Here is a 72,089-nt window from a genome sequence, read left to right as displayed (position 1 = left end):
CCCCACAGAAGGGGTATGGAATCATATTCTCCTCTACCTCATCAAACTTCTCAGTATATTTTGGCATGAGGAAAGCTCAAATGGAGAGGGATGGTGAGCAGAGCACTCTTGGTGTTGCGATCTTTGAATGACGTCTCGGGCTCCATGGCGCAGCTGGACAGACAGATGTGTACAGATGGACGGCGGCAGCGGTGGAGCTGCAATGCCCAGAGGAAGCAGCAATGTCCAGCACTTCGGAAGTAGCACTGCCTCGCCTGGGCGGCACTGGTGGCCTCTGGGGCAAAGCTGCTGGGCCTCCTGCAACAGTGATAAAGTCTCCAGCAACCTGTGGGGAAAGGCCTTGCAGAAGACACCCTGGAAACTCAGAACAATTCAGAAGGCCGGCCAGCAGTGAGAGGTCTTGCATCCACTGAGGTGAACAACAGTGCCGTGGGATGTAAGTTGTTTCAAGTATCAGATCCACAGACATTGTGTATTGAGCCACACCACTTTTGGACTCTAGAAAATATATAATACATCTAGTATTGTGGGTTTCTTCCGTTTGTCCTTGAGACAGGTGGAGTGATTCTGAAGCAGCTGAAATCGCCCACCATCTTCACTTGTTCATAGGGCCAATCTTGCTTGAGAGAATTTTGTTCATTATTTCCATTGCCTATCAAGCACATGGCAAAAAACATGTATTTAGAAATGTTAAGTGATTTATACTAAGCAAGGAGGCAAGTGTATACTCTGAGTGTCACTTCACATTGAGCTTTGTTTTGAGTTTCTAACCTTCAGTGCAAAGATGACCTCAGTGACAAGACTGTGACTCATGTACACACCTGTACTAAAGAAGTTGCCCTGTGGCCTCTAGTTGTTACAGTGTTCCTGACTGGCTTTAGAAAAAGTTAATGACTTTACCTAATGTCATTAAAATTAATGATCATACTGTCAATAAAGAGAGAGTAATTATCAATGTCATTAAAAGTGAATGACATAAAAGGCCATGGCAGACTCAGCCATAGCAACTGAGCATTGACATACCTTTTACCCAGGTAGACCAGTGCAATTTTATTCAAATACAATGATGTGTCATGTGGTTGTTATGAATGCAGTTGATTAGATATTTCTGGCTTTCTGCCTTCTGGGTTCATGGTGGGACTGCATTTCTTGCTCCCCTTCTTCTAACTGAGCTGGTACCAGGTAACTAGTGTGGGCCAATGAGTTGTGAGTAAAAGTGATGCGTGTTACTACCATACTATCATATTAAATTGCTGGTACAAAACCATTCAAAGATCTCTTTCCTTTTGCCGATAATGACCAGGCAGGGACTGCCTCATTGGGCTAGATCCTTCAGTGAGGCTGCTACAGCACAAAACCTACAGGTAAGCCACAAGGGATGATTAGTACAAGTGAGAAATAAATCTTTGTTTTAGGCCACTGATATTTGGGAGGACAGGACTGTCACTGCAGCACAACCTCCCTCATACTGAATGATGCATGCTAGGAATTACAACCTAGCCACCTCTCTCCTTTCAGTGAAAGCCCCAGAACAGCTCCAAATTCTGTAAAGCAGAATTCAGAATCTTTTATTTTCACTCTTGCATTTACATCTAATTTCCACTGACCACACTGTAGTTGCCTAGATATTAGAGGGTCTGGGAAATTTTCCATTCTCAGTTTTTATCTACCCTACATATCCACATGTAAGGGAACATGTGTTTAAAGATCACAGAGACCCTGGAGCACATTCAGACCACTGGTGTTAGGAACCTGGCATTGTACCTCCATTTGCTTAGTGATACCTTGCTAGGACACAGTGACTTCTATTTACTTCACATAGATTATCTCATTCAACGGGCTGACAGTTTTAATCTGACTGGTTTGGTTTTCATTACAAAGGGAAAGATCACAAAGCCATTTGGTGTAAAAAGGCAGAATCCTTCCAGATCTTTTGCTCCCTCCACCTGGTTCCAAGCCCATGCTTAAATGCAGGGTGGGGTAATGATACCAGACACTGCAACCCAGGGCCCCCAGCAAGGGATCACTATGTTGTAGTATTTAGAAATCACTAGTGATATACACTCATCCCAAACCTGACCCCAACCTCCTCCTTCTAACCAGGTAGGTAGTCCAATTTAATCTCTCATAACATTCATGAGCAAAATGAAAATGTATATACTTTTGTCCCTAAGCTAAAGAGCTCACTTACGAGATTCATGATACAGGCCGGGTGTAGTGGCTTACGCCTGTAATCCCAGCAATTTGGGATGCTGAGACAGGCAGATCACCTGAAGTCAAGAGTTTGAGAACAGCCTGGCCAACATGGTGAAACCCAATCTCTACTAAAAATACAAAAATTAGCTGGGTGTGGTGGCGCGTGCCTGTAATCCCAGCTACTTGGGAGGCTGAGATAGGAGAATCACTTGAACCTGGGAGGCAGAAGTTGCAGTGAGCTGAGGTAGCACCACTGCACTCTAGCCTGGGCAACACAGCAAGATTCTGTCTCAAAAAAAAAAAAAAAAAAGAAAAGAAAAGAGAGAGATTCATGATATAGTCCTAGAATTTGGAATTAATCTGATTCAACAATTTCCAAATACTGGTCCACATGCTGCAAGTGCAATTTCTTCTTTCTTTTGCATTCTTCCTTGCTTCTTCCCTCTGTTCTCCAGTAACTGTTCACCTCTTCCCTTTCTTGCCTTGCTTCTTCTCTTCATTCCTGTCATTCATATTATGGAATATAGTTTTCTGGGCCACAGCATGATTTGAAACATGGGAGGGTGATCCACTTGCCCACCTAGCACAGTGTCTCTTTCACAGGATTCTTTACAAACAATTATTTGGCCTTTGTTTGAAGTGTCCAGTGCTCCTAGGTTTTTAAAGGAGCCCATTCTACTTGATATTTTTAGTAGTTACATAGTTTTCCAGTTTTTAATATTAACAAATTGGCAAAAGCAAGCAGGCTATTCTGTGTGAGACTCATCTGCCAAGTAACCTCAGTATGTCACTTTCCAGGAGCAAATAGCTCATGCATCTCCCACTCCCAAGTAATGATTCTCTGATTTTTAAAAACCACCAGGGCTCAATGTCTGAGACCACTCCTAAGGGTTTTAGTATGCATTTTGCGTTTCAATAAACTAATAGGAAGTAGGCTCCAAATTGGATGTGGTATGCAAGAGAGGGCAAGTTTTGAAGTTCTAAGAGCAAGACAGTTGGCAGCTGTTCTCCGAAGTTCTCTGCTTCATCTCAGAAATGGCTTTTGGATGGCCTGTGACCATACAATTCCACCAGATGATCTGCTCACTGGCCTGCAAACAACCTGGCCTCTCCATCGTCAATATTTAGCTCCTGCTATTCCCTGTGCCTACAACTTTCCAGAACTTTTCCTGTATTATTCATCTGGACTTCTGCCTTATATTAGAATTGTCAGGCCTCTGAGCCCAAGCCTGCACATATACATCCAGATGGCCTGAGGCAATCGAAAACAACAAAAGAAGTGAAACAGCCAGCTCCTGTCTTAACTGATTGACCAACCTTACGACATTCCATTATGACTTGTTCCTGCCCTGCCCCAACTGATCGATTGATCGACCTCATGACATTCTTCTTCTGGACAATGAGTCTTATGATCTCCCCACCATGTACCTTGTGACCCCCCTCCTCCACCGGTAATAGATAACCACCTTTTACTGTAATTTTCCATTACCTACCCAACTCCTATAAAGCAATCCCTTCCCCATCTCCCTTCGCGGACTCTCTTTTCGGACTCAGCCCACTTGCACCCGAGTGAAATAAACAGCCTTGTTGCTCACACAAAGCCTGTTGGTGGTCTCTTCACACGGATGCACTTGACAAGAATATCAATATTTTTGCCTTCACTTCCTACTCAACTTCATAGCAATACTAAATTCTTATCAACATGAAAGCAAGAACTACATGTGACTTATTTTTTAAAAATCTTCATCCAATTTCCAGCAGAGTGCCTTGGGTTCAAAATGGGCTTTCAGGGCAGGGCACAGTGTCTCATGTCTGTAATCCTGGCACTTTGGGAGGCTGAGGTGAGATGATCTCTTGAGGCCAGGAGTTTGAGACCCACCTGGGCAACATAGCAAGACCCTGTCTCTACAAATAATTTTTTAAAAAAATACCCACACACCTGTAGTTTTATATACTTGGGAGGCTGAGAAAGGAGGATTGATTGAGCCCAGGAGTTGGAGGCTGCAGTGAGCTATGATCATACCACTGTATTCCAGCCTGGGTAACAGAGCAAGTCCCTGTCTCTTAAAATAAAAATAAATGGGCTTGCAGTACCAGGGGAAAAGGGGCCATTACAGTTTTTGACCTAATTCATTCAAAGGGGAGGTCACTCACAATAGGAATTTCACACAAAAGAAGGAAGCACCCCATCACACGTTGTAATTGAAAACTGTGGCTCAAGAATCAGCTGGACAGTTTGCCCTTCTAAAGCAGAAATGTTTAGGCAAAGAGGACAAGCTGACTGAAGAGACAAAAAGGACTGCTGAGTGATGGAGGAGGAAGATATGTAGGAACTTCCCTGAAGCCCTTATGTCACTGACTTGCCAATAAATTGGTTTAAACAACAATAACAACAACAACAAAAGCAACATGTCCAGGCCTAAATCTGATCCTTCCCTCAGACAGACAGTCACACCAGCATGTAGTCCGGGAGGCCCATTCTGTGCCCTCTGGTATGACCTTGTAGGGCAGGATCAGCAATGGAATCCTGGCTAGAGGAAACGACCATGTGTAAACAGTTCACCTCCACTCCTGAACTACAACACTGTTTGACATAGTTTAAGAGTGACGTTGACCTTCTTCTGCTAGCTCTGGAGCTAGCCAGGGAAAACAGCAAGACAGGAATGAGAGGAATGACAGTTAGCAGGTTACTGGTCTGCAAGATGTCCTCAGGGGGGTTTGGGGTTGGTGCAATGGTGAGGGCAGCTAGGGAATCTCCTAGGCCTATTGTCTTCTACCAGTGCCCCTGCTAATCGCTGAGAAAACTCCCCTGAGCCACATGCAAAGACGAAGTAGGTAAAAAATCATCCACATCTCTGCATAAGTCAGTTTTGCCACTGAAGGTGTTATTTTTTTACAGTTGTCTAGTTTAATATCTCTTTGGTAGTGACGGATGTGCAAGGAGTGGCAGGAAACTTTACCTAATGGTGGCAGGACAGGGTGTGTGTGTGTGTGTGTGTGTGTGTGTGTGTGTGTACGTATCCACCACCCACAACACATAGGCCCCTCAAGAGCTTCCTCACCTCTCATTCTCCTTTTCAGAAAGTTCTAGACCTGTGAATAGCACATTGTGCTACGTTGCTTTATTGTATCACTGTCTATAATGACATAATTCACATACTAGCTTAATCTTTTAGTAATTCAGGATAAGCCTTTTTCTCCCTAAATAGTTGTTAACATCTGGAAGGCTTTATAGCCTTTTCCAGGTCTTTTGTGCCCTTTCATGCATGGCATAGTTCTGGGCATATGGGGACTACTCAGCGGATATTTGTGAATAGGCTCATCAAGCAACTTTATTACCTGATATTGATAGAATTCTATAATTTTCACTACACTATGACGCTGAAATGAATCCTAAGGGCTTATAGCCAAATCGGGAGAGACTGCACAGCAGCCCACTTCTCATGGCATTCCGTGTGTGCGTATAAGTGAACACGCCAGGCTGTGCTGTTGAGTAGATGCTTAGGAGTGGCTGGATGGACTGCCTGGTGACTTTTTCCTTAAGCACTCAACCGAATTGTCAAACTCCTAAGTGGGTGGTGAAGCAGGAGAATAGTGTCTGGAGGCAGGGAACCTAAGGCTGTTTCACGCTGACTTCCTAGAACTAACTTGAAAGGGAAACCCCAACTTTCCACGTCTAACAAAAGGACCAGAGGCTACTCCCTTTGACCTTTTCTGTGCAGCAGATGAGAAACTGGCTGTCCACCACAAATCAGACTGATTGCAGGTCGAGTCTTTTTATGCATAGAAATATAACTTTGTAACTTCACCCTAGCCTCTGATTGGTTGTTTTTTGCAACCAATCGGATGTTTGCACAGTAGTGTGACCTTTGTAACTTCATTTCAGTCTCTGGTTGGCTGCTTTCTGCAACCAATCAGACTGAGTGCCGACTACTACTTCATTTACATGAGGTGAGCATGAAGTGGCCAATGGAAAACTTCTAGGCGGTATTTGAACCCAGGAAGATTTCTGCATCGGGGCCCTTGAGCCACTGCACGGGTCCACTTCCACACTGTGGAGTGTACTTTCGTTTTCAATAAATCCCTGCTTTCGTTCTTTTGTTGCTTCATTCTTTCTTTGCTTTGCTGGGTGTTTTGTCCAGTTCTTTGTTTAAAATGCCAAGAACCTGGACAACTTGAAGTCATGACCCTCTACCGCTGACAGTGGCATATGTTTAATGTAAGCACAATGTTAATAAGAACTAACATTTACTGAGCACTTATTGTGTGCCAGACACATCCCAAGCTCTTTCCATTAATTAAATCCTTGCCACAAACCTTGTTGTTATCCCTGTGTTAGAGATAAGAAAGGCTGCCCAGGCCCTAACTTCTTGTGAGGTGCATGCCTGTCTTTGAACCCAGGGAGCCTGGATACCGAGCCCCAGCTTTTAATCCCTGAGCTGTAGAAGAAAAATACATTTGCTCATGTTTGTATGTTATGTCTTGATCTGTCTCGAATAGATATGAAATTTTTTTTTTTTTATTTTGTTGTGCTCTCTGACCATAGTGTCAAGCAAGTATAGGGCCAATGTTGGGCACCGGCTTGGGATGTAGAGCTGCCGTTCAGCAGCTTGAATCTATGCACACAGAGAGCACGCTCAGAAAGGAACATATTACCCATTAAAGATGAAATGAGGCTAATGGACTGCTTTTGGGAAAAGACGAAATGTGGTCACAATGAAAGAATAGGGACATGACCATAATTAATGAAGTAATAATCACTTTTGAGCTTAAATAAGACCTAGTTCTTTGATTACAAGTGCTACCATTTGAAGAGAGCTGGCAGGGCCCCTTGGCCTATGGTCAATATTAGTAAAACTGTTTCATCTTAATGTTGCAGTTATGCTTGATCAATTTATCTGCCATTTCCAAGGAACTTCTGAGGTTTTCTTCTTCCTGTCTTTGTGCTTTCAATTGGTTTTAATCAGAGGCGAGATGCTGATTCAGCTTCTAGTTTGAATTTATTCAGCTGGTGCAAAGATTCTGTGACAGGATTGCATTTACATTTTTATCACTGTCTCTTAAACCTGAATAATTTATCATGTTCTTGCCAGCCCTCCCCCAATCATCATACAAAACCAGAAGGGAGTTCTTGCTTTTATAATCAGACTTATTTTGGATGTGCCTGGGTTTTGTCGTGGACTTCTGACACCCTCTCTTTTTCATCAGGGTGAAGTTTACGGGAAAGCATTTTTTTTCTTCCTGCTGATTAATTCAGCTTAGATTTGTCAGAGGTTTATTTGTATGGACTCCTTGTCAAAGCATGTGGATTCTGCAACAAATTAACTGGTTATTAAATTAAAGATTTCTGGTTAAGAATCTGTTGTGTACCATGGAGTCTTCTTTCCTGGACAATTTCACTATTTAAATGTGGGAATGATCGTCTTGATATAACCAACAAATTATGTTCATGGAAAGAGATGCTTCCCGTCATGCCAATAACTGAGATGTTACTGGTTATATATACACATACATGCTCAGGCGTACACTGATGTATCAGACCTGAATAAAATTATTCCATCTCTTTGTCTCTTAAGAAAAAACAGAAATGAATAAATGCATGTCCATGCACACACACAGCTATTCAAGTCAAGGCATTTTAGTGTAGGATGTTAGAAATACATGAGTGTTTCCTTGAACTGGAAAAAACCCCACTTAATTTATTATTTTATGAAAAGATTCACCTTGGGGCCCATTAAAGAGCTCCTTTTGTATATTTAAAATGGATTTTGAATGACCAAAACCTTAAGAATTACTCTGTCTCTTTCAGGGATGTGCTTTAGGGCTAAGGCATATTGGGATTTATGACTCTAAGAGTGGTATTAAAATATTGAACTGAATGTTAGCTGATATGTTTCCTTCCCCACCCCAGGCCACAACTTTCCCAGGGGATCTGAAGCCTGTAGCACATTGGGCTGTAGAGATTTTAACTTCCCAGTTCTAATAGGTTTCCAGATGGAAAATTGTATTTCTTTCTGGGAGAGATTAATGAGTGAACAATGGTGTCATGGTTAATTTTATGTGTCAACTTGGTTAGGTTATGATGCCTAGTTGTTTGGTCAAACACCACTGTGGATATGGCTGTGAATGTATTTGTGGTTGTGATTAACATTTAAATCAGTAGATTTTGACTAAAGCAGATTCTTTTACTCAAATAATGCAGGTAATGTGGGTAAGTCTCATCCAATCATTTGAAGGCCTGAAGAACAAAGAGTGAGGTTTCTGGAAGAAGAAAATTTTACCTCAAGCCTGCAGTGTAGAAATTCTGCTTGAGTTTCCTGCCTGCTGGCCTGCCCTGTGGGATTCGGAGTCAAGAAGGCAATATAACTCTTACCTGCATGTTCAGCCTGCTGACTTATTCTACAGATTCCAGACTTGCCAACTGGCACAGTTGCATGAGGAGTTCCTTAAAATCTGTCTCTCCCTACCTTTTCCCATCCCTCCTTTTGTTCTGTTTCTATGGAGAACCCTTACTAATACAAATGGCAGTCAGTCTTCCTGCTCAGCACCCCCTGAGAAATGATACACCTTGTGCCAGCAAAGAAGGCTAGGGTCTCTCCCCTCAACATACTGTCTTTCCTTTTAATGAAAATGTTTGGTGTACTTTTCTGTTGTCATATATAAACTGCCATTTGTAGCAGTTGATTTTCAGTGGGAAATTGTGAGATTTTTGTCATTTCCTAGGACAAATCCTGACATCTTTGAACTCTGTTCCCATACCACCTCTTCCATGAAGCCTTCCCTGACAACCCTCCCCGTCACTTTCCTAAGGCGGCATTGGGTTTCCCTCTTCTATGTTCCCATAGTACCATCTACATGGATGCCCTTATCACTGTGTTTAGCATGTTGTATTATAAATATTTTATGTATGTCTTTTTCTTTCACTAATCTGAGCTCTTTAAGGCTGGGATTAGATTTTATGTTTGTATCCTTGGTGGACAGCACAGCATCTGCCTAGAGTGGGTGTATGTATATTTTTGCTGGACAAATGAGTGAATGAAAGGAAGGTTTTCTATTAATTTTTCCATGTAATCTCTAGAAGATTCTCCCTAAACTCCTGGAATGGATTGGGAAAAGCATAAACATTTAAGTCAGATAGAAAGGTCGGGAGTTGGAGACCAGCCTGGACAACATGGCGAAATCCCATCTCTACTAAAAAAAAATACAAAAATTAGCCAGACGTAGTGGCACATGCCTGTAGTCTGAGCTACTTGGGAGGCTGAGGCAGGAGAATCACTTGAACCTGGGAGGTGGAGGTTGCAGTGAGCCGAGATCGCACCACTGCACTCCAGCCCGGGTGACAGAGTGAGGCTCCATCTCAAAAAAAAGCAATGTCCTTGTTCCAGTTACCTCACTTTCTAACCGTGAACTAGTCTTTCAACTTCTTAGGCATTCCTTTTTCATTCTGTAAAATGGAAATGATAGATTCTACCTGCCTTATTGGATTATCATAAGAATTAAGTGACGTAAGTGATCTGATATTCCAGTAAATGAGAGGTGTTATTTTGTCCTTCTACATCACTAAGCATTTGTTCCAGAACACTTATTTTAAGTTTCCTGAAGTTGAATCTGGAAAACAAACCAGTGATCTCTGGCTGTGCCCTAAGTTCCTACATCTTCCTTTTCTTATTAAGAAGAGGGCATGGGCACACTGGGTCCTGACTCAGCTCTGGTTCAGAACAATCTCTCATTCCAACTAAAGAAGGCTCCCGGGGGTCTCTCACTTGGGCCACCCAACTGAGTGCCAGCAATGTCTATTTTCAAGGCAGAGCAATTATTTTGTTTGCTCTCAGAGATCCCCTAGATTAGTGATTCTCAATGTGGGAATGATTTTGTCCCCTCAGGGGACGTTTGGCAATGTCTGGAGATATTTTTGATGCCACAGCTGGGGTTGGTGAAATGCTACTGGCATCTAGTATGGAGAGCCAGAGATATTGCTCAATATCCTACAGTGCACAGCCCATCCCTAGACAACAAGGAATTGTCTGATCCGAAATGTCAATAGTGTTGGGGTTGAGAAACTCTGCTCTAAGTAATACAAAATTGACACTTTTATCTTCAATACATAAAGGAAGATGAAACAAGTCACAACTATACATCAAAAGAGAATTCCCTAGTAAATGTATTCACCTGCCTTTCTATTTCCAGACTTGACCACTACTTATTTATTCTCACTCTACACTAACATCATTATCTTAAATAATAGAGTTGTGTTACTGTAAAGCTAGGTGATATGAAACAAGGAAGCAGCTGTCTTTAGCAAGCCTGGCTCTGCAACTTTCTAGTCATGTGACCCTGGGCAAGTATTTTAACCCTTTCGATACTCAAGTGCTGCATCTATAGGATGGAAATACTGATATTATCTATTTCACAGGAGTCTTGTAAGCATTCACTGAGATAGTATATGAAGAGTGCTTTTATGCCGAGTGAACCCTCAATCAACTGTACTAGTTTGTATGCCTGGAAGAGCTGCTATATGGGATCAGAAAGAAAAATAAGGTATGGTGATTGCTCATTAGGTGAAAAGTACAGCCTGGTCAGGGGGCACTCAGTGATCACCTGTGGGTGTCACTGTATGGAATTGCCTCCTATGTCCAACACAGTGAGCATGTGTCATCTCTAGAAAAGGGAGATTTAGTCAGGTGAGAGCCACATCAGTACAGTACTATTTTAAAGGGCTGAGGAAAAAAGTAGAACATGGAGAAAATAATTCCTTTTTCCATTCCTATCACCAGCAGCACACCCACATTCCTGTATTCTAATGATACTCAAAAATCCAGAGTGGGAGATTTGCTTAGTAACAGAGTCAACATGGTGGTGTTACGGAAAAATATTTTGTTCAATCAGCAAAAATCACTTGTCAGTTAAACCTCTGGAGCCATCATCCTGTCACTGATTGACGCTGAGTAATGTTTCTCTTGGGCTTCTGGACAAGATCTGAGCTGCAGAGTAGGGCAGTCATGTAAATGTGCCTAATTGGTCGGGGTGAAAAGCTGTGGGCACTCAATCTGTCCTTGAGTTTAGGCTTGCCCAAGGGCAATTATAGGCAAATTAAAGGATAATTTTGTAGATAAATGACATCAGGAGTACATAACACTTGTCTGGTAACTATTGACTAATAACACCTACTCTGCATCAAAGCACGAGATGGATAGGATAAACTCTGGAATTTTATTTTTGCCAAGGGATTATTATTAATGCTCATCATAATTCACAGATTGTCGTGCCTTTCTTTTTGTTTGAGATATGTAAAAACTGTGGGGTGGTGAAAATAATCAGGAAACATCTGAAGTACTTAAAAGAAAGGGAGACTCTAGAAACAGATTACAATGCAGAGCCAAATTACATTTCCATATCTCATGCACAAATCCAGTTTACTTCATTTGGACCTCTCAAACAAGACAAAACAAAACAAAAAACACCAAGAGACTATATAATGGCCAGGCAGATTTGAAAAACATCCAAATAAAAATAAAAACTACAATGGTCAAAGTTAAATACTCAATGTATTTTAGACACAGATGAAGAGATTATTATTTATCTGAAAGATATGTATGAATAAATTACCCGCAATGCAACACAAGGAGACAAGGAAAGCAGGCAAGTGTGTTAAGGAATATGAAGACATAATGAGAATACCTAACATACATTCAATAGAATTTCTGAAGGGAGAAGATGGAGAGAATGGAAGAGATTCAATCTTTGAAGAGATAATAACTAAGAATTTTCCAGAACTGATTAGTGTATTAGTCTGTTCTTACGCTGCTATGAAGACATACCCAAGACTGCATAATTTATAAAGGAAAGAGGCTTAATTGACTCATGGATCAGCATGGCTGGGGAGGCCTCAGGAAACTTACAATCATGATGAAAGGAGAAGCAAACACGTCCTTCTTCACATGGCGGCAGAAAGGAGAAGAATGAGTGCCCAGTGAAGGGGGAAACCCCTTATAAAACCATCAGTTCTTATGAGAACTAGCTCACTGTCAGGAGAACAGGATTGAGGAAACTGCTCCCATGATTCAATTATCTCCATCTGATATCTTATTAGTTCTGTCCCTGTAGAGAACTCTAATACAATTAGCAAACAACATTGATACACAAAGTAAATACAAGAAAGACAAATTTAAAGCATACATAAATGAGATACATTGTATTGAAAATATAGAACTCCACGATAAAATCAGCCAGAGAGAAGACACTAAACTAAACTAAAAATGTGGAAAATGTAGACTGTCAGAAGACTTGTCACAGCAACAATGGAAACCAATACCCAGCACAAAAATATCTCCAAAGAGCTAAGACAGAAAAAAAAATTGTCCACCAAAACTAGTGTCCCCATCAATATTGTCTTTCACAAACTAGGGCACAATAAGTGCATTTTATACAAGCAGAAGAAGAATTTGTCACAATAGAACTTCATTTAAAAACTTATGAAAGAGGTATTGCAGTAAGCAGAAAAATATTTTTCAGAAGGAATATCTGAGAAGCAAAAAGAAATAGTGAACAGAGCAATTGGCAAACATTTAGAGGTATTTAAACAGTTGATTGCAAACCATTCCTGCCCATTAAATAGATTGAGTGTGATTCTGATTTAAACTGCCTAGGTGGATCTCAAACATCAATATTTTTTAAAAGCTTCCCAGATAAGTGTAATCTAGGATGAAAATCACTGATATTAACAAACCTTGTCTGAATTAAATTATATATAGTATATATGTAACATATAAATACATATACAATGGTAATAATTACTGACGTATGGGGTTTTAAAAGGACATATCCAAAATAGTGAATATCAAGCATATAAGTCAGGAAGGGGTTATGGAAGTTAAAATATTCAAAGACCCTTACTTCGTTCACAAGGATATTAAAAGTATAAATAAGCATTTTAAAGCTAACCGGGCATGGTACATGTTAAAGGTATCTGCTTTAAAAATATTAAGTTATAAATATAAAGGTAAAATTGGAAAAACAGTCAACATAGCTAAGACTAATATTCAATCTAAAAAAAAGACTGGGGTAAAAACAATGGTATAAAAAAGGAAACAAATGAGAAGTAAAAAGAAGACAGTAGAAACAATTCCAAATATAGTATGTCAGCAGTCTTGCCAATGTGGCTGGACTAAATCCATCCTTTAAAAGACAGAGATGGCCAGGTGCAGTGAGTCACACTCCTGTGTACTTTGGGAGGCCAAGGTGGGGGAATCACCTGAGCCCAGGAGTTCGAGACCAGCCTCAGCAGCATAGGGAGATCCTGTCACTACAAAAATAATAAAAAATATTAGCCAGGCGTGGTAGTGGGCACTTGTGGTCTCAGCTACTTGGGAGGCTGAGATGGGAGTATTGCCTGAGCCTGAGAGGTCAAGGCTGCAGTGAGCTGTAATTGTACCACTGGACTCTAGCCTGGGTGACAGAACAAGACCCTAGCTCCACAAAATTAATAAATAAATAAGACAGAGACTTTCAGTACTAGAGCTTTAAAAATGTACAATGATACTCTTTACAAGAAACTCATCAGAAACACAAGGACATGAAATGTCTGAAAATCAAAGAGTGAAAAATGATGTAATGGAAAAAGACATAGCAGAAAAACGAATAACCACAATAAAATTTTGGTATACATCCAAAATAAAAGTAATTATCAGTAATAGAAAGAGTTACTACATAACACTAAAAGGATTAATTCCATAAGAAGATTTAACAATTATGATCTTATATTTAATAAACTGTGCTTAAAATAAAATTGATAAAAATGTGTCATCATGAGATACTTCAATTCATATATCTCAGTTATAAATTGGTCAAGAAGTAAAATAATATTAATGAATAATTACTTGTATTTTCAATGTATACCAGAGTTTTCTTTTGGTTATTAGTTTTTCTGCCATGTCTTTTTCCATTATTTCATTTTTCCTTCCTTTATTTTCAGACATTTCATATCCTTAGGTTTCCGATATGTTTCTTTTCTTGTAAACAGTATTATTGTACATTTTTGAAACTCTAGTAATGAAAGTCTCTGTATTTTTTATGATGGTTATCATAACAAGAAGTATAGAATATTAAAACAAGGTTGATTTAATAGACATTAAAGAAAACTATATCTAAAAAGTAATAATAAACATTCATTTGATGCACATGTGAAAAATTTAGGAAAATGGACCATATTGCAGGCCATATTAAGAAGTTTCAACAAGTGTTTAACACGTAGATATCTATAGTTCATGTTCTCGGATCCAAGTGCAATTAAGATAGAAATTATTGGAGCTGGGCATGGTGGCTCACACCTGTAATCCCAGCACTTTGGGAGGCCGAGGTGAGCAGTGAGGTCAGGAGTTCGAGACCAGCCTGGCAAACATGGTGAAACCCCATCTCTACTAAAAATACAAAAAAAACTAGCTGGACACGGTGGCAGGCACCTGTAATCCCAGCTACTTGGGAGGCTGAGGCAGGAGAATTGCTTGAGCCCAGGAGGTGGAGGTTGCAGTGAGCCAAGATTCTGCCACTGTCCTCTAGCCTGGGCAACAGAGGGAGACCCTGTCTCAAAAAAAAAAAAAAAAAAAGATAGAAATGATTAACAAAAAAAAAAAATTAAAATACATGCATATATTAATTTTTAAAATTCTAAATAACATGAGTCAAAAAAGAGTAATAATAGCATTTTAAAAATTCTTATGATTAAATCATAAGAAAGCAGGGAAGTGTGCTAAGGAATATGAAGACATAATGACAATATCTAAAATACATCCAATAGAATTTCTGAAAAGACAAGATGGAGATAATGTAGAATGAAAATATTACATATACAACTTTTAGCATCTAGTGAAAACAGTGCTAAGAAGAAAAATTATAGCTTAATATAATTATATTAGGAAAAAATGTATAAAGTTACCTTAGGAAAGTTATATTAGGAAAAAAGGTATAAAGTTTTAGCCACTTAAGTAACTGAAATATAAAGAAGTAAGAATCCAAAACAAGTCATTGTCAAATAAAACAGAATAAATCTCTGGTAGTAGAAGAAAGAAAATAATAACTATAAGAGTAAAATTTATGAAACAAAACCTAATCACACAAATAAATAAACCAACAAAGTACAACTTCTCTTCTATTAATGTTTTCAGAGAAACAACTTCTGCCAAGATTGAGAATGAAAGAGATGGCAGAAATAAAAATATTAGAAATGAAAAAGGAACATAACTATAGACATAGCAGAGGTATAAAAAATAAGACAAGAACATGAAAAAGTTTGTGGCAATACATTTGGAAACTTCGATGTAATGAAAAAAATCCTCAAAAAAATATATTACAATTGACTCAAGAAGAAATAGAAAGCCTGAACATTTCTATAAAAATGTTTAAAATGCAATCCATTGCTAACAATAATTCTGGGAAGAAAACACAAGCCCAGGTTATTTTCTAAGCAAGTTTTGCAAGGCATAATTTAAAATAATCCTCAATGAGTACAGTGTGCACCCTACCCAATCAGAACAGATGTAAATTTCAAACAGTGGGTACAGGTAGGCTTATGTGTACTGAGTATCAGTTCCAGCATTTCAAAACTCCCAAGAAAATGGTCTCTTGTAGGGATTATAAAAACAGAAAATTTTCCTTAATTCACTCTATAATCTTGATTCCAAAATCAGACCAGACACAAGAAAAAGAAAAAATTACAGATCAAACATACAAACATTCATATAAAATTGTCTACACAAAACATTAACAAATAAAGTGAATGGTATATAAACTATGGTATAGTATAATAAAATTAAGTTTACTTCAGAAAACAAAAGTAGTTTCACACTAGAAATTTAGAAATCTAATTCATCACGTGAACTGAACGTCAGAAAATTATATATAACCATCTTGATAGAGGCCAAAAAGCATTTGATAAAATTAACACATATTTCATGGATTTAAATATAATTATACATGTACATATCTTATATATACACTTATGTATATATATATATAAAACCATGTTATGAAAATATCCTTATATAATTTTATAAGTACATTTTAAGTCTATATAATTTATGTATACAATGCATACTTACATAAATACATGGAGTTAGGTATAAATTATATATACACATATATGTATACTATATACATTATATACTTATATATATGGGCATAGCTATGTATAATTTTAATTGTATATAAATATACATAAGGATATATGGTAGGGCAAGTTCAATTACTGTATGCTTTTATTTGGGGAGTTTCTCAGCTATTCTTGGCACTTTGTTTTTCCATACAAATTTTAGAATAAACTTGATAAGTTTTTAAAAAATCATTTAGGACTCTTCTATGAGAATTATACTAAATGTGTAAAGCTCTTTGGGAAAAAATTACATCCTTATGATATTTAGGTTCTTTATTCATTTAGATTGTTTTTCAGTTAAAAAAATTGAAAACATAAAATATATTTATTTTTCCTATCCTTGAGATATGGAAGAAACATTTTCTTTCTTTCTTTCCTTTTTTTTTTGGTAAGAGACAGGGTTTCAATCTGTCACCCAGACTGAAGTGCAGTGGTGCTAACTCCTGGGCTCAAACAATCCTCCCGCCTCAGTCTCCCAAAGTAAGAATTTCTTAAATAAGACACAGAAAGGTTAACCAGAAAAGAAATGATTGATACACTTTGCTGTAATAAAAATAAAATGTCTCTTTATTAAAAGATATAAAGAAAGTGAAAAGCCAGCCATGTATTATGAGAAGCTATTTTATTGATACGAGAATTAACAAAAGTTTAACCGTTGAATATATGAAGAACTACAAATATATGAAGGAAAATGTAAGCAACAGAGAAATAAACCAGCATCTCATAGAAGAGAAAATACAAATGGTAAATAAGCATATAAAATGTTTAGACTTACTAATATTCAAAAAACACAAAGTAAGACAAAAATAAAATACCCTTCTATAGCTTCTAAATTGGCCATATGAAGAAGTCTGGTTGAGGAGAAAATAGGTTAAAGGAACTCGTAAGTTGCTGATAAGAGTTTGCTTTGAAAAACAATTTGTCATTCCTTGTAAAGTTGAATATTTGCATACCCTGAGACTCAGTGATTTTACTTTTAGGTGCATACCCCAGAAAAAAATACTTGCATATGAGCACTAGGAGATGCATAACAACGTTCACAGCAGCAGTATTCATGGCAGTGAAAAATGAAAAGAACTTAAATGCACATGGATAAAAATGTCTACTTATTTGTGTCATCTTTGCACAGTTGAATTGTGTGAGTGGAAATTATTGATCTACAGCTAGGAGAAGCAGCAGAGATCAAGCTCAAAAACATGATGTTGTGTGGAAAACGAATGGTTTTCTCAGAACACGAATGGTATGTGATGCCATTATTATAGTTCAGAAGTTAGCAATAGTACATCACTCTTTTATTGTTAAATATGTGTGTCACAAAATTATCAAAAAGGCAACTGAATTACAGCAACTGAATGGTTGGTTAGCTCTGGGAGGTAGGGGAATGGCATAAGAAGAAATACATAGGTAGATAGAATGGAGTTCATAACGGCTTAGCTCTTAAATTGGAATGTGGGTACCTGAGTTCATTTTATTATTATGTTTCAATGCTTACAGACCCTATTTGGCATGCACTGGACGTATACAGATATGTACATAAAGAAATAGCATAAGCCATGTTGTTGATAGGTGAGGCTGTAAGGAGTCTTATCTCCTACCAAGTGGGAGCATTGCTCTTTCTTGTTTAAATTAAGTAGATTGGCTTTAATATAATGTTACTAGACAGAAGTTTCCAAATAGTTTTAATGAGAGTGGGCTTCAGTCAACTGAAACAAATCATCAAAATGAGTGCTTTGTAAAGAAGTTTCAAAGTAGATAGTGGAGGACATGCTTTAAGGAGACCCCAATAATCCACTCTTGTGTAATCCCCTTGAGTGTGGGTTTATGACTTACTTGCAACCAACACAGTGTGGCAAAGCTGTTGGAAAGACACTCCCTTGATTAGGTTAGTTTATGTTATGTAAAGTTATGTAGTTATGTAAAGGTGAAGAAATGTCACTCTTGTGATTATGTTTTATTATATAAGGCTCTATCTTAGCAAACCAGGAGAGAAATTCTCCTGATGGCCTTGAAGAAGCAAACAGCCACCTGGTTAAGCCCCTGTGGATAGTGCCAAGTGGCAGGAAAGTGTGAGCAGCCTCTAGGACCTGAGGATTAAAGTCAGTAAGAGCTGGGACCTCACTCATGCAGACTTGAGGACATGAATTCGACCAACGACTTGAATGAGCTTGGAAGTGGATTCTTCCCTAGTCCAGTCTTCAGGTGAGAAAGCAGCCTGGTCAACACCTTGTTTGCAGTCTGGTTGGAGCCTGAGCAGAGGATCCAGGTAAACCATGCTGGAATTCCTAACTCACAGTAACTGTCAGATAGTATAAGTGTGAGTTGTTTTGAAGTTGCTAGATTGGGGTAATTTGTTACACTGCAATGGATAACTAATACATGGATATGTCCATTTTCCTACAACACAACACAATGCTTAACTCATACCTCAGTGTAAATGAATTTTGTGTGGTTATGTGTGGCTAGATGGATGAATGGAAAAAGTAAAACTAGCCCTCACCCCTTCAAACCCATCCCACCAGGATGCCCACCTAATGTTCCTGATAACAGAGGGAGACTCCTGTCTTGGGAGGTGGGTAAGGACGAAGCTAGATCCATGTCATGCTATGAATTGCGAGGCATGGAAGAAGAAAGGGTCTGGACCTGGGTTGTTTTCTCAAGCCCTTAACACCTGAAGAAACATATTCTAAACAACAGGCATAGATTTATCAGGAAGTGAATGAATTTAAGCTTCAGAGCATTCACTTATAGCTGTCTCTTCCAGTGCCCTGGGATAGGACTAGGCAATTTTCTTTTTTTTTATCATTATTATTATTATTATTTTTTATTATTATACTTTAGGTTTTAGGGTACATGTGCACAATGTGCAGGTTTGTTACATATGTATCCATGTGCCGTGTTGGTTTGCTGCACCCATTAACTCGTCATTTAGCATTAGGTATATCTCCTAATGCTGTCCCTCCCTCCTCCCCCCAACCCACAACAGTCCCCAGAGTGTGATGTTCCCCTTCCTGTGTCCATGAGTTCTCATTGTTCAATTCCCACCTATGAGTGAGAACATGCGGTGTTTGGTTTTTTGTCCTTGCGATAGTTTACTGAGAATGATGGTTTCCAGTTTCATCCATGTCCCTACAAAGGACATGAACTCATCATTTTTTATGGCTGCATAGTATTCCATGGTGTATATGTGCCACATTTTCTTAATCCAGTCTATCGTTGTTGGACATTTGGGTTGGTTCCAAGTCTTTGCTATTGTGAATAGTGCCGCAATAAACATACGTGTGCATGTGTCTTTAGAGCAGCATGATTTATAGTCCTTTGGGTATATACCCAGTAATGGGATGGCTGGGTCAAATGGTATTTCTAGTTCTAGATCCTGAGGAATTGCCACACTGACTTCCACAATGGTTGAACTAGTTTACAGTCCCACCAACAGTGTAAAAGTGTTCCTATTTCTCCACATCCTCTCCAGCACCTGTTGTTTCCTGACTTTTTAATGATGGCCATTCTAACTGGTGTGAGATGGTATCTCATTGTGGTTTTGATTTGCATTTCTCTGATGGCCAGTGATGATGAGCATTTTTTCATGTGTTTTTTGGCTGCATAAATGTCTTCTTTTGAGAAGTGTCTGTTCATGTCCTTCCCCCACTTTTTGATGGGGTTGTTTGTTTTTTGCTTGTAAATTTGTTTGAGTTCATTGTAGATTCTGGATATTAGCCCTTTGTCAGATGAGTAGGTTGCAAAAATTTCCACCCATTCTGTAGGTTGCCTGTTCACTCTGATGGTAGTTTCTTTTGCTGTGCAGAAGGTCTTTAATTAGATCCCATTTGTCAGTTTTGGCTTTTGTTGCCGTTGCTTTTGGCGTTTTAGACATGAAGTCCTTGCCCACACCTATGTCCTGAATGGTATTGCCTAGGCTTTCTTCCAGGGTTTTTATGGTTTAGGTCTAACATGTAAGGACTTAGCAATTTTCTATGTGTAATTTTGTATTCATTTCCTTGAGAGGGCCCTCACAAGACTCCATAAGCTGAAGACTCCATAAACCCTGGGTCCATGTGCCTCTGATAAATTATAGGGAACAAGGAGTCTAAGGATTCTCCTTCGGGCCTGCAGAGCATCTAGTATGATGTTTGCAAATAGAAGTGTTAAATAAGTACTTCAATTAGATTGCTGGATTCCTGAGGGTTTCTCACAAAAAATATTTCAGATCTAAAGATTTTGTTAATTAATACTTAAAAGTAGAATTATTGGTTGCGAACAATCATTTATAAATTGTCACAGTGTATAATTTTTACTCATTGACTTGTGCATTTTTGTCTGTGTGGTTAAGCCCTCTATATCAAATATGCTATGTGAAATACTCAAGGTTTTCTATTTCACTTCCGTTTTGTGGTTGCTTGCTAATTCCTTTGGGGATATAGCACAGAGGCAGGGACTTAGACTGTGTCATCTACTGAGGTCCTGTCCAGATTCAGGATCTTCTTATGATTACTCTAGCCAATATTTTCAGGGAATAAATTGTTTTGTGGAGGTCCAATATCTCTTCTAGGTCCTGTTGGTATCATTTGATGATCTAGAACAAGTTCAAGTGAAAGCCAGAGGAGAAGCCTGAGCCATGAAAAACAGACAGAAATATCAGTCATAGTGGAGGTCCATGTTACTCTTGGCATGTTTCTTCCCTTCTTGTCTTTGACTTGCTAGCTATTGACTTTGTATGCTTTTGCCAGTCCTTTGAATCCTAGTGTGTGGAAATTCTTTTGGTGGTCTTTATAACTATCTCCTCTCTTGGAGGTGATACACAATTAAAGCCATACCTCCTTGACAATAATTTAATGAAAGCATTTAAATAATGTTGATTCCATAAAAATCATCCAGCTACCATTTCCTCTACCTTCTCCTTCAATCTGTCAGCACCAGAAAAAAGATAGATCTTTGCTGAATCTCTATTTTGACTTTCTTGCCCACCAAGTCCTTCCTGCTTTCTCATGTCTAAAAGTGTCATTAAAACCTTAATGTCTGGAAAGTGAGCCCCATTTTCTTCAGTATATCCCAGAATCTCTGATCCCCTGCTGAGACGGGAGAGTTCCTTGACCCCTTCATGGGACTTGTGACAAGGGTGTGGCTCATTTACTTGGCTGCCATCCTCAAACCCCTTGTGGGAGCAGGAGTACACAGGTGAGTGGGTGCAGCAGCTGGGGTGAGTACCTTTGGGCGTTTGGCATAAACAAACCCCGTACCAGCCTGTGGCAGCATCTAGGGTTTGCCTGAGACCTCTGGAGCCCCGGAAAGCATGTGTTACAAACAAGGCTCTTTTAGCTTTGCCATTCCTGGATGGCTTCAGTGTTAAACAACTCACTGAAGAGTCAGTGTGACAGCCTTTTTGGGTTCCTGCACCCAGTGCATCTTGAATTCTTGTCCCGTGTCCAGGAAGAATCAGGTCACATGAAAGGATTGAAGGGTGGTGTATGCAGAGGATTTTACTGAGTGATGGGAGTGGCTTCAGCAGGATGGGGAAATGGAAAGGGGATGGAGTGGGAAGGTAATCTTCCCCTGGAGTTCAACTGTCCCTAGCTGAACTCCTCTCCAACTGTCCCTGGCTGAAATTCTCTTGACGTTCAGATGCTTCTTCTTTTCTCTCCTTCTCTGTCATGCCACTCCATTCTTCTGCCAGTGGAGCTTGGACTTTTTATGGGTACAGAGTAGGGGTCACAGTGGTCCAGGGTGGTTTTGGAAAAGACAACATTTGGGTAGGAAAACAGGAATGTATGTTGTCATTTAGACCCACAGGTCCAGGCCTGAGAGTGGAGCCCTTGCTAGGGACCCCACCCTCTTCCTCCCAGTCTTTCTCTGCCTCCTGTCCATATCACTACCCCACCATTCCTTTGAGCTTTTGGGTCACTGCACAGACTACTTACTTAAGGCTTTGCATGCTTAACTTCTACCTGTTAGACTCAAAGTCAAATCCAGGCTCCATCTTTGTTGGAAACCACTCAGGGCCCTAGAAACTTATGAGCATATCTTGTAGGCACTCGGGCTTTAGTTCCCAGGGCCTCAGGCCATACACTTATCTCATATGGACTCTTCTTCTACTGCTAGCATTTCTGTAATGTGAATTAATGTATACCATTGACATATGGGTGAATAACATCAGTATAACATGGAACAGTGGGAAGAAGGAAGAAAAGTCCCCATTGTGGATGCTGTATTTGTACAAGGATCTTTTAAGCTATATTTTAAGAAAATTATAAAGTTTTCACTGCACTCAGGCCTTCTTCCTCAAGTTCACCCCAGATGCTTGCTGGCAAATTGCAGTTGCTCTTTGGCCACTTTAAGAGCAGACCTAACAGCTCAGATCTCCATTATCATCAGCCCTGCCTGACACCCATCAGACCTGCTCTGAATGAAGGGCTGCCAGCATGTCCACCAATTGTCATTGTGTATTTTTAATGTCCAGTGACACTGAGCTTCCAGTGATTGCTTTTGTTTGTGCTCTGGTCCCTAGGTAGGCTTTGGGTAGAATCTCCTATCCTACTTTTCCATCAATCCTGTTGTTTGTAGTGTACAAGTGTTTTCAAATGCCTATATCATTGCAGAAATGTATTTCCTTGGTGCAGAATTGACCCTCCAGCAGTATGCACTGATGCCCACAGGACCTTGGAAGCTTTGCCTTGGTGCCCCACCAACCTTTGGTTTTCCAGTACCTTGAAATCGTGGTGCCAGTTCATGGTCCACATGTGTTGTAGCGTGTCTGCCACACTTGTGCCCATCCACTGAGCCTCATGATGAGAGAACTTCATTTTCCTAATTTCATCACTTTCTCACCTGTTTCAGGCTTTCCCACAGCTTCTCGACTAATGGGGTCATTGGTGTCTCTCTAGAAATGCCACTGTGCCTGAGTGTCTGGGATTGTTGCTGTGTTTGCTTTATGGGGAGAGGCTGAAAAGCCCAGTACAACTATGCAGCTTGACACTGCCAATTTACCCCCAAATCTGTTAATGCACCCTGGAGCTGAAAGTCAGAGGCCACAATTGCTCCACATTGAGTGGATAAACAAACCATAAATAACTCTGTGGGCACGTCGTAAACGTGGGGCCGACCTGTCTCTTCTAGCCTATCTGTCTCTACAGGCTAAAGGAGTAATGTGAGTGAGGGTGCCTCCTTTCCAGGGGCTTTAGGCAACAGGAAGGGACCAAAACTAAAACCAGAAGCTCCTCTTATGGGTGGAGTAGAGCAGCTGGGCTTCATCTTTGCCAAAGTCAGAACAAGAGGGAGGGGGTCTGGTATAACTGAAGGGGGGAAAAGTTACAGAATTGAAAAAACCAGGACTGGATTCTAAGGGGGATGAGGGCCTCACTTTCTGAAAACACTTTAAAATTAAATCTTCTTGCCAATGTGTTTATGTATAAGAGCATATATGTGTGTGCATGTATATATGTGTACACCCTCCTCCCCTCCCAAACACACACGTCTGCACGACTAAGAGACTTTTATCCACATCTGTTTAAAGAAAATTATGGGCAACATAATCTGGTTAAGGCCATAAAGGACTGAAATTGGCCTGAAGATGTGTTCTCTTCAGTCCACAAAGTTTACAAATTATTTTTTATATGAAATGCCTTTAGAAAGCAAGTGTACTGTGCATACTCTGAAGTTTGCTCTAGTCCCCACCACTCCCTAACGTCACACCTCACAATGTCTGTTACCTCTCTGGGATCGATAGCAGGATTTCTCAACCCAGTGCTGATGATTCTTTGTAGTGCTGCTTGTCCTGTGCACTGTAGGATGTTTAAGCCACACCCCTGGCTTCTACCCATAAGATGCCAGTAGCACCCCCATTTACTACCCACGGCTGGAAGTTTTCTGACAACCAGAGAGGTAAAGCCATTTCCTCAAAGTCTCATACTGGGAGTAGTTCTATGATTTCATACTCCTGGCATAGTGCCCTTTCTTCTATAGTATGGATAGTAAATCCCCACATCACTTCATTTCACATTACATAATCTCCTGAGCTGCCTAAGCAGCATGTATAAGAGGTAGGTTACTTGCCATTTTCAACATATAGTTTGTGGTAAAATGGACAGCTGTATAATTCTGAGGTGTTAACCCCATCTCTAAACTCAGCTTTCTAACCCAGTTAAGTGGGAGAAATAGTGGTACCCGAGCTCAAGCCTGTCTACACTTGTATGGCTAGAAGATAGTTGAGGCTGGCATTATCTGCTTGGTTGGTGCCTGTGACATGCCAGTGGTGAAATACTTTGAATATCACCCTGCCTGCCTTGTTGGGTTGTTGTGATGATTAAGTAAGACAGTCCAGTTATGCTTGGCATATTGTAAACTCTCAACAGCTATGAGCTATTGTTCTTATTGCCCCAATTCATAATCAGGTAAAATAAGGAAGTCCCACCTACTGCTTTGACCTTATATGGCACCCCACGCCCCTCCCCTGCCTGTCCCAGCTACGGTGGCACATTCTTCTTTCTCTGCCTTGGCAATTTGGGCCAATTCTTGCCTCAAGGCCTTTGTACTTCCTGTACCTTCTGCCTAGAGTACTCTTACCCCAGACTTTTTTATTTTGCTCCTCCTTGTTGTGCAGATTTCCATTCCAATGTCACTTTGAGAGAGTCCTTTCCTGACCTCTGTCGATAAAAGATTCCCTACCTACCTATCCAATTCTGCATACCCTTGGGCTATCTGGACTAATATTTATTATTATTATTATTTATTATGTGTCTTCCCTCTTCTTCACAAAAGAGGAAGTTTGTCTTCTTTGCACTATAGCTCTAGCATTCTTTCATGTCATGGTAGTAGCAGAGAGCCTAGTGTACAGCTCAAGTGCTCAGTGAATATTTGTGCAAGGAATACATTAAGCATAAACCCTTGTTCTCATTCCAAGTCCAGGGATCTTTCACTCCATTAGATATAAGCCTATCTAGAAGAAGATGAATAAGACTCATTGACTGAATGATGAATTCATTCATTGATTCACTGATTCTTTCTTTAATGTGTTCATTGATTCTCTTATCTATTCATTCACATATTCATTAATTAATTTAGCAAACATATACTAGGTACCCTGTTGGGAATCTACCTACTCTGTAGGGAGAAACTCAAATGAGCGAATTTAAGTTTCTATTATTATTCTTCATTATCATATGCAAGCAAGTAGGAAAAATAGAGGCTCCCACTTATAAAGAATGAAAACATGTTTTTCCACAGTAGCATTTCCCCAAAGTCTCTAGAGCCCATTGCCATAGAAAATTTCATACAGAGCCTCTACTATGTGCCAGGTGCCATCAAGGCACCATAGATTCTGAAATGGATAAGGTCTGGTTCCTAGACCCAAGTTAGTTTTGCATCTCACTGCCTTTTACTTTTTGTTCCTACTGCCTTATTCCATTGCTTATTACCTCTGGCCTGGACTATGGCAGAGCTTTATACTAGAAAGCACACACACTTGTCCATTATTGGTCAAGACAGTTCAACTACTGGCAGGCCTCTGGGATGCAGTTTGCTGTGTTCTTTTCTATTTAACTACCACCAACTCATTCTAATTCTTAGGATTACCCTCTTTTTCAAGGCCATCTGTGAGCCAGCACACCACCTGCTCAACTCTTCTCTGTTGTGTGTTTTTTAAAACATAACATATATACCCTTTTCATTCTAAGGATTTTACATCTAAACATTATGTGTAAATAGACAAGAATAATGTAAGTAATGAACCATAGAGAATGCTCTGGATGTCTGTGGATCCTGACACACTTTCTTAGGTGATGCTTTTAAGGTCCTTTGTTTGGGAAGTCAATCTGGTTGACTTTCTCTACTGGGTGCTAAACAGAGGAGTTTTAATTTTGGGTTGGCAGATGGCTGTTTTTGTGAGATTCTCAGCCACTCTTAGAGCTCACATTCCGATGAACTCTCCATCTAAGTGCCTTTGGAGCTGTGCTCTGCTTTGGTTTAAGAGGAAAGGGCTATTCCCCTTTTGCCTCCAGAAATACTTTCCCTATAGTTCGTGCAGCTGTTCAACGACTTTACAGATACTTCCATCACCTTCTCAGCTCCAACTTCTGAAAGTGCACCTCATCTCTCCTGATTATCCCCATTGACCCTTCTGCCTGCTCAAGAGATGCAGATGCTAAAGGATAATTTTGACCAAGGTTTAAATGAGTGTGTGTGGATAAAAGAGAGCTCAGTGAAGCTTCAGGCCTTGCACATGAAAGAAATATCACCCATCTAGGGCTTTAAACAAACAACAGAATGTCTTGATGCCTGAGTGGAAATGCAACACCAGAGCAAACCCCATTATAGAAACTCAATTTGCCATCTAAAAGGGTGACCACCCTTCCCTTTACAAGAGATTTAAGAGCCAATCTTTGTTCCTTTACCATTGTACTCTGTGCAGTACACACAGTTTAGCAAGAAAACCAGATTCATGGCTTCCAGGGTGCCTGAGGATATAAGGGTTGAAGAAGTTTGCTGGTTCTCCGTGGTCACTCCAGTGTTGTTGTATTGCTTTAATATCCCTAAACCTTGATGCTGTTCCAATATAGTCTTTTGTAAAGAGGGAATTGATTGGTGCTCAATGAAAACACTGAAAGTCCTTCATTTCAGGACTGTAAAAGAGACACACGACAAGGCACTACCCGAATCTTCTGCTTTTTTTTCTGTGCTGCTCATACACAGCCTCCACTCCCCAGTTAGTTAGTTATTGGGGTTCTTGCTGAAATTCATTCCTGTGTTCACCTATCAGTCAATACCAAGTCACCACTTAGCCTCAGTCATATTTTCTCTTTCCTGCTCTAGTTCTCCTGATCAGCATCTTCAACTTCTAAAGTCATGCAGGGGAATCTTAACCATACTATCACTAAGGTTAACCTCGATTTTAACACCAATATTTATGACAAGGGGACCATCACCTTAAGATGTTGGTTAAGGGTCGTGCTATGGCCTAAGCCAATGCAATGAAACACTTCCCAGTGCTTTGTCACACATTTTAGCCAAACAGCATTCACAGAGCTCTTTATGGTGACAGCTTCCTTCAACTTTGCCTCTAACCCCTCTAGCCTTGGTCCGTGAGGCCAGGTAGGATAGTAGACACCATTTCTTTTTCTTCATCATCATCCAATGGTCACAAATACTTATTCTGTGCCTTTCAAATAAAAACGGAAGCCCTCATGAAAGTCAATTCCAGCCACACCCAAACGTCTGAATTTTCTTTAAGTACAGCCAATTCCATCTGGACTGTGCTAGGAAAAAGAACACAAGTCATTACCTTTGCAGGATGACAGAATAGAACTGATAAGGGTCGTCACCATCTGTCCCAGTGGGATTGACTTTGTCTCCTCCCCTACCATAGCTATGGTCTTTTGCTCTTTTGTCCCTGGCCTGTCATCTTGGTTTCTTGAGATTTTACATTAATTCACAGCCTAAGCCCATAAGGAATTAAATGCAGGTCTTGTGTGATTTGGCCCCCACAACAGAGACTGGGCAGGCAGGCATCTATACGACTCTCTCTCCTTGAGACTTGGCTTTTGTTCTGTTGTTAATCTACCAGGAGTTCCCAACCACAGGCCACTGACCAGTACCAGTTAGGAACCAGGCTGCACAGCAGGTGGTGAGCAGCGAGCAAGCAAGCAAAGCTTCATCTGTATTGACAGCTGCTCCCCATTTCACTCATTACTACCTGAGCTCCGTCTCCTGTCATTTAAGCAGAGGCATTAGATTGTCATAGGAGTGTGAACCTCATGGTGAACTGCGTGTGTGAAGGATCTAGGTTACGCATTCCTTATGAGAACCCAATGCCTGATGATCTGTCACTGTCTCCCATCACCCCCAGATGGGACCATCTAGTTGCAGGAAAACAAGCTCAGGGGACCCACTGATTCTACATCATTGTGAATTGTATAATTATTTCATTAAATATTACAACTTAATAATATTAGAAATAAAGTGTGCAATAAATGTAATGCACTTAAATCATCCTGAAACCATCCCCTCCCTGATCCATGGAAAAGTTATCTTCCACAAAACCAGTCCCTGGTGCCAAAGAGGTTGGGGACTGCTGAGTCTACCACTCAGCACTGAGGCAACTAGTGAGGCCAAATGACCTGCTCGCTAACAAGGGATGGTCAAAGAAGCAGGATCAGTGCAGGACTCTCAGAAGGCCTCTTTCCATGAGAAAGTACATGGTATTCCCATATTTACACAGTGTTCCTTACTTAAATTCTGCCCTCCCTTTCAGACCCAATTAGATGTCCTTTTTTTCCCTTATGGCCTCCTTCCCTTCTCCTCTCACATTCATCCTAATATTGTGGATTTGCATTCTTGCTCCACAGTCCCCTGTGAAATCAGGTGACTGATTGATTTCACTATGTCGCCTCTATTAAGGTCCACATTTCTTGAGCATAAGCAAGGAGTCCTTAAACCACTGACCTCCTGCCTTGTTCTGTACTTCCTCCTGGTAGAGGCCTCATCATGCTACTGTTCAGTTCCAAGCCACACAGTTATCTTATGAGGCAGCATGCTCTTCTCCACCAGCAAGGCTCGGATAGGGTCTCTGTGGCCACCTGCAGAGAGAGATGTTGTGCAGAGAGTTTGTTCTTTCTGGTCCTCCTGGGCATGGGCCAAGAAGTGAGTGAAGCCTGGGACTAAGCCAGCCTGAGTAGCACCTACTCCTAGGATAGCAGCCCTAAGAGGTTCTGTGCCAAGAAAAGTGATGCCAGCAGTAAAACGCGGAGTGATGCTGAAGGACCCAGAGCCAGGTGTTTCATGAATAGGTTACCAAATGGGAAGGGCAGAACAGATGGAAAGTAGGATGAATATAGTAGGGGTAGGTGGAGAGAGTGGGATCTGATTTCATGAACTCAGTACATCTGCAGTGGCATTGTATCAGCACCTAAGTTGACTTGGTTCACTGAGGCAAGTGTGGCGTATTTTTAAAATCAGAGATCCACACCTGAAACATTCTTCCTTTAGTAGTAGGTAACATTTCTAACTCTAATAATCTGTAAGCCATCGAGTCAATATCCTCTTTGTGTGAATGTCCTATATATATTAATCTCATTATGATCAAGAGACATGAATAAGCCAATGGCTTCATCCATACCCTTCAATTGTTTTGCATCTTCTCAGCAAAGGAGCACTAGTTAAAGAGACGCATTCTTCAGCTCTTCATTTATTTGCCACTCTCAGCTAGGGCAAATTGGCCAACTGTTCTGGTCTTCAGATTCATTATCCACAAAAAGAAGGTCTTCCAAGAGAAGAGAAACTTTAATTCCAAATCTAAAGTCCGAAAAAAGGGCTACAACTTTCAATTTTCCTGTTTCACTTGCATATACTTTCCCTTCCCCAAGGAATCATACTGTATGGTACATATTAGCTAACATTTTTTTCTTGGCCTCCAAGTGTATTCCCCTGGTTCTCAATTGATGTTACAAGTTACTGAACTACTTCCCTAGCAGTACTGGCTCTTAATGTCATGGGGCTCTAGAATATGGAGGTCAGACAAAGCACAAAGGAGATGGTAGGAAAAGGGAGAGAACTTCAGAAATCTCTAGGTATGGAAATATCTCTTCAAGGTGAGAACAATGTTTAATTCAAAATGACAAATTTTTATTGTGGATTCCGCCAAACAGAGTCTGAAATAAGATAGATGTGTGAGTGGTTTATTCAGGAATGTGATGCTGAGGTGCAGGAGTGAGGGGTGGGTAACGTGAACTGGAAAGGAGGGAGAGTCAACCCAAGGATGCATCACTGAGTTGGTCACCACTGGAGCAAGTAGGTGCTTGACCTGTGGGACTATTTCAGAAGCTTTATAAAACGCCTTTTAGAACTGTTCACCTGGGGGGACAAAAAGAAAGTAATTTCCATTTCCCGCTGGTCAAGGGTTATGCCATAGGTGTTAATCCTCTAGCCGATTGGGATCATGCCTAATTGTTGAGGGGTTGCTACAGGCCCGCCATGCTGTGACATCAGGGAGCTTCATAGTATGGAGCAAGGTGAGATGCTCCTAGGTGATTTGTGGCTGAGGATTGATGAAGTCTTCAGGGAACTGGACACCAAAGCCTTGGGGGCATGAGAGGTGAAATAGGATTTGTGATAATATACAAGAGTTGTTAAATACATGTGTAACCCATGTTTGGGGTCTGCAAATTGAGTGACCTCAAATTCACTGCTTCTCACTGCCACTCCAAAATTGTAATGCCAGCTGATAATCTCACATGTGCTCTTGAACAAATCAGATCCACTGGGGATTCCCCTGCTCCTCCTGGGGACTACTGGTCCCTCTGAGCACTGTTACCTCTGCTGGCATCACTTCAGCTCCTGCTAAAAATTGCCAGCTTGCCCCTGGATGCTGTACTGCCTTTCAAATCCTTTCTCCTCTGCAACTTCAGTGCTTGGTCATTTAGCCAAACTTCTTATTGCCAACTCTTCCATTTTGATGAGTCCCTTCTCAAGAGGCTGTTCAGTCCCTCATGGAAATAGAGGTGAAGTCTCTAGGCACCCTGCTGGTGAACCAAACCTTAATTTAATGCCAGGGCTAAACCTACATAAATATTAGCTTGAACATCTACTGTAAACATAAAACAAATTGCAGGCTAAATGACTAGTAAATGGCCTTTCCTTATATTTCCACTAGAAATGGGATTAGCAACAAATGTTGTTTTATGTTTGTTATGAGCTCTGTTGGGGGAGGAATTTAAAATAGTTGGAGCTAGAAGTAGAACATAGAGAGAGGCAGAGACAGAGAGAGAATTTTGATGGTCAGCTGGAAGGCAAAAGAATTGTTCCTATATAAATAACTATGATTACTTCATGTCATTTTCATTGCCTTGGGGGAAAAATGGGGTATTCTTGTACTGGACCACATTCTTCAAGTTTCTCCCCCACCTGCCTTTAACTAAGCCATTGTACTTGAGTTTCTAACATTTTCCAGAGGAGGTATTTCAGTGACTTTTCATAATTTATCTAATGCTATTAACTGTGGTCACTATCCACAATTTCTTACAAATGATTACTCGAAAGCCCATGTTTTATCCGAAGCCCATTTCCTAGTCAAAACTCAATTGAGATAGAGAACAGCTGCTATCTGCTATGTACCCTGTGAACTTTATAAATATGCTTTGACTTATTAACTAGGTGGTTACTACTCCCTGCATCTCAATTTCTCATATTTTGGAAAGCTAGGGATCAGTTGTTCCAACGTCATTCCTTCTCAGGTGTAGCTAATCCCATTTCTAGTGGAAATATAAGGAAAGGCCATTCACTAGTCATTTAACCCGCAAAAGCTCCTCCTCTTGGTCCCTCTAGTTCTGCACTGAGTGTCCTAACGATACTGAGGACCTTTGGAGGTCCTCATCCAAAGGTCTTGCTGTATTCCTTGTTGGAAGATGTAAGTGAGATAGAGAAAGGACAGAGGCAGGGAGCCATGACGAGGCAACTTCAGGGCCAAGGAGAAACTGTCATGAAAAGAGTGACAGAATGGAGAATATTGGAGGATGAGCTACAGTTCCTAAGTAAGCTCGTTTCCTGTTTCTTCATAAAAACACTGACTGACTCCAGCTTAGCTGTTTTTGTCTGCTGATCCTGGTTGTTGAGCTTGTGGACACTGACAGACAGAAAGGGACCTGCTGGTGTCATTTTATGTGGTTTGATGTTTCCAAACAGAACAATCCTTATGCACTTTACATAAAACACAGAAGAGAGGTGGTAGAAATGAAAGGGCTAGAAATAGAAGTCTGTATAATAATAATACCAGCTGACATGCATTGAGCACTTACTTTAGGGCAGAATCTTGCTTACTTGCTCCCGTTATCGTATTAGTCTGGACCTTTTCAACTGCAAGTGATAGAACCCGATTCAAGCCAGCTTCCAATTTTTCTTGGCCTTGAATCCAGCTATGCCTTGATTTCCAGGTCCAGGTGATAATGTCAACTGGACTTGTCCTTACTCGCCTTCCTTAGACTTCGCTTTCCTCAGTTTTCCTCTCTCTTCTTAGAGGCTCTCTTAATGCCAAATTGGACACCAGTTAGTCCAGGCTTATGTCTCATCTGTATGGAAAAGTGGAGCTATTTCTTTGTATGGTTCTGACAAATTTCCCTGACAGGGTTTCATTGGCTATGATGGTGTCCTGAGTCCATCTCTGAGCCAACTGATGGTCATAGGTGTGTGACATTCAGTTGGCCAGGCCTGAGTCTCATGCCAGTCCGTGGGACTGAGAGGAGGAAAAAGTGGTGCTAGAGTGAGCCCCTACTCAAATCACAAAGTCTGAGAATGACAGGCCTGCTTCCCAATGCAAATTCACTTACAGAAGAAGCAGGAGAGGACATATTATTCAATTTGTCTAAGGTTGGAGACCAAGTTTTCAGAATCCATTTCCTCTATGGTACCAGAGTTAGCTAAAAGAGGCACTTGTGGGAGATTTGAGATTCTGACAGTTTCACAGAAGCCACTCCTCTCTAACCACTGTCACAGCCAGACAGTTATGGATGGATGCAGAGGCTCCCAGTTTGTTCCGAGTCCAGCTTGTCTCCTCCACTCTTGTCCCTGCCAAACAGCAGAACCCCAGGCCACCACCAATCACTTAGCTGTGGATCCACTGATGTGGTGGTGTCGGGATCCCCTCCCAAGCTTACCTTCAGTGGTCTCACTTCCACCGCTGTGTTGCTTGGTTTCTCCAATTCTCCTGTGAGCTTGAATGTGTCCAGCCTCACCACAGACTCAGGATGCAGACCGCATAGTGGCCAATCCTCCAGTACCCCCTTCATGCCTCCTTCTACATCTGTGCAAGCTCCAATTCTGAATAAAAATCCCTTACTCCCATAATGTTTACAGCAGCTCTGTTTCCCTAACCAAACCCTGACTGACAAGCTGGACAAGTAAAGGTGACATGTTCAGGATACCCACTGCCTCTATTTCATATAGGAGAAAGCAGAAACATGTTTCCCCAGAACTACAGGGCCAGGATTTAAACCCAGGCCTGTCTGACCCCAAAGCCCAAGGTCTTAGCTAGCAGCTACTCACCTGATGTGTACTTTTTCTTGTTTGCTACTAAATCATAGCAGATTCTACTCTCGCCTTTGAAGGGCCATAGAGGTATAGTAAGGCAGGTTCTTTTGGTTTTCTGAGAAGAAAAGAACACAAAACAAATAATTTTTAAAAGAAGAGACAATAGATTTAGATAACCCACTATTAAGTAGAACAAATGAACACATATATTCCACTGCTTGAGATTTGTGGAAAGAAGCCTGGGTGCCTCATGAGCTCTCATTGCCAGAATGAGCCTTGGTGTATGCCTTTTGGGGGTGTGCTTCCTTCCCTGGTGGTTCTGTCCATCTGTGGACCTCAGCCTGATTTCTGCATATCTAGCTGTCAGTGGGTGTCTCTAGAAGCTGGCCACGGCCACCCAGCCCAACCATTACACATTTTCTGTCCTGCGTGTACATGTTCCATTCACACTTGCTTCTCATACAGCTGGTTCAACATGTATCCCCCACCCCTGCTGTTTTGGGCTTAAAAACTGGGAAAAGGCAGTAACCTCCTTGCCTTAGACATGCTCATAAGGCCTGAGGTCATTGTGGGGTTTTCACCAAAGCGTTCAAAGTCTTATCAGAGTGAATAGAATTGTTACTTCAAATAATACTTAAATCATTTAGTTTTGGGAGATTTGAATGGCAAGAGAAGGAAATTAAAGTGTTCAGGTTAAAAAATTAAAAATGCAGATGGTTTTCGGAAACTATAAAGTAAGTGAATGAATGGAGTTAGATGTTGAAGAAACCCTCTGACATGTTGGCTCTAGGAGAACATAAATTCCACTACTAGAAGGTGGGCAGGGACTTGGTTCACTGTGTGCCTGTCCCATCAAGGTGCTCAAGGACAATGTTTGTGGAAGGAAGGGGTAAACTGAGTGAGGCTTGGACTCAGGAACTAAACAGAATTAAGAATAGGTAGAGAGGGTGTAAGGAACAGTGAGTAGCTAGGAGTTAGGATGTTCTTGGCAAAACAGTTCAGCCTAGTCAGAATAATGTAGCAAAACTACTGGCATATGGAAGGACTAGACTCTCACATCCTGATGCCCAGGCCTTGGCTAATTCAGGATGACCACAAGAATCTCACTTCTCTGAGTCTGCTTTTCTCTTCAATTAAATAAGATTGAATTAGTTGGTCCCTGAGAGTCTTTGAGTTATGTGATTAGATAGAGTTGAGGAAAACCCAGAAAAGACCAGTACCCAATATGGGTGTTGCCAGTGGCTTGGGGAGGTGAGAAGGAGGGCGTGGTACCTTTGCTGGGCTCCCATCTATCAACTCCATCCTGCCCACGCTCTTACCTTGCTCTCTACCCTCAAGGGCATAGGCTCTTTCTCTGCTTTCTGCTTTCCTCGTCTTTCTGAACCAGCTCTGCTCAGTACCCACATTTCCTGGCAGCATAGTTGGCAGGCACCCTTAGCACCTCTGAGCAGAGCAGATGAGGACAAAGGGGCATGGACCTCAACATGGGGCAGTGCTGTGCCAGGCCAGAGAGTCAGAGGGCAATTTATGCCCCAGCCAGAGCAAGGAGGTGGCACAGGCAAGCAGAATGCACTCCCTGGGTCCCTCTGGATGCCAAACAGCACTGGAAATTTTCACGAATGCTAAATTCACTTGCCACTTTACAGGAAACACTGAGCCTTGAGCCATCTTTCCTTCAGCAGTTCCAATTTGTTTTTCCAGTTGCCTTTTCCTTAGCCATCAGGACCATCTGCCCTTGGGCATGTGGGTCTAAATTGATGATCTTGTTAAATATCCAGAGACTCACACTCACACCTACACACGAGTGAAGTCACATGATAATCACCCACACTCCCCCATAGGCCAAAACACATTTGTGTACTTCCTGGCCTTGCCCCCCAAATAAATTTCTGGTCATTGAAATTTAGAAAGAACCAAAAAAACTAAAGCAGACTTTCTTACCATATGAATGCCTAAATTCAAGCCCCATCTTTTTTTTTTTTTTTTTTTTTTTGAGACACTGTTTGTTTCACCTTTGTTGCCCAGGCTGGAGTGCAATGGTGTGACCTTGACTCACCACAACCTCCACCTCCTGGGTTCAAGCAATTCTCCTGCCTCAGCCTCCTGAGTAGCTGAGATTACAGGCATATGCCACCATGCCTGGCTAAAGTTATGTATTTTTAGTAGAGACAGGTTTTCTCCATGTTGTTTAGGCTGGTCTTGAACTCCCGACCTCATGTGATCCACCCGCCTCAGCCTCTCAAATTGCTGGGATTACAGGCGTGAGCCACCACCACCCTCAGCCTTCAAAGCCCCATCTTCACCCAACTTTATCATTATTACTATTATCTTGTAAACTCGTTACAGTGTTGTAACGAGTTTACATCTTGTAAGCTCATTTTGGCATTTCAGATTTTATTTTTCAAGAATGTCAGAGGAATCCATTTATAGAATGAAATCACGTGGCAGAGATTAGAAAGACGTGTAGAAGTACCATTCTCTGGATTATCATTGCTGTTATTTATGGTTATCATCAGTGATGACAAATATAAAGATTGTGGGCAAACAAGAGGAGTGGTAGAAAGAATATTAGACTTAGATTAAGAAGCCCTGGTCCAAACCCTTATTACTAGCTCTGTGGCCTCAAAGAGATAGTGTAACCTCTTAGAATTTCAATTACCTCTTTGGTAAAACAGGAATAACAGAATGTACCTAAAGGCTATAAGGTTTAAAAGAAATAATTGAGGTAAATATATATGGCATATATAGATATTCAGTAACATTTGAATAAACTTTGATTAATCCGTGCTTATCCAGAGTTCATTAATCTGGAGGTTTTGAAAGCCTAACTAATCATATTTTCCTTCTTGGTGCTGTTTGATAACTATTGTTCAGAATGAAGTCTGTGAGGCATTGCAAGATTTTGGTGTGTTCCCTGAATAACCAAATAAAGATAAAACCATATGGTTTTTATGTTACGGGGATTACTGAGTTTCAATAAATTAGCATACAATAAAATAATTTTCAGGTGATGCAATGCTCAGATTTCAGATAACAAATGCAGCCATTGAAACCAGAATAATACAGTCTTACTGACACAATCATTTCCATGTAAGGAGCCACACCTGACAAACTCAGAAAAACAGCTCCTTTGTGAATTTTTTGTGGAACTCTAGCGTTGAGGAGCTGCCAGGGGGAAAAGAAATGCCCTTTTCAGTCCTCTTTAATTCCTTAGGCTCATATTCATCAAGATTCTGAACATTTATAGAAGGGGTACGCTTCTTCCCTCATTCTCTACCCTAGTCATTTTACTACCTAGAGGCTATTGAATGAGACATGACACAATTGTTTAGTTTTCTCTGAGACAGAAACTGGGATTTTCGTTGAGTTTAACACCCAACAATGTTTGTAGCCTTCGTTCTCCAGCCTCTCATTTAAAGTCATAACTAAAGGAATGTCTTGAGAGGATTTTGTCCCTGGCTGCAGAGGTTTCCGACCAGACAGCCAGTGAGGCACTCAGTGGCTTCATCCCTCCTCTCAAGTCTTCGTAGACATGGAAGGAGAGAGAAAATACTTTTCTCACTGCAGTTTTTCATTTTGGGGGATTGATATGGACATACCTTCCTTTAATAAACATGCATTGAGTCTAATTTCCCAGAAGATAGCACGATTTACCTAAAAGTTTTGAATTCTTAATCAATTCCTCTGTTTATAAAACATTATATTAGATTAAATTTTAAAGCAATACAAACTAGATACAATCAGGCATCTCAGAACTTTTAAATATTTACTAAATCTGACTTAGATCAATATCATTTTCCTGGACTTGAATAGTTGTTATAGTTCACCTCCCAACTTTGTAATTCTAGATCAACTATGTCATATATGAAAGAACTTAGACCTTCTGGGTGGAGCCAAGATGGCCAAATAGGAACAGCTCCGGTCTACAGCTCTCAGCGTGAGTGACACAGAAGACGGGTGATTTCTGTATTTCCATTTGAGGTACTGGGTTCATCTCACTAGGGAGTGCCAAACAGTGGGTGCAGGACAGTCGGTACAGCACACTGTGCACGAGCCGAAGCAGGGTGAGGCATTGCCTCACTCGGGAAGCGCAAGGGGTCAGGGAGTTCCCTTTCCTAGTCAAAGAAAGGGGTAACAGATGGCACCTGGAAAATCGTGTCAGTCCCACCCTAATACTGCACTTTTCCAATGGGCTTGGAAAACGGCACACCAGGAGATTGTGTTCCACACCTGGCTTGGAGGGTCCTATGCCCATGGAGTCTCACTGATTGCTAGCACAGCAGTCTGAGATCAAACTGCAAGGTGGCAGCGAGGCTGGGGGATGGGTGCCCACCATTGCCCAGGCTTGCTTAGGTAAACAAATCAGCCAGGAAGCTCGAACTGGGTGGAGCCCACCACAGCTCAAGGAGGTCTGCCTGCCTCTGTAGGCTCCACCTCTGTGGGCAGGGCACAGACAAACAAAAAGTCAGCAGGAACCTCTGCAGACTTAAATGTCCCTGTCTGACAGCTTTGAAGAGAGCAGTGGTTCTCCCAGCACACAGCTGGAGATCTGAGAACAGGCAGACTGCCTCCTAAAGTGGGTCCCTGACCCCTGAGCAGCCTAACTGGGAGGCACCCCCAAGTAGGGACAGACTGACACCTCACTCAGCCGGGTACTCCTCTGAGACAAAACTTCCAGAGGAACTATCAGACAGCTGAATTTGCGGTCTCACGAAAATCCGCTGTTCTGCAGCCACTGCTGCTGACACCCAGCCAAACAGGGTCTGGAGTGGACCTCTAGCAAACTCCAACAGACATGCAGCTGAGGGTCCTGTCTGGTAGAAGGAAAACTAACAAACAGAAAGGACATCCACACCAAAAACCCATCTGTACATCACCATCATCAAAGACCAAAAGTAGATAAAACCACAAAGATGGGGAAAAAACAGAGCAGAAAAACTGGAAACTCTAAAAAGCAGAGCACCTCTCCTCCTCCAAAGGAATGCAGTTCCTCACCAGCAACGGAACAAAGCTGGACGGAGAATGACTTTGACGGGTTGAGAGAAGAAGGCTTCAACGATCAAACTACTCCAAGCTACAGGAGGAAATTTGAAACAATGGCAAAGAAGTTAAAAACTTTGAAAAAAAATTAGACGAATGGATAACTAGAATAACCAATGCAGAGAAGGGCTTAAAGGAGCTGATGGAGCTGAAACCCAAGTTTCGAGAACTATGCAAAGATTGCAGAAGCCTCAGTAGCCGATGTGATCAACTGGAAAAAAGGGTATCAGTGATGGAAGATGAAATGAATGAAATGAAGCGAGAAGGGAAGTTTAGAGAAAAAAGAATAAAAAGAAATGAACAAAGCCTCCAAGAAATATGGGGCTATGTGAAAAGACCAAATCTACATCTGATTGGTGTACCTGAAAATGACAGGGAGAATGGAACCAAGTTGGAAAACACCCTGCAAGATATTAGGCAGGAGAACTTCCCCAATCCAGCAAGGCAGGCCAACATTCAGATTCAGGAAATACAGAGAACGCCACAAAGATACTCCTCGAGAAGAGCAACTCCAAGACACATAATTGTCAGATTCACCAAAGTGGAAATGAAGGAAAAAATGTTAAGGGCAGCCAGAGAGAAAGGTTGGGTTACCCACAAAGGGAAGCCCATCAGACTAACAGCTGATCTCTCAGCAGAAACTCTACAAGCCAGAAGACAGTGGGGACCAATATTCAACATTCTTAAAGAAAAGAAAGAATTTTCAACCCAGAATTTCATATCCAGCCAAACTAAGCTTCATAAGTGAAGGAGAAATAAAATACTTTACAGACAAGCAAATGCTGAGTGATTTTGTCAAGACCAGGCCTGCCCTAAAAGAACTCCTGAAGGAAGCACTAAACATGGAAAGGAACAACCAGTTCCAGCCACTACAAAAACATGCCAAATTGTAAAGACCATCAAGGCTAGGAAGAAACTGCATCAACTAATGAGCAAAATAACCAACTAACATCATAATGACAGGATCAAATTCACACATAACAATATTAACTTTAAATGTAAATGGGATAAATGCTCCAATTAAAAGACACAGACTGGCAAACTGCATAAGGAGTCAAGACCCATCAGTGTGCTATATTCCAGAAACCCATCTCACGTGCAGAGACACACATAGACTCAAAATAAAGGGATGGAGGAAGATCTATCAAGCAAATGGAAAACAAAAAAAAGCAGGGGTTCCAATCCTAGTCTCTGATAAAATAGACTTTAAACCAACAAAGATCAAAAGAGACAAAGAAGGCCATTACATAATGGTAATGGGATCAATTCAACAAGAAGAGCTAACTATCCTAAATATATATGCACCCAACACAGGAGCACGAAGATTCATAAAGCAAGTCCTGAGTGACCTACAAAGGGACTTAAACTCCCACCCAATAATAATGGGAGATTTTAAGACCCCACTGTCAACATTAGACAGATCAATGAGACAGAAAGTTAACAAGGATATCCAGGAATTGAACTCAGCTCTACACAAAGTGGACCTAATAGACATCAACAGAACTCTCCACCCCAAATCAACAGAATATACATTTTTTTCAGCACCACAACACACCTATTCCAAAATTGACCACATAGTTGGAAGTAAAGCTCTCCTCAGCAAATGTAAAAGAACAGAAATTATAACAAACTGTCTCTCAGACCACAGTGCAATCAAACTAGAGCTCAGGATTAAGAAACTCACTCAAAACAGCTCAACTACATGGAAACTGAACCACCTGCTCCTGAATGACTACTGGGTACATAATGAAATGAAGGCAGAAATAAAGATGTTCTTTGAAACCAACGAGAACAAAGACACAACATACCAGAATCTCTGAGACACATTCAAAGCAGTGTGTAGAGGGAAATTTATAGCACTAAATGCCCACCAGAGAAAGCAGGAAAGATCCAAAATTGACACCCTAACATCACAATTAAAAGAACTAGAAAAGCAAGAGCAAACACATTCAAAAGCTAGCAGAAGGCTAGAAATAACTAAAATCAGAGCAGAACTGAAGGAAATAGAGACACAAAAAACCCTTCAAATAATTAGTGAATCCAGGAGCTGGTTTTTTGAAAAGATCAATGAAACTGATAGACCACTAGCAAGACTAATAAAGAAGAAAAGAGAGAAGAATCAAATAGATGCAATAAAAAATGAAAAAGGGGTTATCACCACTGATCCCACAGAAATACAATCTACCATCAGAGAATACTACAAACACCTCTACGCAAATAAACTAGAAAATCTAGACGAAATGGATAAATTCCTTGAGAAATACACCCTCCCAAGACTAAACCAGGAAGAAGTTGAATCTCTGAATAGACCAATAACAGGTTCTGAAATTGTGGCAATAATCAATAGCTTACCAACCAAAAAGAGTCCAGGACCTGATGGATTCACAGCCGAATTCTGCCAGAGGTACAAGGAGGAACTGGTACCATTCCTTCTGAAACTCTTCCAATTAATAGAAAAAGAGGGAATCCTCCCTAACACATTTTATGAGGCCAGCATCGTCCTGATACCAAAGCCTGGCAGAGACACAACCAAAAAAGAGAATTTCAGACCAATATCCTTGATGAACATTGATGCAAAAATCCTCAATAAAATACTGGCAAACCGAATCCAGCAGCACATCAAGAAGCTTATACACCATGATCAAGTGGGTTTCATCCCTGGGATGCAAGGCTGGTTCAACATATGCAAATCAATAAATGTAATCCAGCATATAAACAGAACCAAAGACAAAAACCACATGATTATCTCAATAGATGCAGAAAAGGCCTTTGACAAAATTCAACAACCCTTCATGCTAAAAACTCTCAAGAAATTAGGTATTGATGGGATGTATCTCAAAATAATAAGAGCTATCTATGACAAACCCACAGCCAATATCATACTGAATGGGCAAAAACTGGAAGCATTCCCTTTGAAAACTGGCACAAGACAGGGATGCCCTCTCTCACCACTCCTATTCAACATAGTGCTGGAAGTTCTGGCCAGGGCAATCAGGCAGGAGCGGGAAATAAAGGGTATTCAATTATGAAAAGAGGAAGTCAAATTGTCCCTGTTTGCAGATGACATGATTGTATATCTAGAAAACCCCATCATCTCAGCCCAAAATCTCCTTAAGCTGATTAGCAACTTCAGCAAAGTCTCAGGATACAAAATCAATGTACAAAAATCACAAGCATTCTTGTACACCAATCACAGACAAACAGAGAGCCAAATCATGAGTGAACTCCCATTCACAATTGCTTCAAAGAGAATAAAATACCTAGGAATCCAACTTACAAGGGATGTGAAGGACCTCTTCAAGGAGAACTAAAAACCACTGCTCAATGAAATAAAAGAGGATACAAACAAATGGAAGAACATTCCATGCTCATGGGTTGGAAGAATCAATATCGTGAAAATGGCCATACTGCCCAAGGTAATTTATAGATTCAATGCCATCCCCATCAAGCTACCAATGACTTTCTTCACAGAACTGGAAAAAACTACTTTAAAGTTCATATGGAACCAAAAAAGAGCCCGCATCACCAAGTCAATCCTAAGCCAAAAGAACAAAGCTGGAGGCATCAGGCTACCTGACTTCAAACTATACTACAAGGCTACAGTAACCAAAACAGCATGGTACTGGTACCACAACAGAGACATAGATCAATGGAACAGAACAGAGCCCTCAGAAATAATGCCACATATCTACAACTATCTGATCTTTGACAAACCTGACAAAAACAAGAAATGGGGAAGGATTCCCTATTTAATAAATGGTGCTGGGAAAACTGGCTAGCCATATGTAGAAAGCTGAAACTGGATCCCTTCCTTACACCTTATACAAAAATTCATTCAAGATGGATTAAAGACTTACATGTTAGACCTAAAACCATAAAAACCCTAGAAGAAAACCTAGGCAATACCATTCAGGACATAGGCATGGGCAAGGACTTCATGTCTAAAACACAAAAAGCAATGGCAACAAAAGCCAAAATTGACAAATGGGATCTCATTAAACTAAAGAGCTTCTGCACAGCAAAAGAAACTACCATCAGAGTGAACAGGCAACCTACAAAATGGGAGAAAATTTTCACAACCTACTCATCTGACAAAGGGCTAATATCCAGAATCTACAATGAACTCAAACAAATTTACAAGAAAAAAACAACCCATCAAAAAGTGATTGAAGGTATGAACAGACACTTCTCAAAAGAAGACATTTATGCAGCCAAAAAACACATGAAAAAATGCTCATCATCACTGGCCATCAGAGAAATGCAAATCAAAACCACAATGAGATACCATCTCACACCAGTTAGAATGGCCATCATTAAAAAGTCAGGAAACAACAGGTGCTGGAGAGGATGTGGAGAAATAGGAACACTTTTACACTGTTGGTGGGACTGTAAACTAGTTCAACCATTGTGGAAGTCAGTGTGGCGATTCCTCAGGGATCTAGAACTAGAAATACCATTTGACCCAGCCATCCCATTACTGGGTATATACCCAAAGGACTATAAATCATGCTGCTCTAAAGACACATGCACACGTATGTTTATTGCGGCACTATTCACAATAGCAAAGACTTGGAACCAACCCAAATGTCCAACAACGATAGACTGGATTAAGAAAATGTGGCACATATACACCATGGAATACTATGCAGCCATAAAAAATGATGAGTTCATGTCCTTTGTAGGGACATGGATAAAACTGGAAACCATCATTCTCAGTAAACTATTGCAAGGACAAAAAACCAAACACCGCATGTTCTCACTCATAGGTGGGAATTGAACAATGAGAACTCATGGACACAGGAAGGGGAACATCACACTCCGGGGACTGTTGTGGGGTGGGGGGAGGGGGGAGGGACAGCATTAGGAGATATTCCTAATGCTAAATGACGAGTTAATGAGTAGAGCAAACCAACATGGCATATGGATACATATGTAACAAACCTGCACATTGTGCACATGTACCCTAAAACCTAAAATATAATAATAAAGAAAAAAAAAGAAAATAGAAAAAAAAAAAAACTTAGACCTTCTAAGGTTGGGACTCAATAATATCATCCCTTGTAGTTCTTGTAGTTAAAAATAAACAACTTGCAAATCCATATTGTGTTATCTAGTCTGAGAATCTTAATCTTTTACTTGGAGAATATAGCCAACATTTAATGTAATTACTAATATAATCATGGATCAGATTGCAATCATGTATATATCTGACCTTCTATTGTTTGTTTGCTCTTTGGCTCACCTGTTTTCCTGTATCTTTTTTTAATCCTTTTTTTTGACTTATAATGGATTAATAACATATTTTTATTATTCCATTTTTTCTTCTATGAACATTTTTTAAACTATATTTTAGGGATTATCATGGAGATTATGACATGTAGCCTTGATTTATTATGGTCAAAACAGACTATCACTTTTACCACTTTCTCCACAGTGCTAGAACCTTTTAATTCTACTTACTTCCCTTTGCAATGCATTACATTTGTCGTCAATTTTAGTTTTAAATATATAGTTGAACCTTGGACAATGAAGGGACTAGAGACACTGATACCTTGTGCAGCCAAAAATCTGTGTATGATTTTTGACTTCCCAGAAACTTAACTACTAATAGCTCACTGTTGACTGGAAGCAGTACCAATAATATAAACAGTTTATTAACACATATTTTGTATGCTATGTGTTATATACTGTGTTATTCCAATACAGTAAGCTAGGGAAAAGGAAATGTTATTAAGAAAATTCTGGCCGGGTGCAGTGGCTCACACCTGTAATCCCAGCACTTTGGGAGGCCAAGGCGGGTAGATCACGAGGTCATGAGATCGAGACCATCCTGGCTAACACGGTGAAACCCCATCTCTACTAAAAATACAAAAAATTAGCCAGGCACAGTGGTGGGTGCCTGTAGACCCAGCTACTCGGGAGGCTGAGGCAGGAGAATGGCATGAACCCAGGAGGCAGAGCATGCAGTGAGCCAAGATTGCACCACTGCACTCCAGCCTGGGCGACAGAGCGAAACTGTCTTGGGAAAAAAAAAAAAATTCTAAGGAAAAGAAAATATATTTACTATTCGTTAAGTGGAAGTGGATCATCATGAAGTTCTTCATCCTCATCACCTTTGCATTGAATAGGCTAAGGAAGAGGAGGAAGAGAAAGGGTTGGTCTTGCTGTCTCAAGAGTGGCAGAGGCAGAGGAAAATCCATGTATAAGTGAATTTTCACAGTTCAAACCTGTGTTGTTTAAGGGTCAACTGTATTTGAAATGACAAAATACTGCAATTATTGTTTTGAAGAATCAGTATTAATTTATATTTGCCCACATAGTTATCTTTTCCAGTGTTTTTTATTCTTACCTACATTTTCATGTTTTCTTCTGGAATGATTTTTTTTTTCTAAAGAATATTTTTTGGTCTTTCCTGTAGAGCATGCTTGGTCATGACAAATTCTACTATTTCTTTTCCTGAAAAATATTTTTCTTTCAGTTTGAAGTGTCTTTGCCCTGGGTATAGAATTATGTTTGGTATTTCCTTCTTTCAGTACTTTAACTATGTCCTCTGTCTCCTTGTTCCATTTTCTCCTGGCTTCCATCATTTCTATTGAGAAGTCAGTTATAATTCTTATTGTTGCTGTTTTAAGAATACTTGTCTTTTTTTCTCTGGATGCTATTGATATGTTCTCTCTGCTCCTGTTTTTTCAGCTGTTTGGCCATCATGTGCTTGGATACACTTTGGTTTGTATTTGTCTTGTTTGGGTTTCATTAAGCTTTGTAAATCTATGTGATCATCACCAGCTTTTGAAAATTCTCAGTCATTATGTCTTCCAATATTGCTTCTGAGCCATTTCCTCTTTCTGCTTTTTCTACAATGTGAATCATATATATGTTAGGCTTTTGTACATGTTCTGCATGCCTCTTACAGTTTTTTGTTCCTTTTTACCTTTTTCCCCTCTCCATACCTCAGTTTGGAGACAGCAAAATACTTGGATCAAAAACACGTTAACTGTTGCTAAGTCCATTTAACGAGTTCCTAATTTCAAACATTGTACATTTTCTTTACAGAATATCTGTTTAATGCTGTTTGTAAAAAGATTCAAACTGCAAACTAAATTTATCCATACTTTAATCTCTTCTGTCTACCTTTTCCTTTGTTTTCTTGAAAATATTAATTGTACTTATTTTAGAATCCTGATCTTCTAACTCCAATATCTGAATTATTTCTGGGTCTGCCTCTGTTGTAGAATGTACATTGCATATAAAAGAACCAGAGATGCTCCCGATGAGATGAACTTCTATACCAAGAGTGGTCCCCTTTGTTCTGTTAGGCAGAAAGGGAAAGGGTCAGTCATTAATTACTTCAATATAATCAGGAATTGAACTAAGCCTGGGCTGGGTTTCAATTGTAAAACCCAGTTCTACCATAAAAATACTACCATAAAAATAAGGGTTGGGTAAAACTATCTGACAAATTATAGAATACTTTTGAAGGTTCTAAACTAGATTGCATGAGGTCTTATTTATAGCTTATAATTTTACTAAATAAAACCATCCTTAGATGAACAAGTTACAGATGCTGATGCAATAAAGAAAAGAAGGTAACATGATTGTATACATTAATAGCATGATTTCATTCCTTTGATTTTCTTCTGTTTGCCAGGTATGGCTCTTAAGTTTGTGATTGAGAGCATTAGTCCTGAAAATGGTGGGAGATTCAGTCCTTACCTTCACAGATTGTCAGTATAGCTCTTTAGCCTTACTTTCCACACAAATTCTAAATTTGGGAAATGTCTTCAGGTAGACCCCCTGCTCTTATGGGTTTTTCTTAGCACCATGTGTAAAGTTTTATGCTTTAAAGATTTCTATCTAGTTCATTCAGCTTTCTTACACACCCAAAACTAGCTAAGTGTCCCACATGGCCATGCCTTTGAAGTCTTGTAAGTTTTCTAATGGGTAACTTTAAGTCTGTGTGACTGCCAAAAGCTTTGCCTGTTTCTCTTTACTTCTACAGGTGCCCTATGTGTTAGATAAGGCAATTTTCATCCCACATCTAAAATTGTCAAATGCTCCCAAATGGGAAAAAAAAATGACATGTTCATCAGATCACCTTGAAATGGTTTTCCTTCTGTAGCTTTGGTTTTTCCAGTTCTCATTGCTTCTCAAAGATCTCTGATTCTTCAAAATTGTGACTTTTTTGAGTAATTTGTATGGGCTTGTCTGACTGTGGCCGTGGGAACAATAATCTATTACATCCTGCCCAAAAGGTGAAACCATAATTTTTTGAAAAATGTTCTGATTGGTTGACTCTGGTCAGTATAAATTTTTTTTTTTTTTTTTCTAGACAGGGTCTCTCTCGCTCTATCACCCAGGCTGGAGTGCTGTCTTGGCTCACCGCAACCTCCATCTCCCAGGATCAAGCAATTCTCTGGCCTCAGCCTCCCCAGTAGCTGGGACTACAGGCATGCATCACTAAGCCTGGCTAATTTTTGTGTTTTTTTGGTAGAGACAGGGTTTTGCCATGTTGGTGAGGCTGGTCTCGAACTCCTGGCCTCAAGTGATCCACCTGTCTCAACCTCCCAAAGTGCTGGAAATACAAGGGTAAGCCATCACACCCAGTCAATAATTCTTATTATAATTAAGCATTCATATGTTGACTTTAACATACACATGTTGACTTGCAACTCTTTTGGACTTTTAATCTATGTTAGACCTGTAACAGATACTGTATATGGGGCAAACTGTATAACTCAAACTCGTATGTAGTGTTTTCCATATTGAATCTGCATCCCTGCACCTTGATACTTCAGAAAAATGAGTGTTGTGTAAAACTATCTGACAAATTATAGAATACTTTTGAGACTGTATTCTGGTCTGTCTTATTTTTAGCTTATAATTTTACTAAGTAAAACCATCCTTAGATGAACACGTTGCAGATGATGATGCAATAAAGAAAAGAAGGTATACATTGATACATTGTATACATTGATAATATTGTTTCATTGTTACAAATCAGAGGTGACCTCGTTAGATCTAGCCCTCAGTTAATATGGAAAACAAGTTCAAAACCAACATTATCATAATTGGCTACAAGTTCCAAGTTTCCACTTGTTTCTATCAACTTTCAAGTGAAGAGTAAATTATTTAATTTTGAGATTTGAGGGAGAATATTTTGGCATTATTTCAACCTAATAGATTCCCTAGGAACTGGGATACCCCACATTGGTCATTAAATAGTAGTAGTGTTAAAGTTTTCATTATGGTTTTTTTTTAGCAGACAGGTTGAGCAACTGGTTGGAATATTTTTCAATTCTAAATAATCTTGTGCAAAAGCTTCATAAGAAGCACTTTGATAAATCAGATGAGACCTCTTGTATGCCGGAATCTGTCCCAAAGTCCCTAGTATAGAAACCTCTGGTTTGCAGATGGCAGGCAAAAGACCTGGGGGAAGCTACTCAACTTTATCTTTCTATCAGGATTTGGAGCTTAGAGGCCTGCTCTCAAAAACTTTTGCAAACACCAACTAACTACTCACCAATGAATGCAACTTTGAACTGTTTGCTATTCAAAATCTAACAAAAGCTTGGCTGACAAGGGAGATTCTAAATTCTATGTTTCGTTCAAGTTTGCTTAGCTGAAAGAATGGGCATTCTGAAGCTGTCTTTTTTATTTGTTTAGTTAATAATAATTATGTCACTTTTGCTTTGTAATGCCAAGAAACCCAGGAGTAAATTTGAACTCTTTTATTATATTTATGTTGGCCTTTGTACATCAGTTTTCTTCTTTGTCATGGTCTAGATTTTCTACTTTTCTATTTGTCTTTGTTCTTATTTGGTCTTTATTTTATTGTTTATATTTGTGCTGTAGGCTACCTCAAGTTCTTCTGAGCATCAGATAGCATATAAATACATACATAAGCTAAATGTAAATTTTCTTGAATCTATGGTGTCTCCGTATCTCTGTGATCCCAGTATGTTTTGAATGTTATTCAAATGGTACAAGTATCTATTTATCCTAATCTGAACTCTAGTAGAAAATGCCTGAAAATTCCCCTTTGAATGATCAAGAAGAGATTCTACAATTTTGTGAACTTCTAGCTCTCCCAATTCTTCTTTCTCTATTTCTGCCAGAATTAGTTGTTATGGGAACTGTGGTTTTGGGTTGTTTATAACTACAGCATACTTGGCCTAATCCTATTTAATACAGCCACCAAATTTATACAAATCAAAACTGTAGCCATGATAGATCTGGTGAACTGAAATAGAGATTCGGGATTATCATGATTAGGGAATTACAAATAGGGCTCAATTTGCAGGAGGGTCTCTTTCAGTAGCCGCAGAAGGGGAATGGAAAATAAAAGTAATAGTCCAGAATCTGTTAGATGCTAATCTCCTAAGAATCTAAAAGATGAGATTGACCAGATATAGAAAGAGAGGATTCCAGCAGAAATTAAAGATGCTTTTGATTGAAGCATCTTCCATAATGAAATCTGGACTATAAGGAGTGATCCTTGGAAACCAGATGCCAAAGTTTACCCGGAATAAACATAAGGACAAACTTCCCATTTCTGTGCAAGAACCAACAGCAGAGTAAGGAAGGGAGCACCACAGTGGCCTCACAGAGGATCAGGGAAGATACCTGCAACAGCAGATATAGCAGATATGGGGAAACTCTTCCCTTGAAAGAATTGTGGGCAACACTTTGCCATGAGGAGACTGAAGCAGAAAGGGACTGGTTTCTGAGCACAAGTGAAACACCACCTATGTCTCATGGGATACTACTTGGGATTGCTCTGAGAAGAGGCTGCGCTCTGGCATCAGCAGCAGGTGTGAAGTCAGAGTGATGTTACTAATGTCATTGGTAAAGTTTAGGTTGAAGACACCTTTCCCTCCAGGGTTTTTGCCAATCAAATATACACAGAAATACTTGAGTCAAATGGGATCAAAACACCAGCTTTGTTATCCAGATGATAAATCTTCCTGGAAAACTGGTTTGGGGACATACATCAAATGGGAGGTCAAAATTGGGATTCTTAATTACTTACCCTTAGAACTGAACTAATTGGCCCCCAGTATGACATGTCTACCCCACTTTCTTACCCGGACACTGGTGGAAAAGCAAAAACAGAAAGAGGGAGGATTTCCTGGCTTGTCCACTTAACATGTAGATACTGCCAGAGTAAAGTGAGTCCTCTACAAATCAGGAAAGAGTTCATTTCTCTATGGGCCAAGGCAGTCGCTTGGTTAGAAAAAGAGAAAGCTTCCTTTGTGTATGAGCCACTGGCTGGTGGGCCCTCATAACATCTGGCATATGATTAGACAAAGGCAAGTCTTTTACACAAAGTATTTACAGGCCATATCTATGGGGACAGTGGCTATAGGGTATTTACTAAGTCAAGAGGGTGGTAGCTAGCCTAACCATGAGCAATTACACAAGGGTGCTGATACGGACAGGAGACCAAAATACTGGGTAGAAGAGGGTGGTTCCCAGCAAAGTCCCCACCCTCAAGCCTGAAGACCCATGGCACTAAATGAGGACAGGCATTCCTGTTTTCATGACCAAAAAGTTACCTTTTGGCCTGCCATGCCCCCTATTATGCACTCATATAAACCCCGAAGCCTGGGCTCCAGAAGCAGACCAGCAAACCAGCAGCCCAGCAGGTGGACAGCCCAACGATGCGGCAGAGAAAGAAGGAAGAGGAGGAACATCTGAACACCGAGAGGAGTTCAGCTGGGGGTGGTTGGAGAGGAGTCCAGCCACTGGGCAGCCCAACTCCAAGGGAAGATCATCGTCCCATTCCAACCCCCTGTTCTGGATTCCCATCCATCTGGCTGAAAGCCAGCTCCACCACTCTATAAAACTTCACATTCATCCTTCAAGATTATGTGTGACCCAATTTTTCTGGGACATTGGGCAAGACCTTGGGATACGGAAAGCTGTCACACTGGCTTCTGCCCTTGTAAAAAGGCAGAGGGTCCATTGAGCTGCTTAACACTCAAGCTGTCTGTGGACAGCAAAGCTGAAAGAGCTTTGTAACACTGGGATTGCAACACCCGTCCCTAGACACTACCATGGGGCTGAAGCCCAAAGCACTCACCCCAGCCTCTGCACCTGCCTGCCTGCCTGCCTACCTGCTCTGCCTCCCACAAGGGGTTTCAGCAGCAGGGTGACTGAACAGGTGAGCCACATCCTTGTCAAACATCTGGTGAGAGGCATCAGGGAACTCTCCCGTTTCAGTGCCACACATCTACCTGGTGTAATCAAAGCCAGAGTGGTCAACGTTGGAAAGTCTGACCTCTGCTTTTTACCTGTTTCCTTCCATCTATGTGCTGTCATTTTTTCAGACCGAGTCAGTCCTTGTGGTGGAACTCTCTGAGTTGTCAACACAGCCATCTCATGGAAGTGGCTCTCAAAGTCACCTGATGAGATTGTTAATGGAGAAAAGCCTTCTGAGGCCACCCTGTAAGTGCAAAGCATGGAGCCATAAATAATCCTGGAAAACTGGTTTGTGGACATACATCAAGTGGCCAAAATTGGGATTCCTATTACTTACCCTTAGAAGTGAACCAATTGGCCCCCAGTGTGACACGTCTGCCCTGCTTTCCTACCCAGACACTTTCCCACCCAAAGTAAGCATGGGGATGGGGGCTACACGTACAATACAATAGGCTCTGGATGTCTATGATGGATATATGGCAGGTTTAAAAAAAAAAATCACTCAATGTAAGTCAATGAAGTTGCATTAAATTGTTTCCATAGCTCTTGTAACAAAGCCCTACTGAGAAGCAACCCCCTCCTCCCAGATTCGGTTCATATATAATAGATGAATACTGTGATACTGGGGTGTAGGAGAGAGCTGTATGGCCATTCAAATTCCTGCCCTAGAAACATTAAAAATTACCCTGTGTCTTTCAGGGTTGCTAGCAAATGGATGCAGCCAGGGATTACAGATCTATGAGTGATAAGAATGGTCTATCAAATCTCCTTATTGAAAGAAAAGAAGGAGGCAGGGGGACAGGGGTGACATGACGTGGGAGGATCAGCACAAAGGGGCCCACAAAACAGATATTAATTCATTCCTCTTTCCAGTGCAATGACTCGATCCCAGAGACTATGTGGTATCAGGGAGATCTTGGAGCAGGGCCTCCTGGACAGGGCCAGGTAGATCATCCTCTTGTCTGTGTGAGGGCAGCTCTGAGCTCCACAAGGCAGAGAATGCAATGGTGATCAAAGGGAAATGCTTTAGGTGTCTTTATGGCCAAAAATACATACACCACAATACTTCTTTCTCTTAATTCATTTACTATTATTGTGTGGACTCCTCACACAATGCCAATCACTTGTTAAAATTTAAACAATAATGATCATTTAATTGTTTTGTCCACTTGAAACCCAAAGGTAAATCCGGCTAATGCTGCCTCAAAATGGGCCAGGCATTTATTCGGTGGTTGTTATCTTTGGGCTGGCTTTGTTTTCTGTTGATATTTGGTTTCCCTTAGTTTGGTTTGGTTTAGTTGGACCTGGTTTGATGCTGGTATTTGGGTTCACAAAGCCCATTGCTCTGCTGTCCGCTCTTTCCACACGGAATCCTTCTGGCTGAGGCCTGTCTGAACTGCCAGAGCAGGCCCTGGAGCCCTGACTCTGTACCTCATAGAATCTGTCTTCTTTTCAGGAGAGCTAAGTGTTAACATTGTCCTGAACACATTTGCCTTTCAAGAAGATTAATGGAGTTCAGTGTGCAGCAGATAAGCTTGTCTGGGAGGAGCAGGCGAGAGCTAAGCTGTGTCAACACAGCCTAAGGGCAGGAGAGAACCAAATTGATTACTCAGATACTCTCCACCTCTCCCTCCTTCCCCCTCCCATTTTCAATTCTAATACAATTTGATGTCTGTGTATAAATGCCAAGATAGATGGAGAATAAGCTTATGAAATGGCTGCTTGAAGTGCTAATCCATAAGAAATGCTAAAATGCACCCAGAAATGCAGCAAAATGGATAAAATTGGATTTCCCAGGAGGGCATTCCATGAAGTTGTCAAAGATTATGAGGACGTGCCACACTGGGGGAAGGGCTGCAGGTGCAAACAGACAATGCGGGACCCCCAGGGGCCCTGTGGGAGGACTGATGACTGCTAAAATTCCTTTCTGAGGAGGGTGAATCTGTTGATGCTATAATTCATTTTCCAAAGAAAAAGTGCAGCAAATTATTTTGCAAGGAGAGAAGTAGAAGGCATCCAGCAAGGGTCACCGTCCTCCACCCTTTCCCCATGTAGCAGTGACTATCACCTTTCAATAAATTGGAAAATAAATATTTAAAGGAGAATACCAAAGTGCTATCCTGCTAAGGGCAGCTGTATTAAATTGCCTCCAGTGTCTTTTCAGCCTGGAGGCCTTCTTGCCTCTGTAAGGGGCGGGGACAGCTTTCAGACAGATCTGTTTTGACCTTCCCTATAACAACAGCCTCTGGAAAGTTATCATGGATTCAAAACTCCTCCTTACTTGGGATGCCTCCAGTTGGTGTCTCTCTGTTTAAATGACCTAGAGATAGCAGACCTCAGGGAGGTTTCTGGTTCTCTTGAATTTAATAAAAATAGAGATAGCCACTTGCTAGCAGTGTGACCTTAAAGAAGTTACTGAACCTCCTGAGGCTCCATGTTCTCGTTCAGAAATGCATTATTATCTCAAGTTAACAAATGTAAATTATCTCAATTACCCATTTTTTCAGGATTGTCAAAGAATATTAGTAATGTCAAATTATTAAACAGACGTTAGCTATTGCGAATACTACTGCTACTGCTAATGCTGATAATAGAATAATAGTAGTGAATTTGCCAGCATTATGGAACTTATCAAAATTGCACAGGACAATGAGCAATTGTCTTAGGCAGGGGTTCCCAACCCCCAGACCACAGACTGGTAATGGTCTGTGGTGTGCTAGAAACTGGGCAGCACAGCAGGAGGTGAGCAGCAAACAAGCTTCATCTGAATTTACAGCCACTCCCCATTACTTGCATTACTGCCTGAGCTCTGGCTCCTGTCAGATCAGTGATGGCATTAGATTCTCAAAGGAGCACAAACCCTATTGTGAACAGTGAAAAGTGAGGGATCCAGGTCACACACGCCTTATGAGAATCTAATGCCTGATGATTTGTCATTGTCTCCCATCACCCCCAGATAAGACTATCTAGTTGCAGGAAAACAAGCTCAGGGCTCCTGCTGATTCTACATGATGATGAATTGTATCATTATTTCATTATATATTACAATGTAATACTAGAAATAAAGTGCACAACAAATGCAATGTGCTTGAATCATCCTGAAACCATCCCCCACCCCACCGTCTGTGGAAAAATTGTCTTCCATGAAACTAGTCCCTGGTGCCAAACAGGTTGGGGACCACTGGTCTAAGGTATACATTTCCATCAGAAAATGGTTTCAACCCATTCAGATTATAGTGTTTGGGGAAGAAAAAGATAAACAGATGAGAGACCTTGATGACATCGTAGAAGAGAAACTTTGTACAAGACGAATTTGCAGCTGAATAAAGTGTCTATCCCCTACATAGCCCCAGTGCATGAATGGTTGCTATGGACTGAATGTTCATGTCCCTCTCCAAATTTATATGTTGAAGCTCTAATCCCCAATGTGATGACGGTATTTGTAGATGGGACCTTTAAGTGGTAACTCAGTCATGAAAATAGAGCCCTCATGATGGGATTCACGCCCTATTAAAAGAGACGTGAGAGACCTTGCTTCCTCCCTCTGTTCTCTGCCATGTGAGGATACAACAAGAAGATGGACATCTACAAAGCAGGTAGTGGGCCCTCAACAGACATTGGATTTACCAACACCTTGATCTTGGCCTTTTAGTCTCCAGAGCTGTGAAATAAGCTACCCAGTCTATGGTAATTTGTTATAGTCACCTAGACTGACTAAGACAATGATTATGTGCTATAAAATGCCATGCAGTAAAATATTTTGGCTGGTCGTAGGGCCTGCAGCCCAGTTACCATGACAGAGTCCCTCTCCTCTACTCTTCCTTTCCCACCCTCTGTGATAGATGAGTTTTCTTCTGGGGTTCAAGTGCTTCTGGTCGGTAAACATGGGTGATCCACCTTCCCTTTTTATCCATGCAGCCATAGGTACAGGAAGAGATGGGCAGTATGAGTATTGCACACCCAGTGTCTAATAAACTAGGGTGTTCCCAACTGATGATAAGCCATAGGACAGCAGAACAAGACTCCTGAGAAGGAACTCACTCCAAGGAAAGGGAAAGTCTGGATTTACACACTAGACTGTACATCACCATGAGAAAGAAGTAATGAAAACAGTGTGCTGCCTGAGCTAAAACTTGCCTGGATCCAAATAGGCATGTGTGTCCTGTGAGCAAAGCGTTATCATTATTTCAATATAAATGCCGTGACCCTTCGACATTCAAGTGACACACAGAGGAGCTTCTCACTACACATAGGTTATGAGAGGGGCCTCTGGCTTTGCCAAATCAGGTTCACTGTCATTTGAAATAGCAGATCCATTAGGAAACCCTGGAAGATCACGTGGTGACAACCAGACTTCTCTTTCAGGGTCTCGTCTTGAGGGGAGCATCTAGGCTCCTGTCTTGCTTATGGAAGATTGACCAAGATTTATTCACAGCCACAGAATATTCTCTGCAATAGCAGGTCAAAGGAACCATGGAAAGGGCCTGGAATTCCAACTATTAAAGATGTGGTTTCAGGGCATTTTAGTTTGGGGCATAAATACATGTGCAATCTAAATAATAATTAATACTTGCCATTTGAAAAAGTCTGCAACACAGGGTGATCTAATGCCCCAGTCTTCTCAGGACTGAGGGTTTCCTGGAATGCAAAACTTTCCATCTTAAAAGTGATAATAAAATATAACTGCAACATAACATATATATAATGTGTGTGTGTGTGTGTGTGTGTAAAACATAGGTAGAGATACGACGATAAAAGTACACAGGTGGAGACAAATACATACATAGGTAGAGACAGGACAACAAAAGTCACCAGGTAACCAGACCATAGGTAACCAGGTAACCAGACCATATATGAAAGTGTACAAAACTCATGCCAGTTTGGAAAGCTTCATCTCACTCTGTCACTTGTCATGTGTTGGACCTTATATGTGTTGAGAAGGTACCCACCCACGTTCTCAGTAGGTTAGTCCAGAGGGTTAACTGTACAAGGAGATGTATTTCTTGTGAGCCAACTTTGAGAAAGATGGATTGCAAATAACAAAGAATAGGACCCATTGTGCAGTGCCCAGCACCTGGAATCGTCCTCCCTGCCTGCATGCTACACCTTTTCTTCTTCTAGCCAGGATAGGGCAGAGTGGATTCTGTCCAAAAAGGAGAAAGCAGAGCCCCCAAGAGTAACAGATCTCCATTCAGAGAAATAAATGTTTCTTAAAATTTTCTATACTGCCCCATTCAGAAGCTTTCCAAGGGGTGGGCTGATTCTCGCCCTTGTGGAAACAATCACTATGAAGGTTTAATGCAGGACTTTAAAAAAAAAATCCCATTTCCAAATTGAATAGTTTGTCTTATAGGAGGGATTTTGTTTTTCTTTTCATGCTGGACCTAAATTTGGCACCCTCTGGAAGTTTTATTGCATGGCATTACCCAAGAACTCAGCCAAATCTCCCGAGTCAGGAATGGCAGCTGGGAAAAGTTGAATGAATGGGCTATTTTTTTCCTTCTTTCCTTCCCTTCACTCCATATGTTTTTCAATTTCTGGCTCATAAATTTAATTAAATAAATATTTTAAAATATGAAAGATGGAGAATGTGAGAACTTGATAAATATGAAACGAGCTTCTAAATCTATGAACACGGTATTTGTGGGGCTATGCTCTATGTTTAGGTAAAGAGGTATTACGAAGCCTTTATAGGGAAGATGAATTAAGACTTGTCTGAAAGTGAAGAAAGATTTTGGTATCTAAGCATGGGGAATGGGGAAGCCATGGGAATGTGGATAGCCCTGGGAGATAAGAGTCTTATTATAAGCTCACAAGTGCATTTGTGGAAATGAAGATATTTCTGTCATCTGTTTGTTGGATTAGCTTCACAGGAAGGCGGAGTGAGCAAATATGCACTGAATATTTACTTGGTGTTCCAGAGAGACACGTGTTGGCTCCAGCAGCAGCACCAGAGCACCAAAAATGAGGCATTAGCTTATTTTGGAGATGGCTAAAACAAAGATTCAGGGCATGTCTCAAAGTGATGTTGAAGAGGGGAAATAAGGCTGGTGCTAAAGAAGAACTAACCTGATGCTAAAGAAAGAACTAACCCATGTATTCTTTGACAAGATATGCTCGGGCCAAAAAATAAATTCTAAACAATCATTGGTTCTGTGGAGGGAGGCTTGCTTTTCATAGAGGCACAGGATAGCAATTCTGAAACTATTCTGTGTGAATTCTAGTATTGAGCAAATAAGTAAATATATTATAGAAGATGGCAGCCAGTGTTCTCCTTATAAGAGAAGGTAGTTACAAACATGGTGAGGGGAAATGTTAGCAACATTTCAGTGGTGTTGGATTGGAATTGGAGCTTTCAGTGGACTCATGGCATATACTATCTAGATAGCTACAAAAAGAGATCGACCTATGTGGATATAAATATTGAGATATATGTGGATGCAGGTGTGTGTGTGTGTGTGTGTGCATGTGTGTGTACATACATCTATTTCCTAGCTGTGTATTCTTAGAGGGCCTAAAACCAAGGAATTGCAGGACAGCGAGACCACCTGGCTTCCTGATCTTGGTTTTTAAATATTATTCTCTACTAAAAGGAATTAGGGCTCTTTGAAAAAAAAAAAAAAAGACTGATTCTGTGGCTAAGGGAGAGAAAGTAAAAGATGAACCTGAAATATATATATATATTTTTTCAGAAATTAAGAATGTTCCCAAAGAATGATGGAGACATTTCAAAAGGATACAGAAGCCAGATTGTGGGCACTTCTACTGGCCAACACTGGGACATCGTGGACATCAAAATAAATTTGTAATAGTAAAGGATTATAGCCTATTTATTAGATAAAATCAGATTTTTCTGATTTAACTAAATGAGTAGAAGGAAAAGAAAGCTCTTCCTTATATTAGAAAGTCAATTAATAAATGCAGAAAGGAATGAAAAAATTAGAAAAGCCACCACTTGGCAACCATGGCAGGCAGAATGGGGAGCATGCCTCCAGACAGTAATTCCTTTCAAACTGGTTTATAGGAACTCACTGAGCTTGCTGATCGACCTCTGAGAGGCAAAGTTTCTGAATTTTGAAGCACTGATTATATAAACTTAGACAGAGACATGCTTCATTATTTAATAGGACTGTGTCAAAAGCCTACTATTAGGACGATGTGTTGAGTGTGGAACAGCGTCTCTTCCTGCCAGGGACACTGGTGATTTCACTTCGTGTTCAGACTGATCTTTGAAGTTGAAGACAAGCAGAAGAATCCTTCTAAAATTTAGCCATGCCCATAGGCTGGGAGGGACACTGCTCCATTCAGAGGCAGCAAAGCACATTACTGTATCTCCTATAGAGCTTTGAGCAGTCCAGTGCACATGGAGAAACTTAATAAATGTTTGTTGAATTAATGAATGAACAAATGAATGGACCAAGTCAGGGATAAGTCTTACATTTGTCATCTAGGTGGTTAAGAAAGGAAAAAGTATCTGTTTCAAGAGGATTACAATCTAATTTTACTCCAATAGTAAAATTTACTCTTTAGGAATCTGAAGACATTCATGAGTCTTTGCATCTTATTTCCTGAATTCTAACTTCCCTTGCCTTTATGAATGACAGAGAAGATGCATACAACCTTTGTAAATGCTTCCTGAATTTGAACATTATGTTGCTTTGTGATTGCCTCCACTTGGGATTCCAAATGACATCATGTGGATTCACTGGAGGCCTTGGGTAGCTGGGGAACTGAGGGGATAAGATGCGCACATAGTACACAAGCACACGTACATCAACAACGTAAATAGACACGTAACTAGAAACAGCTGTGCAGAGTCATTTAGTAAAAGGTTGAGTAGCTGGAACCATCAGGAGTGGGTGGGAATGAGTTCAAGCTCCCCCCATGAGGCCTTCCTAAGGCTTTGCAGGAGGGCAAGAACAAGGTCTGGGAAGTGGGGAAATGGGATGGCTCAGTCTGTCCTTAGCATCTCGATCCTGGCTGACTCTCCACCTCTCCTCACCCTTGCAAGATTACACACTTTGATTTATGTGACATTTAGGCAGAAAGCAGCCTACAGCACTCTGGGGGTATTAACCAAGAAGACATAAAAATCACATTGGACCAAAGGGGAAAGAAGCCTCAGACATCTGCATGGGAATAAGAAGGATATTGTATGCTACTTGACCTGATCTCTTTCCTACTCAGGAAAGTCAGCAGATAAATAATAAAATTGATAGTGCATGGAGAGTTGAGAGGCAAGACTTGCAGCATTCAAGTCTGAATTCCTGTCCTGAATTTGATATTTGTACTCCCCCCAACTCCCTGGTCTCCAAAGGAATCTGGTCTGTCACTAAACAGCATCTTCTCAATCTCCTCCATGTCATAAAGTGGGAGAGTGGGGGTAGTGGAAAAGGCATGTCTTTATTTTGAAGATGAGAAATTTACATTCTTTTTAGTTAAAATAATCATTTCTAAGGGGTAATATATTGTAGGATCAGAGATTTCTAGGACTGGAAGGATCTTTTAGAAACCGTAGAACCTAAGCCCCTTATTATACAGAAGAGAAATCTGACACATGGAAAAAGAATTTGCCTGATGTCTCAGAAAGACTAAGCAGCATTGGCTCTATGAACAAGAGCTAAAAATCCCAATTCCAATACTACAAAGATGAAATGGTACACAAAACTTTACAATCTACACAACTGAATCGTCTTTCTCATCACACTTTGGTTGTCATCCAAAAATATCCAGCTCGATCACTCACCTTAGTCATCTGAAACAAGCTGAGCCAAATCCAATTCCTGTGCAGCTGCCACGCAAGGTTATGCCTCTGTCCAGTGGCCTCTGTGTTGCCAAGACTCTGTGAATTTGACAACAGGAATTTAGGTGGAGTTTTGAACAATGGCGGCATGGTTGGAACAGGCATGCAATTCCTAAAATGTATGAGTTGTGATTGTGTGTGATAGTGGTTTAAGTTTGGAGTTTGAATATTGGCTCTGCCACTTTATAGCAGAGTGAATTTGGACTAGATGCTTACAGCCTACCTCATGAGATTAAATGAGATAATATGTGTAAAGCATTGAGTATAACATCTGCATTAAAATAACCACCATTTGTGTAAAATGTATTAATACTGTCTTATCACTTCTATTTCTAGAATAAGTCTAAGCCAATATTTTTGTAAGTTTGTTTTGTTTTGTTTTGTTTGACACGGAGTCTCACTCTGTTGCCAGGCTGGAGTGCAGTGGTGGAAACTCAGCTCACTGCAACCTCTGACTCCCAGGTTCAAGTGATTCTCCTGCCGCAGCCTCCAGAGTAGCTGGTACTACAGGCGCCTGCCACCACGCCCAGCTAATTTGCATTTTTAGTAGAGATGGGGTTTCACCATGTTGGCCAGGGTGGTCTCCATCACTTGACCTCATGATCTGCCTGCCTTGGCCTTCCAAAGTGCTGGGATTGCAGGCGTGAGCCACCGCAGCTGGCCTATTTTTGTAACTTTTAGAGGCCAATATGCATGGGAGTTTGCCTTCTCTTGCTGCCCTTAGGTCCTCTGCCACCAAAGCATGGGAAGAAAGTTAAGCTAGCTTATTGGAGAATCAGAGACACAAAGTCCTATGTCCCACATTGCCCTGACTGACAACTAAGCAATTGCTAGACTGTGTGAGTGGGACCATCCTAAGTCATCCAGCCCCCTGCAGACTCTCCAGCTGTCTGCAAATGCATAAGCAAGTGGGGGAATGATCAGTTGAGATGTCCTAAACCAGAAGAACTGCTCAGCTGACCCAAAGAATTGTCAATTAAATAAACAGTTATTGATTTAACCCATCAGTTTTTGGGGAAGGTTGTTAACCAGCCAAAACTAATATGTGTTCATGTCCTGAATGAATGAGAGATGATATATGTAAGGAAGAGGCCAACAACCCACCACCAGAAGGATTCTTCTTTCAGCAGAGAAGATGGTTTTGCATGGAGTTATCCCCACCCTCTCCCTTGGCTCTTCCTTTCTGGGGAAGAGTGAAATTTGTGACCCCAGAAAGGAGACTGCTGGCTGGGTGTGGTGGGAGACCAGGATATGACCTGGCCTCATTAACACCATGCGCCCTAACTAGCTGGGCCAATCAGTCTGTCTCTGTCCTCCTGGAAACTCTTACCACCCACTGTCTCCCAGACTAGAGCACCCCACCCACCAATCCTCCCTTCGAAACAAAGATGCATGCAAGCACGTAGTGGAAATGCTGGGCCATGACACTTGGCAGAAGCCTGCCTCCAAGACTCTGTTGGGGTTCCAGGAGGCAGAAATGCCAAGTTGGATTCACAGGTGCCAGGAAGGCCTTATTCCTGGGCACAACAGGCTGCCATAAGGTGGCTTCAGGAAGAGAAACTCCACGTAGTCCTTCAGAAACTCATTCTCACCTTTCCAATCCTTTCTATGAAAAAGGTTTTTACTCATGTTACTTTAACCTATTTTGTGTTTTTTTTTGTTTTTTTTTTTTTTGAGATAGAGTCTCGCTCTGTCCCCAGACTGGAGTACAGTGGCGCGATCTCAGCTCACTGCAACCTCTGACTCCCTGGTTCAAGTGGTTCTCCTGCCTCAGCCTCCTGAGTAGCTGGAATTACAGGCGTGCGCCACCACGCCCAGCTAATTTTTGTATTTTTAGTAAAGACAGGGTTTCACCATGTTGGCCAAGATGGTCTCGATCTCCTGACCTCAAGATCTGCCTGCCTTGGCCTCCCAAAGTGCTGGGATTACAGGCATGAGCCACCATGCCTGGCCTACCCATTTTCTTTATCTCAATTCCAGGCCATATCAAGTGCCAATTTTATTAGCATTTAATATTTCAAAGACAAGGATGTCTTGTTTGGAAGACACCATTCAAACCCTCCAGTCCTCTTCTTTGTAACAGCATATGAGGGTAAGAAGAGAACAAAAAATTATGTCCTCAAGTAGGTCAGTTTTACATGGTTTTAATTCACTGTTGCACATTCCATCTATGTCTACCCTTGTTTTTTGAAGACTCCCCAGCTCCTGGGCCCTTAAGAAAACAATATATATCAGAAGGATGGGTTTGGCAACCCTTCCAGAACCACCTTTTCTGCCCTAAGATACTTATGCCTCATTACATTTGTTTTCAGCTCTTTGGTCCTGAACACTCTCCTGCCAATGGCCCTTTCGGCATTATCGACTTCAGCTTTCTAATTTGGTTTTATTCTCTGTTTATCTCTCTGATTTTAGCATTTCCACTTGAACCAGATGAGAACTCCTGCTCCAAAATCAGTGTCCTAGCCTATTATTAATGTCCTCATTTCTACCATTAGATAATCTTTGCTTTAAGTGAGGAGCCAGAAAACTTTTTCTATAAAGATCCAAATAGTAAATATTTTAGTCTTAACAGGCCACATATAGTCTTCATCGCATGTTCTTTCTTGTTTTCTTTTTTAACATTTAAAATATAAACATCACTCTTTGCTTGAGAATTGTGCATAAACAGGTGTGGGCTAGGTTTGGCTTGCAGGTTCATGGCTTGCCTTTAAAGCAGAGTCTCTTCTTTAAAACACAATTCCTTTAAAGTAAAGCAGAGTCTATTCTTAAAACACAAATATTCCTGGAAATAGTGAATAACCAGCAACTCAGTGTGAATTAATTCATTCTCCTTTCTAGTTCCAACTGGATGGAACAAGGTTTTAAAGAAGGGATGGGGGAGATAAGGATTTTTCAGGCCATTCCAGTTGTACAGTCAACAGGAAGAATACAAATCCTGGGAGCTTTGGACAAGAAGGAGGAAAGAAAAAGGGTCTGAGTCAAAGTGCTCTACCATGTGTTAATGGCTGTGGCCAGGATGATATTCAAAATATTTAACAGCTGGTAAAGAATGTGCATGACCAAATCAGAAGGACAGCAAGTAGCCTTTGTGCTGGATCAGGGACTGGAGGTTTCTGCCGCACCACACATTAATGCTTTTGTTGCTGGATCTTGGGGCAATCCAGATGCAAGCTGGGTACAGAACTGGGAAGTGAGTGGTCATGTTTATTACAAGGCCTAAAATTTCATGTGCTGCCTTGACATGTTTTAGCTTCACAGGACCCAAAAAGGCCTAACTGCGAATTCTCCTGTTCTTGTAACATATACCCTTCACTCACCTCTCATGTAGACCAGCTGCACACCACGTGGCCTTCAACCTAGTGAGTTTTAGTTCCCTGCAAGCCTACAAAAGTATTCGGACAAACCAACTACTTCCTCCAGTGGGAATCAGGGGGCACCTCACCCTCTTGTTACTGCAGAGTCTGCCTTCCACAGCCTCTGCTTGCTCACTATATATGTGCAATCTCCATGTGGCCCTGCAAGGCATTTGGCATCCTCCTCCTGTGAGCTGTGAGTACATGTGACTACTAAACTGCTGTTAATCTCATTTGTCCATTGTTGGGTATCATGTTCAGCCATCTCATTCTGTGTAGGGTGGGGAATCTCTCCCTCACAAATGGGGTGAACAAGAAGTGATCAAACTGGGGTGTCACCCTGGATTTTTGAAGCAGCGACTATTTACCAACCAGTAAAGAAGCAGTTCAGTCTTTTAACAATCGGCACATCTGTATTTGAACCAGTATGGTTGTGATGGATTCGGAGTTCCTGCTACTCCTCTCCTCTAAATTTCTTGGATTGGAAACTGTCACTCTTCAGTTAGGAATGCTGAATGGATCCCAATGCTTTAGCGGTGACCTGGACAGAATGAACTAGGGAGGCTACCACATTTGTTTAAAAGTGCACTGTTCTAGACATCTCTATAAGGAATAAATTACTGGGCTCTGTGCTAATCTGTTTATGTTGCTATAAAGGGATACCTGAGGCTGGGTGATTTATAAAGAAAAGAGATTTAATTGGCTCATGGTTCTGCAGGCTATATAGGAAGCATCGTGCCAGCATCTTTTTCTGGTGAGGGCCCCCAGAAGTTAAAATCATGGTGGAAGTGAAGGGGGTGCATGTGCATCACATGGCAAAAGCAGGGGTGGAGTCAGGGGGGAGGTGTTTCATGTTCTTTTAAACAACCAGTATCTTGCATGAACTCAGAGCCACAACTCAATTATCACCAAAGGGATGGTACTAAGCCATTCAGAAGGGATCCACCCTGATGAATGATCTAATCATCTCCCACCAGGCTCCACCACCACCACTGGGAATCACCGATCAACATGAGATTTAGGGGGAACACACATCCAAACCATATCAGGCTCCCACAGTATGACTACAGTCCTTGTGTTATTGGAGAATAAGAGAAAATAATAAAGAAACTGTACGTAAGGTCATCATGGAATCTCAGGGAAGGAAAGGAACTCACAAGTCATCTAGTGCAGTCCGTTATTTTTCAAATGATGTTGAGGCCACGAAAGGAAAATGATTTGCACAAGGTCACACTGGAGAAAAGCCTGAAAGAGAAAGGGCAAGGAGTAAACAGGAAGAGAGAAAGCAGTTATAAAAAAGCAAATGGAAGGTTGCTGTATGTGGTCTATGGTTGCCCATGAATGGGGAAGTGAAACTAGAACCCCTCAAAGAGCAAACTTGTCAAGTGCTTGGCTTCTAGCCCCACTCAGGAGTAATTGTTTCAGTAAAAACAAATGGAACTTGCAAATAAAAGACATTGATATCACCATCATGATTAGTAACATGTTCAGATGTACTCATATTAACTCCTTGACATTGTTGTCGACTCTGAAGTAGGCAGATGCAACTTTTATTTTTATTAACACACCAGCACCCTGCATTGTGTTACTGTGCCAAGTCACACATCAGAAATATTCTGACTCCAGGTCCTCCATTAGGTGAATGTCCTCTTTCAAGGAGGAAAAACGTCATCCCCGCTGGATGGACCTCTCTTTTTTAAACCAGCCGTCTGCTCAGTTAAAGTGAAATGCAGGGGTTTATACTGAAAGCAGGTGCTGAATTCCAAGTGAAGGCAGACATTGTCAACAGTGCTCTAAGAGCTGGACAATGTGAAGCCTGTCCCAGGCTTTGGCACTAACCAGCTGTGGACACGTCATGCCTCTCACTGTAAAATGAGGAGTCTGCAAAGGATGACGTCTGAGGTGCCTTCCAGCCCTGCCATCCCGAGGTTATGATGGTGTGATGGGGTCAGGGCTGGTCCTGACTTCCCTTCCCAGTCAGCTGGTGAACGGGATATGAGCTCACAGGGAGGAACACACAGGAAGGCTTTGGGTGGAGTGTGCCTGCTAACATACATTAGAATACAGAATAATCTCACATCTTCCCATAAGTTGTAGTGAGTCACCAGGGTGAGCTGTGGAGCATTTTTCTCTGGTGTCTTCCAAACTATAGACTATTTCCCACATTTAAGACCTGTAAAAAAAAATAAAATAACTTATATATACACCATGTGGGAAAAGCTGGGTGAAATAGGCACTGCCCACCCATTACTTATGGAAATGTATGCTGGAGCCATCTCATTGAAGGGCAATTGTCAACATCCATCAAAAGGACAAGCACATATTCCTCTGACTCTGCAATTCCTCATTACGATGGACTAAATGTTTACATTGCTTCACAACTCATGTGTTAAAATCCTAACCCCCAGGGTGATGGTGTTAGGAGCTAGGGACTCTGGGAGGTGATTAGGGACTCTGAGCAAGGAGCCCCAGTGATTTGGATTAGTGCCCTTAATAAAAGAAGCCCCAGGGAGAGTCTCACCCCTCCACCACCTGAGGATACAGCAAGAAGGTTTACCAAACCCTGAATATGCTAGTGCATTGATCTTGAACTTCCCAGCCTCTAGAATTCTGAGGAATACATTTCTATTGTTTACAAGCCACCCAGTTTATGATATTTTGTTACATCAGCCCTAATGGATTAAGACACTCATCCTGGAAATTATCTGACATTATACCAACATACATATTATGTCACTCAAAGCTGTATTGATTCTAATAGCAAATGACTGAACACAACCTAAATGTTCATTAATAAGAGACTAGATAGCCAAATGACTGTTCTGTAGCAATCTCTTTAGCTATAAATTAAATGACGAAGATTCTCACAATTGGGCATGATTTCTAAACTGGATTATTAAATGACAAAAGCAAAGTGCAAAGTAAGGAAGTGCTAAAAAAAAAAAAAATGCCCTCAATGATTGGATTATATCAAAGGAACACAGGAGCCAACTGAAAGAGGTCCCAATAGCCAAAACTGGAACAGTTTCAGCAACGAAATAAAGTAGAATTAAATTATGCTATGGACTGACTTATATGCCCCCAAAATTCACAGGTTGAATCTCTTACCTACTATGTGACTGTATGTGGGAACTGGATATTTATTTAGGAAGTAGTTAAGGTTAAATGAGGTCACAGGGAAGGGGCCTGATCCCATGGGATTATTGCCTTTGTAAGAAAAGGCAGGAGAGGCCGGGCACAGTGGCTCACACCTGTAATCCCAGCACTTTGGGAGGCAGAGGCAGGTGGATCACGAGGTCAGGAGATCGAGACCATGCTGGCTAACACGGTGAAACCCCGTCTCTACTAAAAATACAAAAAATTAGCCAGGTGGGGTGGTGGGTGCCTGTAGTCCCAGCTACTCGGGAGGCTGAGGCAGGAGAATGGCGTGAACTCTGGAGGCAGAGCTTGCAGTGAGCCGAGTTCGCACCACTGCACTCCAGCCTGGGCAACAGAGCAAGACTGTCTGAAAAAAGAAAAAAAGAAAGAAAAGGCAGGAGAGAGCTCCCTCTCTCTCTTTGCCATGTGAAGACACAGGGAGAAGGAGGCCTTCTGCGAGCCAAGAAAAGAGCCCTCACCAGAAATCAAACTGGCCAGCACTTGGATCTCGGACTTTGCAGTCTCTAGAACAGAGAAAAAACAAAATTCCCTGTATATGACATTTTGTTATGACAGCTGATTAACACGGGTTATAACACAAAGTATAAAATGTATATGTATGTGTCCATATGGCTACAAATAAATGACTGGATAAATAAATAAATGGGGTAGAAATGACAAATCTCTTACGCAAAAAGCAGTTATTCTTAAGGAGATAGAGCATAAATCCCACTTCTGAAGTGTAGGCTGTACCTAGTGCCTTCCTTCCAAAGAGTGTGCAAAGAGAGAAAAAAAAGTAACTTCATAGTGAAGAAACCTAGCAAACACCTTCAGTCAGGTGATCAAGGTTAACATCCAGTGGTAAGTCATATTGACAGCATGTACCTTTGATACGAAAAATGGCAGTTTACCTCTGTGTTAGCCCATAACCTTAGTCTAACGGTGTGAAAACCTCAGGAAAATCCCAGCCAAGGAGCATTCTGCAAAATACCTGACAGCATTCCTCAAATTTGTCAAGGTCATCAAAAACAAGGAAAATCTGATAAACTGTTAGAGCCAAGAGACTCCTAAGGAGATGCAACAACTAAATGAACTGTGGTGTCGTGGAGGTAATCTTGCAACAGGAAAATGACATGAGGTAAACACAAAGGACATCTGAGTAAAGTACAAACTTTCATTAAATATAATGTGTCAATATTGGCTTATTAATTGTGACAAATGTACCTCACTAATGTTAAGCTATTATTAGTAGAGGAACGTGTGGGGTGTGTGTGTGTGTGTGTGTGTGTGTGTGTGTGTGTGTGTGTAGGGGGTTAATGAGAACTCTCTACTTTTGCAATTTTTTATAAATTTAAAGCTATTCTAAAACAAAAGGTTTATTTAAAACAAAAACCAGTGTAGAGCAATAGGATTTGCATATTTGCTCTTGTATATTTTTAAAGGAATAATAAGGGACAGAATATAAACCTCTCTGGAAAAAATACACAAAATTAGAAAGGAACTGAATACATAAGGCTTTTTACAGTATTCCCTTTTGTATATTCTGAATATTGTTCCGTGGGGATATATTATTTATTGTGTAAAAGTTACGTGTGAAAATTAATAAAGATCTCAATGAAAAAACCATCCCTTATACTGGCACAAAGAGAGAGGTAATGACCTCAGAGACTCTGTACAGACTCAGGGTTGTGAACCCAACTGTGGTACTCCAATCCAAGTGGACTCTCACAGAAGTAGAGGATAACTAGGAAGATGTGTCCATATGGCAGGTGCTTTATGCAAAAGAAAATCAGCATAGCAAGTTGTCAGAAAAGGTCATAGAGCTTCAGAGATTTCATGGGATCAAGACATATAGGCCTCAGCATCTGCAGAAAGGAGTTGAGGGACCAGAGGGAAGGAGCAAGGTGAGATTTAAAACAACCAGACTACAGCCAGTGCAGCTGGTCCAGATGGTCCCTGCCTGTTCAAGCTTCCTCAGGCTCCTGTCCCCAGGAAGGGATGTGATGAGAGTGTTAATTGGAAATAAGGACTTGGATGTAGAAAAAGAAAATGCCTCAAACTTTTGCTCAGTCCTTAACCCAGGGGGCTGTGAGAGGCATTGAGTTTCATGGGCTTCTTTTGTTTATTGTTTTATATATACAGAAAGATTTCTATTCTTTTTGTATTACTATTCTTTTTGTTGAACTAGCTTCCATTTTATGTGCTCCAGCCTAAGAAGCCTTAGTTTGGAGAATTCTGCAGACAGTCATATTCCTTTCACTATCCACACCGTATATTTGGGCCCTGATTAATTAAGTACTCAACTACATCTGTGTACTTTCCTGCATTGTTCTCTAGAGACAGCAAAGTGTGAGTCTGGTGCCCTAGACATAATCAACAAACTCCTTGGGGAGGAAGTGTGTCTTGTACATCTTATACATCCTGCAGCCGGCTCAGGGGTGGGCTAACAACTATTTCATTATTCTAGATCAACCTCTTCTCGGTTGGTTCCCCAACTTCTGTGTTAATGTTGTATCTTATAGCTGAGCAGAGCACACGATTTATTGTCCCCAAACTGGACATAATTGAAAATGAAAGTGTGATGGTATTAATAATACTGCAGGACATCAGGCATAAACTCAGATTGTCCTAGGACAAACCAGAATGTAAGGTCGGGCCCATGTGTAACATTTACTGTGCCCAGGGGAGGAGTACAAAAGGAGGCCCATCTATCACGTCCAAATATGTAAAAGCTCTACATGAAGCTAAGGAAGTATTAAATAAATCTGTGCTGTCCTCCTGCCACAATATGGTGGCTTGCGGTAAGCTGGCTGTAGTCCCAGCCTCTGGCCCCAGGATCCTGGGTTACCCCCTCTCTTTTTCCTCCCCAGGCATCTTCCCATGTCAAGAAGGGCCTGGCAGGCTCATGTGTAGACAAACTGGCTCACATTCCAAGCTCTGTTTTGGCTCCCCTGAAATAGCTGCTCCATGGCCACCCACTGAGTAGGAGGCAGGGTCCTTCCTTGGGAAAGGAATTTTGGGGTGCCATGTACCGAGAATATAGTCTAGAAGGTGGAGCGCCAGCTCTGGATGGACATGACCCTATAATCTGGTAGGTTCCTCATGCTCTGGGGAAGGGCATGACCAGAGGAGGGCCTGAGTGGTACCTCCAGATTGTGGAACCCATCAGAGAACTCCTCTTGGCCTGATGTTATGAACTTAGTGGTATCCCCCCAAAATCCATAGGTTGAAGCCATAATCCTTAAAGGGATTATAATTGAAAATAGGGCCTGTAATGGGGTAATTAAAAAAAGTTAAATGAGGTCATAAGAATGGGGCCATAATCTCACAGGACTGATGTCCTTACAGCAAGAGGAAAAGATACCAGAGATTCGTACTCCCTCTCTCTCCTTTTCTTTTTCTCTCTCTACACATGTACAGAGAAAAGGCCATGTTAGGACACAGCCAGAGGTGGCTATTGATGAACCAAGGAGAGAGGTCAGCAGAACCTAACCCTGCTAATACCTTGATCCTGGGCTTCCTTCCAGCCTTCAGAACTGTGAGAAAACACATTTCTGTTGGTTAAGGTCCCCTGTGTGTGGTGTTTTGTTATGGCAGTCTGAGCAAATTAATGCAACTGGGAATGAGTATGATCCTGTGCACAGTCATGTTGATCTTAAATGGGCTCTAAGTGCCTTCCAAGTGTTATGAAACTGAGAGAAAGGGCCCTTGAAGAGGAAGGCATAGATCAAGAAAAGAAGAGTGGGAGGTAAAGAAAAAACGCCGTAGGTTCTGGAGCACAGTACATTGTCAGGAAGACTGGAGCCCGTGGAGCCTCCTTCATTCATTCCTGCATTCATTTAACAAGCATGTGCTACATTCCCACTTGTGCCAGGCATTGTGCAGCATGATGGAAATGCAGTTTGAAGTATTAGGTTGCTGTTAAAAAACAATGGCAAGAACCGCAATTCCCTTTGCACCAACCTAATAGAAAAGGCCTCTGCTCTGTATAGACCTGCTTTCTAGCGGGATTCACTGGGTGGTGCGGTCAGGATGGCCCGGTAAGTCCTACAGAGGTGGATGAGCAGTGTCCTTTTGGAAAAGCGTGCTGGTCCAGGATCCCTTAACCTCATTCTCCAAATGTTCATCTCAGAGAGTGACCCAAGGTCGCAGGAGGTCCCTGTTGCCTTGGCGATCACCTCTCCCTGGGCACCTGGGGCAATTGGAGGAGGATGGGTGTGATAAACCCTTCCAACATCTGAGCTCAGCTGGGCCCCAGATGTGTCTCCGGGTAAAAGAGTAGGACTGGGAGGTCACAGAGAGGTGAGCTCAGACAGGCTGTAATTCTTGGCTCTGGGTGTGAAAAGGTCGGTCAAGGCAGCAGCACTTCAGAGGGCAGGTGTGGGATTCCTGAAGGTCCTGAGGTGGGCATAGCCAGCTCCCAATCCCCTACCTGTCAGAAAGTCACTGGACTAGACATTTCCTGGACTCGCTGGCTACTTAATCCACCTGGGATCAGTTAGCCTTGATTTCCCACCAGCCTAAGAAGGGTGTTTCAGCACTTTCTTGCTTTATTTCAAAAGGAAACAAAGGAAAAATTGGGCTTTCCTCCTCCTCATCCCCCTCTTCACCTCCTCTCCAAACAGAAGTGGATCTAGTTTCTGAAGCTTAGCTCAGTATCTCACACGTGGCATTATTCTGAGTCCGGATTTTTGGTAACGTGTGGTTCTCAGGGCCTCCAAATAAAGTCAATCTGATTAGCACTGATCACCCAAATAATAAAAAATTAGTACTTGTTTACTTTTTTAGGGAGGAATTCTCTTTATTTTCCTCCATCTCACATCTTCTTAATTGTCAGCTCTTTTCAAAATTATAAAAGTGCCACCTACCAGAACATGCCTCTGGGTTTTCACGGTGTGGAAATTAGAAGTAAAAGAACCTAAATATATTCAACTGCTGCTTCCAAGTGAGGGAACGGAAGAATAATATGTTCCACTCACACCTCAACCATGAGACCAGCTTTCAAAGGTTCTGGATACTGCTTTGAAATCCTCTTTGAAAATTTTAATCAAGCAAATCTCCCAATTAAAATGATATGGAAAAAATTCAAAATACTAAAAGAAGAGTCAATCTTATATTTTACAGCTAACTTTGCCTGGAAGGATGAGTGGCAACCTATGATTCTGAATGGTGTGGTCATCACTTGTGTTCATTTTTATTCTGTCTGTCTATCTGTCTGTCATCTCTCTGTTGTCCTCAATTCTTTGAGTTTATCAAGTAACAATCGCCTCCCAGTCTTAAAAGGATCAGTGCAAAAGGGCTATGCAAATAGAGGAAATTCTGCTTCTGAAATGGAGGAAAAGATTGGTGTGGGTGAATATATCAACTTACTAGACTGAAAAGCCCTTTTCTACTTTTCTCAGAAGACTTTCACACTCCTGTGCCCATCACTGCACCCCCTATTTATGCCTGCTCCATGGGACCCACAAAGTCTTTCTCCTGCACGTTCTTGGAGAGTCTTAGGCCCCAACATTTAGCCTTGAATCTTCAAGTGGCCTCCATCCAAGATCCCCACCCTCATATCTGGTCCCCACCCAGTCCCTGGATCTAAAATTAGCCAATGTCCCAGTGTGCACCAGTCTGGTCTTTCTGGCTCTTCAGTCACTCGTTGGGTTGGGTTCTTGGCTGGTGATGCAGGAAGCCTTTGGGGCAGAAAAAGTGATCACACCAAACAGGCTTTAGTGCTTCCTCAGATTCCTAAGGAGGCCAGGCATGGCACAAATACCAAGTGACTAGAAATGACTGCTAGCAAGATAATGCCAGAACCAGCTTAGCTGGGGGATTCTGGCCCGGTGTCCCTTTCAAGCCCTTAAACAACTCCTGAAATTCCTCCTCCTCACAGAGCCCTCACAGAAGAACCAAAGGGAAAAAAGAGAGTGTGGGAATCCTGTTCTTTAAATGTGCTTACTCTCAAAATATATGGCATATATCATTGTTGGTTATCTACCCAATTGGCAAGACTGACTACGTGCTACAAAGCACCGGGCTGAGCAGGATATAAACAAAAAATAGAAAACCTCATCTCTAATGAACTTTTGCAGAATTTTGCAATCAAAACATCTAGGGGGCAAAAATTTATTTTCCCTTTAGTAAAACTTGTAAGTCTAATCTTTTTAAGTTTAATGTTGTATTTATTTTTAATGTAACATCTTTTTTTTCATACCTAGGGTCTCTT

At 41.1% G+C, this 72,089-nt stretch overlaps 2 long non-coding RNA genes across 3 annotated transcripts; one reads left to right on the top strand and one right to left on the bottom strand.

Annotated features, from left to right (window-relative positions):
- The first annotated feature begins 16,854 nt into the window (after nt 1–16,854).
- LOC129488413 (uncharacterized) lies at nt 16,855–57,899 on the top strand. 2 transcript variants are annotated; one of them, XR_008659658.2, is made up of 3 exons: nt 16,855–18,538; nt 37,189–37,321; nt 57,274–57,899. It is a non-coding gene; the product is annotated as an uncharacterized lncRNA (long non-coding RNA). The 2 variants fall into 2 exon arrangements; XR_010122226.1 differs by lacking the exon at nt 37,189–37,321.
- Nucleotides 33,359–64,909, bottom strand: LOC134737372 (uncharacterized). Its single transcript, XR_010122227.1, has 5 exons — nt 64,816–64,909; nt 63,895–63,982; nt 59,328–59,423; nt 50,674–50,825; nt 33,359–33,455 (listed from the first exon to the last, which is right to left on the bottom strand). It is a non-coding gene; the product is annotated as an uncharacterized lncRNA (long non-coding RNA).
- Between the last annotated feature and the right edge of the window lie 7,180 nt (nt 64,910–72,089).

This window comes from Symphalangus syndactylus, chromosome 8 (assembly GCF_028878055.3).
Source record: "Symphalangus syndactylus isolate Jambi chromosome 8, NHGRI_mSymSyn1-v2.1_pri, whole genome shotgun sequence".
Taxonomy (NCBI): Eukaryota; Metazoa; Chordata; class Mammalia; order Primates; family Hylobatidae; genus Symphalangus; species Symphalangus syndactylus.
This window is presented reverse-complemented; position numbering and strand designations above follow the sequence as displayed.